Here is a 72089-nt window from a genome sequence, read left to right on the forward strand (position 1 = left end):
CAGTGATTTTTGATTAAGCACTATACAGTAGCAGGGTTGAGTTGCAGCTATTTAACATCACCAGCTCTTGCTGGAAAATTGCTGTCCTGTGGATGGAGATTTGTGCTGCTAAAAGCAAGAGGCTGGGGCTGCTTTCCAGCAGATTCTAACAGGAGGAGCATCTGGGTTTGGGGATCAAGCAGAATTTTGATTTCCCCCTGCTCACATGAAGATTGAAGAGTTGTGTTGAGTGGGAGGGGGAGCAATCTTCTACCCTTTCATTATTTTAACATTTTTTTGTAACTTACTGTTTTCTGCTTTAGAAAGGAGAAAAGAAAGTCACATAATAGGGGGGGGGGGGAATGAATGGAATTTCATCTGTTTGGCTGACATTGCAAAGAGTGGTAAAAAATGCAATTTTTGAACTGGAGGGTCCAAATCTGAGAATGTGGAAATTCAGATACTCTGTTCACCAAGGGTAAAAGATGGTCCTTGGTGGGGGCAGCAGCAGCTGGTGGAAGCTGGCATTTTTGCCCCCAAAAGCTGCCACAGCTCGACATTCTGCAGTTGCACCTTGGCTTTATTGTGTGCACACAGCGAAAACACAAGGTAAAAAGTCTGAAATTGAAGCTCACTAAAATACAGGGGAAAATAAAGAATCATTCTTGCTTCATTCAATTTCTTTGTAAACAGCTTTCAGTCCCTAAACTCTAAGCCAAAGCAAATCAGTGTTATGATGGTCTTTGTTTTCTCTGTAACATCTTAGAGCAGATTATCCCTTGGGCAATAGCTGTGTTTTGGTGTAATTACAAAATTAGAGCAAATGCATGTAAATCAGACACACGGGGGCACAATCAGCTGTAGGATTGTTGTGGCAAACACACACTGCATATGAAGTACATGGTCTTGAGGTCCAACTAATGGAGCTGTCAGCAGCCATTAAGGGTGATGAAGTTGCAGCTTTCAAGACCTGGCTGTGAGGAGCAGGAAGAATTGAATATGCATTAAAATTGCAGCCCCAGGGGACTGGTTCAGCTGCTGGAGGGGCTAGAGCAGTCCCAGCATGTTCTGCTGTCCTGAAAGCACAGAAAGAGATTCGGGTTTGTGGAATAAAACATATTGCAGCTGAGGACACCCTGGACTTTGGGGGCTGCTCGTTTTTGAGGGGCCATTTCTGCATCAGACTGACATTTGGTTGTGGTGTTCAGTGGAAGGCTGGACCTGATGAGCTTGGATGTCTTTCCAAACCTGAATGATTGCATGATTCTAAATTTCAAAAGGAGCGTGGTATCAGGATGTTGAACTAGGCTGAAGTAGTATTTTCTGATTTTACTCAGCCCAAGAAAGTCACCTTATGCCTAAACTGACCCTGGATATAGGACAGCAAAACACTGAAACTGCAACTGTCAAGAAGAATTTTGTCCTTCCTCAGTCCTGACTACCACTGTGCCCCATTATGCTACCATGGAAAAAAAGATTTAAAATATCTTTGAAACTCTGGGTACCAAAAAAACCCAATTTCTTTAAATACAGACTAAGAATTGCATTGTCACAGGAGCTCATGCATACAATTGTCTATTTTTGTATTTGACCTAAACTTGTTGCTAAGTCTTATGGATCTAACAGGAGTTAAGTCAGAACACACAAGTGGAGAAATGATTGCCTGTATAACTGGTATTCATTTGCAGAAAAATTAAATTGCCCATGTAAGAAACAACAGGAAAAAGAAACTGGTCTCAGATGAATGGATATTGCTGTGGCATAATAGTCCCTGATAGTCTGTAACTTTTGTTTGTGCAAGCTAAATGGTGCAATTTTAATTACCATAATGCTCAAATCACTGTAATGGATTACAGGATGTTTGTATTGCTGAAAATCTAATTCTTTCTCCTTTTTTTCCAATTTTTTAAGTGGGAACTCGTAAGCAGCCATATTGTCATTATTCTGTGGTATTTTGAAGAGCCTAGGGATTTACAGGAGAGAATGAAGGCAGAGATATTGTCATGCCACAGTCCTGCTATAAATAGCTGATTGGTGTGGGGTTTGCTTGCAAGCTTGGGCTTCAAAAGGCAGCATTTTAATATTTCTTTCTCTGAACATGGATGGCTGCAGAGACAGGAAGGTACCAGAGAAAAACAAATGTCACTGAGCTGCTTCTAGCTCTTCTGTGCACTGCGTGCCCCTCCCTGCCTCTCCCATGTAGGCAAAGCACCGAGGTACTTAAAAAATATTATATACTACCCTTGGAAATATGCACCAAGTTGAAAAATGAGTGCCTTGAACTTCAGGACTATTGAAAGGAAGAAAATAGGAAAGATTGGGGCGGGTTATATTGAGCTGCCTGGAACTCTGTGGAAGTGGTGCTTTTGGAAAAACAGCAGGGTTACAACAGACAAATAAACCAGCAGCAGAATTGCCAGCAGCTGTCAAATCAAAAGCAGCAGTAAAGCAGAAATACACAGTCAGTATCAGTCTGAATAAGCATTTGTTAAATACACCAAGGACAGACAGACAGTTGTGCAGAGCCATAACGTCACTGGTATTTTCAAAAGATAATTTTCCCTGTTGGTAGCAGCTGGTAGCTGACACTCGTCTCTGATCACTATGGCTATCTTAATCAAATGAGTGAGGAAAAAGAACCATGAAATTGTTTTTAGGAAAAAAAACCCCAAAATGTTTCCCCATTAGTTTTGAGTGATGGATCATGCCATACTTTTTTTCCTGAGTTTCCCATAATGGAGTCTGGTAGGAACTGACAAAAACCAGAGTCAACTGCAGAATTTAGGAAGTATCAATCAGGTGGAGACCTGACCTGGCTCTGTGCTCAGTGAGGTGCTGCTGGGAGCTGGAAACATTTTGTTTCCCCACCAAATGTTTTTCCACAGTCAGCAGAGGTGAATTCTCCCAGCTCAGGCTGTGCGTGTTGCCTTGTAAATCCACACAAACCAAATTCACAGCAGAGGGATGACAACACAACACAGAGGGGTTTAGAGCCTGCCCACAAACAACATTGTCTGATTCCATGTATGGGTAATGGATGATGTCTGTGACCAGTCCATGTCCATAATTAAGTTTTTGAGTTTTCCAGGTTATTAACTCTGGAAGCTTGTAAGGAACTGCATGTTCCCTGGGCTGCAAACAAGGACTTGGGACACAGGTTTGGGCAGCAAAGAAAGAATCATTGCTGGAAAATAACTGGGGTTTCAACCACTTCCTCTGCCAGTGAATTCAGGGCTGTATTTTATTAAAATTAAAGTAATTTTTGTTGCATGAACTAATGATACTAGACCATCTTTCTGTAGCTCTCCTACAGTGACTCTCAATTCTGTGGGGCATCTCTCAATGCACATGTTCTAATTTCTGCAGTCCCTATAACTCTGCATGAGCAGGTCACCTGAAATGCTCACAGAATAATCCTCCCCAGCCCTCAGACAGGCTGCTTTGATAAGTGTGCTCATGAGGAGCTTTTGAAACAGGAGCCAGCAGCTGCACGCTGCTGCTGCCTCCACGGCACGGGGAATGTTTCATCAGCTTCTTTTTAATGCGCGGCTTTGTTTTCTCGTCTGGGATTGTGCCTGATAAGGACAATCTAAAACTTTCTCTGGCAGTTGCAGTGAAACTCTCAGCAGAGATGCCTCTCTGTATGGGGAAAAAGTACCTCTCTAAAAATGTGCAGTTTCTAAAGCCAAGCCAGGCTGAGAGATGCTGTGCTACCAAATGTGCATCATCAAAGTTCGCAGTGCTTGTGGCTTGCTTTGCCTTCCTCTCATCCTTCAGGATTCTGAAGCAGCATACTTCAAGGCTTTGACAAGAAAGAGGCAGAAATTCCCTTTTGTGCAAATCTGCTTGATGCTTAGGAACACTGTTCATTCAAAAACTCCATTAAGGTACTCCCCTAGTGATGTGGCTCTGACAGAGAGAAACAGAATTAGTTCCACAGCAAGGAAGAAAACAAAAAAAAAAAAAAAAAAAGAAAAGCCATCTTGCAAGTTTGTCATTCCAAAGAATATTAAATTTACATTAATTAACATATCCTGTTAAATAGGGTATATTAATTCTTATCTAAAGGAGAGAAATGTGTGCAAAAATTCAAATAGGGCAGCACAGACACAGGTTTCCCTACCAAAGGTTGTGTGGCTCTTTGGAGTCTGGTCCAGAGCCATTTGTATTTCAGAAATCATTATCCTGTGCAGTGCAAGAAGTGAAACAGCTCCCTGAATCCTTCTGGCAGAGATCTGGTTAATAGGAACATAATACAGACTTTTCTGAAACCTAACCTCCCACTTTAGGTGCTGGAATATTCCTGTACTTGTGGAAAATTTGGGGCTCTCTTTTGGACTGAATTGACATTTATATCATCCCAATGAACAACAGATTCCTTAGAAGACCTGCTGGCCAAGATTTACAAAGTTTGAAAAGTAAAAGTGTGTTTATTTATTTTTTATTTGTTTGTTTGTTTGCTTGTTTGCACAGAGGCAGTTCCTCGCAGCACAGCTCCAGCCATTCATCAAAAGCACATTTTATGTGGCTTTGCACAAGAAAGAATGAGTCATTCTTCTGGCCCCAAAAGCCTTCAAGTTTACAAAAAAGGAGGCAACAGGCAGAGACAGCCAGGTGAGTAGTAAGACATGAGAGAGGATTTGGTCAGCATCAGTCAAAATCACAGACCTTGGAAAATGTCTCTTTTGAAAAACAATGTGTGAGAGTGGAACAACTCCTTTACCTTTGAAATGAAGATATGCAACAAATAGCATAAAAAGCAAACAGCGATGTCACTTGAAGGCACAGAGGACTTATTTCACGCTGACAATCAAAATGCTTCTGTCTTATTGTTTGTCTTGAAATGAAATTTGTCATATTGGTATATCCTGCAGAATTTTTCAATTTTGCAGAAAACTCCTTTGTTTCAGAAAACTAATCGTCAGATTTTTTTGTTCTTGTTGTCTTTATAATCTTGCTATATCAGGATTTTATCATCTCCTTTAAAAAATGGTGGGAGAATACTCTGATTATATTTACATTATGAAAAATTTGGTATAAATGTACAAAAATCAGATTATTCTGGATTTCAAATTATAAAGCAGAGTTTGTGGTTTCATTGAGGTTGCTCGCACCATTGTTTTGGAGAGTTTTAATAGCTTTTTGTGACTAATGAACCTTTCCATTAAAGCATGTGTCATTGGGAAGAGGTAGCTCTCCATGTATTCATAGTTACACATGAAGCAACCTCTTTTCAGTTTACAATCTGTTACCATATTTTATATATGTGGCAGCTGATGCAACATAGTAGTTGTGCTAGGGAAAACATGGGGCTGAAAAGCTTCAAAAATACAGTGCTTGAAAACTCCAATAAACTACTGTCTTTGTATATATTCTTTATGTATTATAACTGCTGTGACTTTAGTCAGCTCTCGGAATAATTTTCAAGGTTAAATTTTTTACTACTGCAGCTATGCATGTCCAAATGCTCAATTATTTCACAATATTTTAAATCAATTATCAAGTGATATATCAGAGAATATTTTCTGCCAACTCACTGTACCTCTCCAAAGGCATGTGAGTAAAAAACCACCATGCATTGTATTTTGTACAATACTTTTAATCAAAAAGAGGTAAGAAAGAAGCAGACACACAGAAAAGAGCTGTAAAACAGACAGGCTGCAGAGAATTTTATCTACAAAAACAAATGTTGGCACAGTTTTAGTCACACTAGCCAGGGTACCAGATTTATATTCCCATCTTTAAGTGTACTTTGCTACAAAACAATGACATTAATTGGCCACATTACCTTTTGTTTGTGGGTTGGGATGCAGTGCCTGAGTCTCTGCCTGCAGTCAGTGAGGGCCTTTTTACACTGCTTAGGGAGCTTCCTAATGGTCCTACCTGAAAATTCACTTAACAGTCTCACACCTCTTTTTTAAAAATGAAGGAAAAACCCCAACACCCCAGTAATTTTTTGTCCAAAGTCCAACTAATGTTCTATTTAGCCTGAAGTGTAGACCATACGTGTGATTCCTGAGGGATGGGAGCAGGATGAGTGCTTGGATCCCTGCAGCATTGGGGTTGCTGGGCACAGCAGCCTTTGGTGTGAGCTCAGGGCACCCTGATTTCTCAGTCCACGAATATTCTTTACCTTAGCAATGAATATGTAAATCTGTAGTGCTGTTCTCTGGTTTCCCATAGACAGAATCAGACCCTGAACTTCTCTCAGTACTAATCCATCTTCTTTGTTGATAACATATGCTGTGCAAACTAATAAAGCCTTTTTCCTTCCCCTGTCTTATACCTCACATTCAGAGTTCATCCCTAATACTTAGGTTTGCTTGTTTCTTAAAAAACAAAGACTCAAAGGTGGATGATTTTTTTGGGCCTTGACTTCTCCATAACCCATTCCACAAGTCATGGCTTAGGCCCCGTTACAGTGCTGGGGGGGAAATGATGGCATCTGCCATTTCAGCTGCCTGTGGCACATCTCAGGAATGTGTCTTCCCTCTAAACAGCCACAGAGGTGCAGTTTCTGCAGGGATCACACTGTGCAATTACATGGTTTGTTTCTCCGCCTCAGTGGCAGACATACTCGGTTTGGTTTTCCTGCACTCCTGTGGTAGAATGTGGCCCATCGATGTGTCTGTATCCTTGAAGCTCTGATTCCTGCTCTGTTCCTGGCTCCCCATGGCAGGTCTCACTGGGAGCAAGCATCAGGCTTTCCCTGGAGTTCTGACATGCAGGGCTGGAGCAATCACCTCTTGCCCAGATGCCAGGAGACTGGTGCATGGCTGTAAAGGCATTGCCGTCCTTTCAGTAGCTGTGGTGATAAGGCCACTATTTCACCATGTCATTGATTGAATTATTAATTAATTATCTTATTTCCTGTGTCTGTAAATCTCCTTTCATTCATTCATTCCCACTTAAATGCTTTCCTCTGCATGTATGTAGTAATTATTTTAGTTGCACCTCAGAGGCCTAAAATACAGCAGGCACCCTACTGTTTTAGGGAGAATTAATTAGGTTTCTCTGCTCTCTCTTTTCCATGTGTTTAATACCTATTAAATGTGCATTATCTGGTACATAAGAGTACCTGGCAGTGATAGAGGACCCCACTGTGGCAGGTGAGGCTGTTTTCTCCCTGCTTTATAAATTCTGAGTAGATGAGGTGGTTTAGGATGAGGAAGAACAGTTTCCTTGTGGGTACAAGCACTTGGAGAGGCATGGTAGTTAAACAGAGTAAATCTACAAGAGCCTAGCTGAGAATGCACTTCTCTAGAAGTTAAATTAGAACAAAAAATATTCTGAGTCATCCTTGATGCCCTTTCCATCACTGACCTAAAGAATACAGTCTAGTGCATGTATTGCATTGGAATTTGGTTTTTTTTGTTTGTTTGTTTGTTTGTTTTCTCAGAAGTGACACAAAATCTGTTTCTGTTGGACTGGAGGTGATGACATTGTCCTTGGATTTGGCTAATGTTCTGTGATTCCAAACATAACTACTGCTACCAGGAAAGCTGGGTCCGAAATTCCTGAGGACCACTGCCTAGAAGAACTTAGGAATTAAAGAATCTGGGGTGAAACAAAAGACTTGAGTATACTGAAAGAAAACTAGCATTTGAGGCAGTGAGAGGTCATGAGTGACTGCTGATCTTTGTACTGATCATTTTAGCTCCAACTTCTTCAATCCACTTATATGATCATTTTGTAGTCTTGCTAAAGTACATATATTTTCTGGGGACCATGACCTGGTTTTATCAGTGCCCACACCCTCAATGTGCTCAGCACAACATATTGTAGTCCCAAATCAGGACCCACATGGGGACCCAAGGGATTAAATTTTATTTATTGCCTGTGTTTCTCCTGTAAATGCATTTGTTAAACAGGCATTAAGTGGGATGAATGAAATAGTAAATGCTTCACTTTTGCAGGCAGCCAGGGGAAGTAAATCTCTATTTATGAATTGTGTTTTGTTTATATTTCTAGCTAAGATAAATATATTAATTTGTGCAATCCAAGAAGTTGCATATAAGAATACAGGCAACCTTAAAAGGTCAGGCAGAGTATGATCCAAACAATATTTGCTGCCTCATACCTACTTTCTCCCTAATTGGAAGGATAAGCAGATATTCTGTGGCTGGTTTTTTACGCTGTTTGGGTGAAAACACAGTTGGTTTTGGTAAAAACATTACCATCCTAATGATTGCAGTGCCAGCTGGACTCTTTAAGATGTTTATGTCCCCTGCACACACAATAACTTAAACTTTTCTCAGTCCTTGTGGTTTCAGTGGTAGATGGCAGGATGGCAACCCAAATGCCAACCAACATGCCTGCTAATTGATTTGTGCAATTTTCAGTGAATATTGTTGTTTGGAAACTTGCTCCTGCTACCAACAGGAATGCCAGTTAAAATTGCAATGACTCTGCTTGAATCTTTCATAGTATTTCTGTCCCTTCCTGCCTCAGTGATGTGTTCTGACTGCCACCTGATAGGTCTTTAATGCCATCTTTTGAAGGCAGACATGGGAATTTCTGGTCTGTGGCTATGCAGAAGGAATGAAAATTCCTGGTGTTCCATGACAGCCTATTTTTAGCCATTACTTATTAATTTTTCATGTGACCACATACATGTCCACGTGAATTTTCTGACTTTTGTCTCTCCTGTCCTGACTGTGGTGTTTCCTTGCACTCTTGGATTATTTGTTTGGCTGAAGGATAAAGGAGTAGAACATGGTAAATTAAAAATACAAGGCTGCTTTTGGCTTCTCCTGGGGCACATGCTGGAAAAATCTTAAGGAGGAAATAAATGCCTTCCATTGGGCTCACCTGAGAAAGGTCTTGTAAAACTGAGTCAACAAAATGAAATACCAGGAATGCTGAAGGAGAATGATGCACAGATGAGCTGGTGAGAGCTGAGTGATACTGCAGAGGAGACAGACCTGCAGATCTTCTTTTAGTTTTTGGGGTTTTTTTCCTTTTATTTAAGAAAAAAGATGCAAATAAATAAAATTAAAGTATTATTTTGCTGGCAATGGTGAGCTGAACCTGAGTTCCTTTACTCAAAGACCCATACAGATCTTTAGTGTTTGTGACACCATTTCTTTGAACTGGTTTACAGTGCAGCCTGTGGATTGAGTTCCACATGTCCTTGTGGATCTCCCAGAGAGAAATCCCAGGGACTAACTCAGTCCTTGATGTAATTGTGTGTAATTTAGGAACCTCCTCAACAGGAAGGCAAGTGCCAGCTCAGATTTGCAAATTGTTCTCACATAATTATCAAAGAGAATATCCTGAACAAGTCTCTACATTGGCTCTTGAATTAAACAGAAAGAAAACACGTTTTCAAAATAGTTATCCTTCATGAACACCACAGAAATCTAAATCTTGTCAGACTCCCTTTCCTCCTGAATGCCTGGCCAGCCATAGAGATGCATTTCAATCTGCCAGAAATCATATTTTCCATCCTTTTTTCTTATTCTTTCTGAAGATGCTTGTTAATGAACCTTCTTGAACAGTCACAGAGGAGGATGAAAGGCCAGGGCCCTGGGTGGAAAAGCAATGCAGATTGGGAAAGACAGAAAGCTTATTTAATTCTTTTTTTTCCTGATCTCAACTCCCTCAAGTTATCTTTAAAAGAATGTTTAAAGCTTACTGTTAAAACTTTTCTACATTTAACTGTAATAATTAGAAGCAGATAAGGTAGCACTCAGAGAAAAGGGGAAAAAATTCACAACTGATTTCAACCACTGCTGGTCATGTGTTTGGGGGTGAATGAGATCTTGTACAGAGTTCACAGCTGTCTTTTTAACTTGGTCTTTATTTTTTAATCTGTTTTGCTTGAATTTCATTTGTTAGGAATGAAAGTCTTCATTTTGTGCCTATTACTTGCCAACCCTCTGAATTGTAAATGGGCACTAATGACTCTCAGCAGCAGCGAGCTGAGCTTTATTTGAGGATGGAGTTTGTGATTCTGCCAGTAAAGTGAAAGGTGTGGGTTGAAAGAAGGAACTGGGGGTGTGAGAAAAGTAGAGTGATTGAAACAGTCTTGATCAGGTCCCCAGGAAATGGCACTGCACTTGGCATGCTGCTCACCACATGGATCACTGTCCCAGAGGAATGATCAGGATTGATTGTTCCTAATGAGAACATAAACCCAGGAAGTCTGGTATCATGCCTACATCAATGACTAATTCCAGTCACTTAAAGAGGACATAAAAACCCTCTAATGAATCTACTGATTCCATAAGGGAAGGGAAGTGCTGATGTGACATTCTAAATACCAAGATCTCAGACATAATTAATACTCATTCTCAGCCACGCTTTTCTCGGGATTGTTAAAGTGTCTTAAATGTAGATGAAGACTGCTATATGTGAATGTCTTCAGCTTTTTCTGGGGTAGATGGAAATCACTGGTCTAATGGCTTCTGGTCAAGCTGAATTTTTGATGTAGTAGTAACTCAAGGGCTCAGTTAATTCCTGTATCATGTTAAACCTGAAGAAACAGGAAAAGAGTAAAACATTTCTGGACAGTGGTCACTAGAATATGATATACAGCTGGAGTAGGGGTTAGAAATAGGAAATCAAGTGGTTCCACATGTGGAGCTCTCCTGGCACCCCTTCTTCCCCAGTGTCTCACTTGGAGGTTTGGTTTCCATCTGATCCATCAGCCAGGCTGTTCTACCCCTTGTTCCCCTTCCTTCAAACCCTAAACTGTCCCATTTGCAAAACTGGGGAAGTGTGGAAGGTCCTGTTTGGAAATGCTGCACATCTGCTTTGGCATCCTATTCACAGGAATTGTCAAATGCCTGCTTGCCTTGGATGGATTTTTTGCCTGAGAAAGCAAATTTGTGTATTTGGCTGGCTAGAAGAGGAAGTTTCTCAGTGTATATAAGCTGACACCTAATGTTAGCTGACACCTAATGTTACAGTCTTCCAATCCCTTCCTGGTACATGTGTGTGTCCCAGCAGTCATCAATACAGAAGGGACGAAAAGGGAGAGGAAACGAAGCTGATTCTATCCAGAACTGGTGTGAAACTGCTACCCTAATATGCTAACAGTTTTAATTTAGGGAACTGTTACAACTGGAGTAAGGGTAAAGAAGGGATATTTCCAAGGCGTGGAGTGCTGTTTGTATTTGCTGATTAATTCCTAATGAGGGCAGAAGCACTTAAAGGAATACAATAAAGGTACATTTTCTCTTTTCATTTGGAAACATAACATCTGAAAATCATTTATTAGCAAAATACCAACTCTGTTTGCACATTTCTAAATAGAGTGTTAGAGCAACTGAATTTTAATTTTCATGTCTGCAATTTGTTAATACAACTACTCCGCAATACAGTTAGGTGTTTTCAAATCTTTCAGTGTTAATTAAAAAGCTAATAACTTGAAAATCTATAAATACTGAGGTAGAGTGGCTAGTTCTCTAGGGAGATAACCCTTTATTTGCCATTTAGTAGAGATCCCTTTGGTAGAAGGCTGGGCTTTGTACTGCATGGGGCACTTTGTTAGTCCACTCCTTTGTGCTACCTGGTGGATATTCCCACAAACAGTGCAGGGGCTGGTTCCCTAGAACAGATCAGCATATTCAGAGTTAAATGCAAGCAGAAAACAGAATCAACCCCACCACTTCAGCCCATGAACTTTTCTCCCTTCTCTGCTTTCAGCTCCTCTAACCCACCTGCCTGTCTGTGGATTGACTGAAGCTTGGCACCGGGTGAGAAGTTCTCTTCTGACTCTTAAAGCATCTCCAGCTCCTCTTTAGTCTGATATGTAGAAGCTATGAGAAACTCTGAAATGCCAACATGCCCACCATGAGCAGTGGGGTGTGTTTGTCAGAGGATGTGTCCTTGCAGCTCTGAAACTCATGGCGGCAGTTTTGGGAAATACCCCTTGATCAGAGCTGATTGTGGTATTTTCAGTTGCGGGAGGAATTTTTTGATGTGCCAAATTAAAAAAGGGAAAGGAAAATAAAAAAAACGAAATTCAAGGCTTCTCACTGGAATCTTTGCTTCTTCTTTCTCCTGAAACAACTCATTGGGGTTCTCAGCAGCACGTCCTTTCCTGGGACTGCCCAGGGGAAAAAGTTCCACTTGCATTGCTGCATCAGTGGGGATGTGCAGAGCAGCCCCCACAGGGCTAATCACAGATGAAGGGAAAAGTACTCTGTTATCATCCTGCAGTGCTCAAAGCAGTGTAATTCATGTTGTCCTCCTGCAAACAAACTCTGGTAGGCTAGAACATGAATCACTCTCTCCTGCGCCATGTCTATTCTTTAGTCAGTGGGAATGGAAGGAAGATTTTATTTAAAGGTAGTGATCCTGTTCCTAAATTAACTTTATCTGGATGTAGCTTGGTTTTAATACAGTGACTCATGACCTTATGCTGGTGGGGGAGAAAAATGCTTTGCATAACACATACTATGGTTTGGCACTGATTGTTTTAAATTCTCTAATGTAAGGTATCTGTTTTAACCAAAAATGGACTTGCTCTGCAGTTATGTAAATGAAGCACAAAAAAAAATGAGGCAGGGCCACCTCTCAGAAGGAAAAGCTGTGTTTTAAATTGTAATTAAATGGTAACTTTAAGCCCCATACATTCAGCCAGCACCATGCACACAAAGTGGTTGAGGCTGTTTTAAAACAATCCAACAAGACAAATGCTGGAGCTGGGGACCAACACACCTTCCTAATGGCGCATCCCAGCACTGTCTCAGCACACAGCCATTTACCTCATGGGAATCATCAATTCTGCCCAGCCTTTCTGACGAATGGCGCGATGATGAGCTTCCTAAAAGGCACTCAGAGGAAGCCCTGCATGCTGCAGTCGGTTCTGATTGTTTAATGTTTGTCAGACCTGAATTGTTTTGGAAGGAGACGTTGAGAGTAATGGATTCTCTTGCTATTTCCACACGGGCAAGGCTGTGCAGCCCCTCCGTGTGCCGTTTATTGCACTGCATTATGGATGAGGTGCTTTTGCCAGCAGATACATAAACACAAAACGGAAGAAGAGCACAAGAGAACAAATTCATGGGTTGCCCAACATACAACTCTCAGCAATAATTTAGAAAAATTTAAAACACTTTTGTGCAAATATTTTGGAACTGTAGATCTGAAGTGCGTTCTTTGCTGCATTCTTCCACAGAACACAGTGGCTTTACCATGAAACCACTCTTCCTTGTGTTGGAATTGTCTTATAGCTACTGCACTGCTGCTACAGGACACCTGCAATCCCAAGAGCCTGCCCAGAAAATGCCACATCACATCCTAAAAAAAGAGCTGTGCTCTTTCATTTCTCATTGCTTTAAGAGGATTTTAGGTGCTAAGTCCATTTGTAAACCTGCTGTTCAAACTGCTGAGGTGTAGGTGTGTAGCAAGTAGGAAATGCCAAATGTTTAAAAAGCACCCACCAGGAACTGATTTCCAAGAACCCACCGTGCATGGATTTCCAGCAGGCATTAGGGAACACTCTACTTAGGGATGGATTGGTAGATCCCCCTGGGCTGCCCTGTTGGCAGTTAAATCACTGTGCTGCTCTGACTGTGAGCACTCACAGGAGACGCGAGGCCCTCGCATTGCTCGGTTCTACCAGGCTGTCTGCAAATTCCCCCCTGATCAGCACCCAGCTGGTCCAGAGGTGCTCCAGCTGTTCCTGTGGGGCCAGCTCCAGCCAGCACAGCCCCTTGGGGATGTCAGGGGAAGGGTGAGGCTGGTGACAGTCATTGCTCACCCATGGGAGAGCACAGCCCTTCGGTCTGGCACTGCCCTAACCAAGCCAGGAAGGGTGCCAGAATTTGGCTCTTTATCAGTTGTTATGTAACTGACTTGGAACTTGGCATCCGCATAGCTGAGAATCACCACTCGTGTTGACCACAAGACATTGGCATTTTGTCAGGGCAGTTCTTGGCTTTCAGAGTAACACCTAATTTGGAAAGGTTCACTTCTATTTTTTAAAACCTCGTGAGTGCTGTGCAGAGCTGAAGGCCATTACAGTTTTCCTGGATGAGCTGTCATGGAGAGCAAAAGGAGAGACAGCACATTGCAAACCAGAGGTAATATTTAGACATTTTGTCTCTGACTATGAAATCCAATGGCAGAACCTGTGATTTCTCAGGGAGGCTGTATGAACACAGGTGCATTGTCAGGGTATAAATTGCTGTTTGTTAGTTCTGACACAGGCTAACTAAAGAGCACTGTCAGGGCACCACAGCCAGGGACACATTTCGTGGAGTGAAAGGAACCTGACAGCCAGCACAAGGTGAGATACCAAAGCTGCTTTTCCAGACATACTTCCCTCATAGGACACAACATATTCTAAATATCTGTAATATTTTTAGAATCAGGTTTTTTTAGCATCACCTAATACTTAAAGTGTACTACTTCACATGAGACTGTTTTAAAACTGAGCACAAATATAGCCTTTTTAAAAAATCAAGCCTTTTGAGGGCCATAACAGATGCCAAGATGTTTTTTCTATGATTTGCATAAGATGGGTAGAGACATGTCCTGAGCTCGCAGATTTGCTTTGTCAGGATTAAACATCAAACTCAAAATATTACTCCTTTCCCATGCATCTTCACGAAAGTTCTAGACCATGCTATCCCTGCTGAGAAAGAAGCAAAAAGAGAACTCAACAGTCTCTTGGGTGAGCTCTAATTCAGATCCTTATAGGCTTTTAAGACTCTTTATTCTCAAATATTACGTCCTCAACCTGGCAGAAGAAATAAACTTAACTAGCCAAAACCATTTCTCAACTATACCTGGCAGGTTGGATCCATCCTTTCTGCATGTTGGAATTGCTACTAATATACTTACAAAATACTAGTCCATGGAAGAAACTGCTTAATTCTGTTAATATTGAATGCAAGAGTATGAGGATTGATTGTCCTTGTAATCTCTTATCTAAACATAGAAGAGCTGCATATGCTGTTCATAAAGCACTGAAATCAATCATCGTGGTGGCAGGCAGGTAATTGGGAAGCAAGCTCCTGCTTGTGCAGACCAGGGGAGGAAAACAACCTTCAGCAGGTTTTTGGGGTTTTTTTTCAAAAACTATTCCCTGTCTCAGGTTTCAAACTTCAAAATCTAAAGCAAGCCACTTAAAATGCCTGAGTGTGAGCACTCAGAAAGCCAGCATGGCTTTCAGAACTGCACAAACCTTGTGTTCCTCAAAAGGGGGGAGCTGGAGCTCAGTGCTGGCTGCTGATATCTGACTGCAGAGGGGGTTCAAAGTTGTGGATTCTGGTCAGAGACAAAAAACAGTTACGTCTGCATGGCCCTATGAGTAGGATCAGATTTTAATTAAGTCCTTTGAAATGTTAAGATTTAAAACAATTATGTGACTGCACAGCTCTGCAATTTTGACAATCAAGGTTTTGTAAGAGGGATCTTGGAGCAGTTAAGAACAGCTCTGTTTACATGTTCAATCAGATGAGGATAGTCAGAAAGACTCCATAATTAGAGTTTGTTACTAAAAGCCTTCTCCATGTATTAAACATTAACGGAATGTTTCTAACTATGAAATGAACTAGACCTAGCTAAACTTGTAGGAATTAACACTATTCACTCTCTGAATTTTTAGATTAGTTGCATTAATATTAAATACTGCTTTCTGCCAGGAAGAGACTGGTAAAAACACAGTACTAAAAATTGACTGTGCCTCATTCAAACATTGAGAACAGAATATACGGTTTGCATTTTTTAGATGTTGGGGGTTTTTTGGCAACTCATAATCCCTGACTTTCATTGAGATTTCTGGCATTTATCCTCTTTTATAACAACACCAATAATTATCTTGCTTTGTTTTTTATAGCTTCATAATACAAATGGAAGTGGTTTCCATTGCTTAGAGAAGCACAGTTTAGCTCTAAGAGGTGTCTGTGGAATTGGCAATGGTCCCACTTCTCTGCACAAAATTACACAAGTCCTCCCAGCCCCTCAGATGGGAGAATTTATCTGTGCTTTCCTAATTCCAGAACAGCAATTGTTTCCCTTATCAAGGCATGTGGCTTGTTTGGAGGGTTTATGGTCTGTTTGGTTTTGGGGTTTTTTTGTTGTTTAGTTTTTTGGGGTATTTTGTTGGGGTTTTTTTTGTTTGGGTTTTTTTTTTTTATTTTTTTTTTTTTTTATTTTCACAAATTGCGTTTAGGATCCTGGTCTCGCAAGGAGCGTGTGTGTGGGCAGAGCTGTGCATCCTCCCTTTCTCCCCCCTGAAGTGTGATATGCAAGCTGCTGTTTGCCTTGCCACGTGCCATCCCAGGGCTGGCTTTTTGGTGGCTTTTTGGTGGTATTAACGGTGTGGGTTGCAAGCACAGCTCTCTGCAAGCAGAACGAGCTGACAGTGGGCTGGGTGGCAGTGGAAAAGCAACAGAAGAAATGTGGGAATTTGATTTCTTTTTTACATCCTGTCATAGTAAAGCATCTTCTTTTAACAGACCACGCATTGAATCTTTCTGCTGCACGTTGCATTTATTCTCTGATGACTCACAGCATCGCAGCAAATCCTGTATTTTCTCCCTCAATGTGGTGGTATTTTTAAAAGTGCAAACAAAACGAATCTCATGAAAGTTTTCAAATTACTTTAATAAGTCACCAGGCTTCAAGCTCTTGCACAGAATGTGTTAGCTTTTGTTTCAGAGTTTCTTTGCAGATAAACAAAAGGCTCCAGAAAAAGGTTGGCCCTCAATGTTTCCTCTGGAAACATTGTCCTCTCCTTTCCTTTCCTCTCCACTAATTGCTATCACCCAAACAGAAAACTCACCCAATAAGTTCTCTTGTTCTAGAAACATTTACATGCTGTTCAGCACAACAGAGTCCCAATTTTAACCTGATGTCTTTAGGTGCCACCTTTATTCTGGTCAATAAATAACCATCCCTAAAAATACCCATGGACATGAATCTTGATTGAACTCAGCCTCTGGGTCTGCACCAAAATTTCCTTTTGACAATTCTGCACCTGTAATCCAGCATAAACTGTGATATATTACAGAATAATTCCCTGGTACCATCATAACAACTCAGCTTGCTCTGTCCAGCTGTGTTTTGCAACCCTGGAAGTGTTAAGGTTGAATGGACCTCTGAGCAACCTTGTCTAGTGGAAGGTGTCCTGCCCATGACAGGGGAGTAGAACTGGATGATATTTAAGGTCCTTTCCAACCCAAACCATTTTATGCTTCTGTACAAGAAATGTACAACTGAGCATACTTGGATGTGCCCTGTTTTCCTTCAGTATTTATTTGGGCTGAAAATATTTATTATCAGAGCACTGGAAGATGAATCTTGATCCAACTGAAATTCACTGGCAGCCCCCAGTTGGTTTGGCTCCTTTAAGGAGCCTCCCTTCCCTGAACACCTCCCAAATGAGATTTCTGTTATGCTTATTTGGGGCTATTTCACCGCTTTTATGGAATTGAGTCATCTTCTCCTTACAAGGACATCACTAATTAAACCCAAGATGAGCAACTGCTTCCACAGCTTGGTGGGTATGAGCGTGGCGCTGCTCGAGCACATGCTGCAGCATATGTGTGCTCCAGGAAGATCAGATGGATAAATATTGCTCAGCTGCCCAGGAGCCAGTGTCAGACTCCTCAGGCAGGGGCGTGACTGAACCCTGATGCCCATCTGAGATCCTGAAAAGGTCTCCAAGCAGAAAAGGCAGCTTGCCACGAGGATTGATTGCATCCCGCCCCTCCAGCCTGCTCGGGGGACACGGCCCCCCGGCTCTGCCCAGGTGCTCTGACCTCTGCACCTGGCAAAAGGATTTGAGCAAGGATCTCTGCTGAGAGAGACAAGGTTGCCATGGAAAACTGAACAAGCTTTGCTCTGCCCTGTATCCCCGTGCTCTCTGTTTCTCCAAGCTTATCTGGCTGTGTGCACGGCAGGGTCTAGCTTGAAAATCTATCCAAGATGCTCCCTAGATTTACAACACGATTGGCTGCTCCACACCCAGGCTGGCCTTTCCTGCTGGGGACCCAGGAACTGGATCTATCTCTCTCTACTCATATCTTTTCTCCATGTAAAACTGTTTGGAATTACACTCAGTACTCATTCAAAGGCACGTGGCCTTAGTGAAGCACAAGGAGTTGAAAGCAACTGTAGTCATGGTGCCTCCATCTCCAGGCAGAAAATATGAATATTAATTGCTCACCTTCAAGGGATTATTGCACAATTACTTAGTGGTTTGGGTCCGTAGGAGGGTTGGTAAATAAGGACATCCAAGATTCTCTGTATTTTTAAGTTTTGGTAATCTCAGACTGCCTGCTTCGAGTTAGCAGTCAAAAGGCAAATGGAGATAAATAATTAAGTTCTAAAATAAACATTCTGAACTGGTTTACTTTCCTTCAATTTTATGTAAGTTCACCACTTTCTGCAAGCATTCTTCTCAGAGCTTTTGTAGCACTTGAAAGTTTTTGTGAAGAGCAGTCCTCCTGCCCACCAAAATGAACCAAAAATCTTATGTAAGCCAAGATGTTAAAAAAATTTCCTTCAGCCAGTACTTTGAAATTCTCTATTCAGAGAACCAGACTGAAGAGCATTACAGAAATGGATTATAAACATCATTAGCTGTTCCAGTCATCAAAATGATGTTAAGTTCTTCCTTGTGGATGCAGAAACACCCACTGCAACTCCATTTTTCTTCAAAGCCAAGCGGGATTTCAAAGCATGTAAAGCCTTATATAAGAATTCAAAGTTTACATTTGAGGCATGTGAAAACAACATGGTGTTTTCAGCATTTTTGTGTGGTCACTGCAGGATAGAAAGGCTCTCTTGAGTCCCTGTGTTTGTGTCACTGCTATAAATTCCTGTGTCAGTGGCATTACCTTAACGCAATGTGACTGATCTAATTAGACATTATGTGTCCCAGCAGCTGCACACCAGTCTGGAGGCTGGGAGAGGCCTTTCAGGTGATGGCAGCTTTGCATGTTGCTTCCCCCTGTGATTAAAAACACAGCTGTTTTCAGCCTGGAAGCCAAAACCTTCCCTCAGTACCCTGAGGGATGACAGTGGCACAGCGCTGGGTGCAGGCAGTGCTGAGCCCCATGGGGTGTTGACAGCTCCAGCCCTCCCCTCCACCCCACAGCTGTGGCCACAGCTGGGCAGTTTGGGCACATCCAGCTGGGCACCTCTGTCGCAGACATCTTTTCATAAAAATCCTTTCTTTAGGATTTTTCCCCTTTCTGAGAAGCTGTGGCCTCAGCAACAAAATGTAAACAGTGGTTATCTGCTGCTCTGGAATGCAACAGGTGGATCCGTGATTGGTCTCCTGTGGATGTTTGGATTTACTGACCACTCACGGCAGAGCTGCTCTTGCCTTCTGCCTGGACACAGAACTTTGTTATTTCATTCCTTTTCTATTCTTAGCTGAGTAAGCTTCTGAGAACTTCTCTCTCTATTCCTATTAGCATAGTAATAATGTAATATATACCATAACCTAATAAATCAAGCCTTCTGAACATGAGTCAAGATTCTCGCCTCTCCCTTCACCCTGAAAAACCCTTGCAGGCCCTGCAACACACTTCCACAGACACCCAGCACAGCGATGGGCACATCCCCCTGGCACTGGTGATGGAGCTCCAGGAATGCTCTCCCTGCACCACTGTGGAGGGCATTGAGAAAGGAGCCAGCAAGGGAAGCAGGTGGATCTCCACCTTGTCTTTGCCCTCAGTCCTCACCTGGACCCCAAAAGCGCATCCATGACCAGCACTGAGGCTACTTGGGTGTAGTGGCAGTACCCTGACAGGACGTGGTGATGTGTATGAAGCTTGGCAGAAGCTGGACCTCACACAATACCTGGATAACCATGTCTTCCTCTTTGACCACAACTCTGGTTATCAAGATTTATGGGAGTGAATTGTACGACCCTGTGAAATGGAAGAGAAGGATAAGAGTGTGGGAAGATGATCCAAATGAAGAAGCTGTCAGAAGAAGGAGCCACCAGTGTGGAAGATGTCCTGAAGCATGTCAGGCAAGACCTCTGCCAACATTCAGTCCTTCCAGACCATTCTTGAGAAGACAGAAAATTTTGTATGCCAAGTTTTCCCGAATTGATGTGGCTGGGAATGAGTGAGGCATGGACATCTCCACTGCAGACAGGCAAACCAGGCTGGAGTGGACTGATATCAATAGAAGTTTCTTGGCACTTAGAAGTAGGGGGTTAGACGTTTAGACAGTGTTGCTTCCAGTTATTTTTCATTGTAGAAAGTAAAATTGGGCATTTGTGAGGATCAAACTGCAGGAAAAAGCAAGAATTTACAGAAAATGTGTCTCACTTTATATAGGCAGGTTTCCCCCTCGTGCCTGTAAAGTGCACACACACACACACACACACCTCTATAACTCCTTAGATGGGGCCTGCTCCAGGGTTGTGTCAAACAGCACCAAAATCAAAGTCATTTTTCCAGGGCAGGAGGCATTTGGAGTGATTTAAAAAGGCGTTGGAGTGCAAAGCACTGTCATCTCTGAGCAAGATACATTTGGGAAATGAGGGTTATTTTGTCATGGCATAAGCAATGGGTTTATTACAGCATCAGCTCACGTTATTCTCTCTTTCCTTCTCTCCTTCTTTCTTAACTATATTCTCATGAGACATTAAAGAATGCTGGAACCTGTACTCAGAAAAATGAGACTAAAGATGATGGCAATTGCCTGGGCGATGGGGAGAGGATGTGCCTGCTTTGCAGAGGGAAGAAGGGGAGTCAGTGCCCTGTTTCAGAGGCCTGATGAGAGATTTGCCAGATCAAAGGGTCAGAAAAGCTGCATCCAAAAAAGCACCATCTGATAGTGCTTATCAGTGCACAGCCCAGACTGGGGCATCGCTCCCAAGGGGAAATGTTGCCAAAACTGCTCTTTGCAGGGTGGTCAAAGCATCAAGCATACCTCTATGATTACAATTCCATTTAGAAATTAAGTAGCATAAAATACTGAAAGGATAACAAAGAAGTGGATGAAGTTAAACTACATAAATAATATCTAATTAACTGATTATAATAATCCTCAATTTGTTCACGCTGACTGTTGGTCTCATACACCAGTTTGTGCCAGAAAATATTTCAATATTTGGTCTAAAGTCTGACGAAAACAACAAAAGGACTTCAGCAGCTTTTAAACCAAACCAGAGATTTATTTTCAGTAATGAAATTACAAAACAGCAAATATTGTTTAAATGCTGGTCATCTCCTGGTAATCATACACTGTGCTTTTCAGCTCCAGTGCACTCTACAAGCATTTATTCATTGGCATCTTATGTGCTTTGGTAGTCCCAGTGTCAGCAGCTCCCAGTGCTCAGAGAAACAATGAGACATAGGTGCTACATGCCAGATTGAGACAAAAATATGTTGTTTACAGAGGGGATTTGCCATAAGAGGGTTTTCTTCTTTCTGGAAAGAAATTTTGCTGAAGTTCCTTAGAGTTTCTCTTGGATTCTGGTGTATGAAGTGCTGGATGTAGCAGGACACCACAGGGGCACACACAAGCAGAGGACTATCAACCTAGCTCCCTTTTCTCTGGGTGTAGGAAGTGTTTTCCATGCAAGGCATGAGACAGATTCACTCTTTTGGCTGCTTGTGCTCTGGTCCTTCCTCCAGGGCTGAGCTCCTGCTGCTCTCCGGCTGTGGCTCTGTGCTCTCTGTAACTCATGGGCACAAGCTGCTTTGGCAAAAAGGGCTTTGGACTAACTGAACTGGGCACAGCTCTAGAAACACAGTGTTAATGAGCTGGAACAAGGTCATACCAGGGTGGGATGGTTTGCAGGGAGCAGGAAAATGGCTTTCATTCCCTGCCTGTTGATGCTCATACGTTCAGGCAGCTGTTTGCAGCTGAGATCTGAAGGCGACTCTTGAGCACACCCTACTGCTTCCCACAGCACATGCCAAAGGAATTAACTAAATTAGCTTTTCCCCTCGATTTTTGTGTTTGAGTAAAGCGTTCATTAACCTCTTTTCCTTCTCTGACGAACTTAATTTCCTATTTTCCTTTGCTTTCTAAATGTAAATCCTGTGTATGTGGAGAGAGCAGAATCCATTCTTCCCATTACCTGGACTTAAATGACTTCTACCTGGTTTCCATGAGTTGGTAGCCAAAGAATAAACAGCCTTCTGTGTTTTGTGTTTGGAAATGCAGTTTAACTATATTTCCATGTGCCAAACTATATTTACAGAGCCCAGCTCATGAAGTTGCAGAGATTCAATCAAAATTCCCTCCAATTTTTATTGGCCTTGGGAATGAAACCAGCATCAAAGAATGCTGTGGTATAGGTTTGCATCGCTCTGGTGACCATAAATGTTCAATTAAGTAAAGATCCTTAATTACTTAAAGTGAGGTTAGCCATTCACTTAGCCTGTTAAACAACTGAAACCCTTTATGGGATGTGTTTTTGTTTATAACTGACTGTGGCTGAATGAATGAGAGAAGCAATGGCTGTATAAATAGGACCTGGTTAATCTAATTTAATGCAGATAATTAACCATAAATACTGCTATTCTGTTATGCTTCAAGGACTTAAACCTGTTCTCTTCCTAAGTGTGTCATTTCTAGGGCTGAGATTTCATTGCTAGTGAGATATTTTACTTAGGAGCTTTACACATCCACATTTCAGATGCCTCTGCTTGACTTCAGCGTTTTATAAGGACTGAACACAGACACTCAACAAGTCAGAGCAATTCCCACTGCAAAGACAGACACATAAATGTTGGTCTAATTTTTGAGCTGCTGCCTTTCCTAGCTGTGACCTGAGAACAGCTTTGACTGTAAAACATACTCATGTTTTCCACACTTTTCCAGTGTTTGCCACTTAATTTTGACAGAGCAGCACTGCAGTGCCCCCACAGCTCAATTGAATTCCTTGTTGGGTTTTCTCATCGCTGGTTCCAGCTCTGGCACGTACTGCCCATGCAGTCCTCGAGGGCCAGAATTTCCTCAGCTGAAGAATCCCCTATGCTCCCTTGAACAGGCAGGACAATTCAACCCATCACATGTGTGACAGCTGAAAAAGTAAAATTGATTCATCCACAGCAATTTTGAAGCATTTAATTGCTTTGCCCTCTGCTCTCACACCCATTTGCCTTCCCATCTCCCACTCCTATTCAAGCTGCCTTTCTGGCTGTGACACTCCACACCAGACAATCAGCCACAATATTGTTGCATGTATCTTACAATCTTTCATTTCAAAATTTCTGCCAGCAGTGCCAGCTCTCATCTCTCACAAAATGCAGGTTTTTTCATTCCCCTTTTGCCTTCCAGAACTATTCAATTGTCAGAATTATACTTAAAGTGATTAATCTTTTAGACTTGCTGGTAGCAGAAAAAAACTTGGAAAGATACAATATAAATATTATAAAAAGCATTTAAAGGCTGAAAAAAATATTTACAGAAAGTTAATCTTGTGAGTTTTGGCACGAGAAATAAAACATTTGAAAGCTTGACTTTGGCAACACAGTTCTGCTTAAACCTTCTTGATCAAGCCTGTGCAGAGCTCTGCTCAGTACCTTCGATACCAGAGACATTGTTGACCATTTGAAGGCATCATTATTTAGCTTTGTTTCTGTGCCAGTCCAGGGGAACAATATCTTTTCTTGGGGCCCAGAAATGCCACATCTTGATATGGTGCAAGAGCTCCCCTGGGTCACACAGCAGCTGTGGTAAGAGGTGGCCCCAAGCTGCTCTAAGAGGGTTCAAGGGTAGAACTGCCAGCGAAATAATTGAGGTTCAACCCCACCAGCAGCCCCCAGCTTCCCAAAATGCAGCATCTGGAGTTTCTAACTCAGTTCTGAGCTTTCAGTCAAAATGGGAGCTGTGAAGAATGGATCAAAATAATCTGTACCCTGCAAAGACAGTCTGTGAAAACAGGACACCTTCTGGTCCTGCCTCTGTGACAGCACTGTGCAATTTGCTCTGTTCAGCATCAATTATAGCTGAATTTAGCCCTGTATTTTTGGCTGTGTTATTATCTGAGTGTTACAGCTCAGCCTGTTAACATGAGGCTAACTCACAAGGTTTTATTCAGATTTTTCTCTGCTTTCTGCTCAGACAAAGCCCAAGGCAACTGGGATTTTCCAGAGGAGAAAACGACTTGTCGCTAATAATAGCTTTAGTCAGCAACATATGTTTAGTGATGCACATCAATATTTGTGCTTTCACAGAGGCTAAGATTTTGTATTTTCAATGTCATCATGTCCATGAGCATCCTTTATCTCAGTGCTTTAAAACTATGTGTAAAACATTGATTTTTATATCTACATTTCCTAATGGCCGAAATTCTCCTGTGCTATCAGGCAGCATCACATTGCAAACTATCCCATTTCCTACCTGGTACCAGCCTCTCATGAATCTTTGAAATATGCATGTCAGTGATGATTTATGAGATATTCGTGTAATTTTCCTTTTATTTTTTTTTCAGAAGCAGGTAATACCCCATAGAGCATGTTGAAAGACTTCTTGTTTTTAAGCAATTTACTCGGTATTCTGTCTCACTCACTCCTTTAACTCTAGAAGGACTATGTGATAAAGCAATGTTGTAATTCCTCACATTGTTCCTTCAAGTTTTCTCTCATTTGTATTTTCTTATTGAGTTATTCTTCTTATGACCTAATCATTTCTTCAGCCAGAGGCTAGAAGGTGACATTAGGAGAGATGACTTCAAGTGAAAAGGAAATCTTAGACTTAAGGATTCTGGTTACATGCAAAACTTGCAGTTCTTGGCTAACTAAACACAGAAATGTTTAAATTCGCAGCACAATGTTCTCCAAAGCAAGCACAGCTCTGCCTGCAAAATAGAAAATTCCTGGTGATTCTCTCAGGCATTGGACTGGAGGGAGGAGTTGCCCTCCTCATTGTAACATCGGGGTTTTACTGAGTAGGTCTGATAAAATCTGCATGGTATAAGTTTAGCCTCTTTTCCAGAGCATTGGCTGGGTTTTTTTGCCATAACCCCTATTTCTGTGTGCAGTTCAGGTGTTCTCTATCAGGAAATGATAATTGATCTCCTTCACATTTTGGAGAAAAGAGTTTTAATGAAAATCTACCATATGGCTTTCATTTTTTTTTATAGACTAAGGTTTTGCTTGAAGCAATTTATGTTTCCCAAACTCATGGTAAGATGCAAAACATCAGGAACCTCCTGCTCCTCCTGGGCACTGACTGGTGACTGTACCATGCATCAAAATGCTTGTCCACTTTTTCTGACTGAGTCAGCTGGTCACAAAGAAGCATTTTGTGTCTTGTGTTATGGCTACAAATGGGCTCCTACAACCACTGAGCACAGCGGTTTTGTTTTCTCTGCGTGAACTGTGTTCCTGATATTAAGGAGTAGAGTGGTAGCTGGCGAACAGCTGCTGTGTAATAACCTGTCTGGTTTCCTCTGTGTCTCACCCTGAATTTGATGTTTAAATTCATTCCCATTTGTTAGACTTCACTGGTTTTGTTCATCACCCAAAAGCTGGCTCTGCACAGGTCTCGCTCGCAGCTGAGCATCAGGGTACGACACTGCTCTGGAGCTTCATATATTGTTCACAGTCTACTCTTCATATCTTTGCATCGTTTCAAAAAGTGTTAAGAATTTTTAAATAGAACTTTAGAGCCCAAATTTTGCTTGGATACTTAATTCCATCCTCCTGCAGACTGCCCCCATCTTTAACTGTTGTGGGATGACACCTGAAATGTCTCTCCTTCATTACTTTTCTCTCAGTGCTTACAGCTATGTCCTTCCCTTTTGGTCAGTTCTTACATGTCATCCTCCATGGATTCATTCCAAGGAGAGAAGAATAAATACACTGCCCATCTTTCTGAAGGAAAGAAGCCTAAGCAGAACTGTTTCCATCTCTGGTATTTCCTCTCTTAAGCTTCCCACATCCCTTTTGCTTATGGGCAGTGGTGCTATTCTTGTGTGACCAATTTTCATACAGCCATAGCAAAATAGATTTTTTATTTCATTTAAACTGGCTTTTATTTTATTTAAGTATTTCTGTGTGAAATTTTATAGATGAAAAAACACAAAGAAGTGCAGGATTCATGTTTAGAAAAGCACTGTGTGTCAGTGAGTGCCCTGGCTTTACTCTTTTGACTTAGCAGCTTTGTGCAATGGAGGTTGAAACTACCAATAACTGCAAATATAACCCATTTTTATTGGCATAACAGTGACATCTATTGTTTGATATTATATACATCTGTGCCACTCTTAGCAACTGCATACAGGTATTGAACCGTCTCCATTTCATAAGGTACAAGCATGCAAATTCAAATTATTGATTCACAGAATTAGGTAATGGCACATGTAGTAATGCCATTGGACAGCTATGCAAAATTAAACCTAATTTGTTTTGTCACAGTCTAATTTACAGATCAGTGTGAGCTGATGCACAGAGAGAGGCGTCTCCTGTTTCAGGGGCAGCAGATGTTGTTCTGATGCCACACCAGCCATGCTGCATCACCCCCCTGGGGACAGCCAGAGGTTGGCAGCACCCAGCAGAGGATTCTCCCAGGAAATCTGCCCTGGCACTGCCCCACAGTGCAGCTGCAGGGCATCTGCCCTCTGCCATCCCCACACTGAACCGAGGGAACCCTGGTATGGCGGGCAATGCCCATGGATTTCACTGAGCACCTGCTGCAAGGCAGATCCACAAACCAGGGCTGGCTCCTGCCCAGGCCAGCAAAGCTGAACCCTTCCAAGCCAGCCCCACACGAGTGTGAGGGCTGCACTATGCCAGGTATTTTCAGAGCAGCTCTTGCACTGTAAAGAGAATTCCAAAGCATCAGGCTGGGGGAGTTAGGAGAGTTACTTTAACTCCTCTCTTACTGCCCTCATTTGATTATCTCTGTTATTTCTCACTTCTTTTAAAAGAGAATACGGAATTCGAATAGGAAAGATTATAATGTAGCAGTAATGAAATACAGGGACTATCGAGCGTGTCAGACTCCGTGGCTGATTAGACTTTCTGATTCGTGGGCTGGCACTCAAGGGAACAGCAACTGTCTCTTTTACTGCCTTGTCTATGAAAACAGCAGAAGGCTATGTATGCTCATTACTATTTTATGTGATTCTGAACATTAGAAGAGAAACTGAGAGAGCAAAGCGATAGAAAGATATTTTTAATAATTTTAATGGAATACTGTGTTTAATTCTTATATAAGCAAACTCTGGATAAGCAATTACTCTCAGCAAAAATATTTGGTACTGGTAAGTGAACCAACAAAGTTCCCTTCTTTTTAAGCCATAAGCTGCAATATAAGAATGTAGAATTGTAAGAAGCATGGGTAAAGGGAACACATTTCCTATAGATCCTGCTGTGAAAATAGCACAGAAATATGTGCTAAACATTCAGCTTACACTTAGAGTTCACTTGGGTACATAAATGCTGTGTTCAACAGCCACAGCATATTCCTAAACTGAGGATATAAAGTTGGGCTGTTGCGTAACCCACCAGTTTTTCCATCCTAACAGTAAATACTGTCTACTTCTCCATGGATCTGTACATAAACAGACTTTTCCAAACCACCAGTCAGCTGTAAAGGCTCCAGGATGAAATATACAAATTAAAAATCCTGGATTGAAACCTACAGCCTTTCATGTATTGCTGTCCACAGTGATGGAAATTTGCTTTTAATTTCCCACACTGCAGATTCCCTTTTAAGATCTCTCCATGGAGCAGCACCTAGCTGAAAGGTAACAGCAGCTGTGTTTCTAAGGGCCTGTGTTGAACTTCCATGCTTTCCAAAGAGAGAGAAAAATAAACATTATAGGAACAAGTAACACAAGACTTCATAAATAAACAGGTTCTGGAAATCTCACTGTTCCCTCAGTGGAGAGGGAAAATAAGGGTGTGAAAGGAAAGCTCTGAGTCTCTGCAGTGTTGGAGGGGCTGGAGATGCAGACAGGCACCAAACCCCAGAGGGATAGATTTTTTCTGTTGTTGTTCACAGAAGCACTGAAATATGCCTGTTCAAGAAATTGACAGTTCCATGGGTGAAGAACTAAGAGACTTCATGGTGGCTGCAAAAATCTGTGGAGGGGCCAAGGAAAATGGTTCTGCTCTCCCACCCCCAGACGCCGGAGGGAGAGGACTCTGGGTTGCAGCAGGCACGAAAGAAAAGCTGCAAGGGTTTTCAAAAGACCCAAAGGATGTGGGAGCCTGTGTCACACTGAAATTCAGAGGGTACTGTGCTATTAATTCCCCACACGTCCCCTTGAGGTTCAAGTCCTCAGTATTTATTTACTGTCTCTCAAGTTGCATCCCTCTAAATGGCAAAAGCCTGGAGTGAGTGATAGTAGGTTCTGAAAACTCAGTGTTAGCAACAAACAGGCAGCCCCCAATCTGAGTGGAGGGCAGTAATTTATTATCCATTAGGTGCTCTGTCAGTCAAAAAGGACTAACAGAGCAATAAAGTCTGAAGTGATCAGTTGAGCTCAGCCCATACCACTAGCTGGCTATCAGAAAGGTCAGGGTGGCAAGATGGATGGTTTCCTCTTCTCCAGACACTCCATCTTTCTGTCTGGTGACACATGAAACTCTCTCAGCAAGTAAGATTGTCAGGTATCTCTGTGCATGGAGCCAATTCCAACCTAATTGCAATTGCATATTTAGTTGTTTCAGAGGAAAGAATACAAAGTTTTTAGATTTTGCTGAAAAATTTTCAAATGAGGACAACAGGCCCTGTTCTGGTGGTGTTGTAAGTGGGCTGCAGCCTCCAGCACCAAACCCACCCTCCTTGCAAGACTGGTGCTCCACAGCTATGCAGGGCTCCAGGGCAGTAGCCAGCTACTGAGGCAGGGATGTTTCATGGACACTGTCAGAAGTTTTTCTCTGTTTTCCCACTATAATCAGTGTGCCAGGGCCTAGATATGAGTTTTCTTACTTAGGACTCAAGGGGTGCAAGCTCTTTTTTTGTCTGTCACCTGATCCACCGGAACCCTGTGGGCTCCTCCAGGGTGAGGCCCTGATCATCCTTTAGTAATGATCCTGAAATTCTGGATTCATTAAGCCAGGCAGAGAGAGATTCAGAGACTCCTTCCCTGGGAAAGGGGAAAACTTAGATTATGGTCCAAAACTGTGTCAAGTGTTTCATCCCCCACTTGTTCCAAGTAAAACAGGAACATTCCTGGAGGCAGCGAGTAATGTGTGTTTTGAAAGGCTCCTCTGAAGCAGGTGCAGCTTTCCCAGCCTGACACATTAATATTTCCAACAGACTTCACTAAACCCCAGCCAGACAGTCTCGCTCCTGGGTGGCCAAGGAAACGCATTTCTCAGTCAGACTTGCAGCTCATTGGAGGGCTGTCTCCAAACACTGCACACAGCAGCCTGGAGCACCCTCATGATGGGGAATTAATCCACACTCTGACACTCTCCTTGGCTCCATCCTTCCCTCCTCACTCCTCATTGAGCTGACAGTTGTTACCAGTCTCTGCCTTGAAGCTACAGGCAAAAGTGTAACCAAACTTCCAAGCCCCAGGGAGGGAACTGGAAATGGTCCCAGCATCAGATTCCAGCCCAAAATGCAGTTCTGGTATTCCCCATCCTTATTGTCACTGCAGTATCATGCCCATGTTTATTTGTCGTGCTCTAACAAGCCGTGTGTGAACAGCCAGCTCGTTTGTTCTCAGAGGACAGATTAGAGCAGCCAGTCTCCTCCTGGAATAAGTGGAAGTTGAATTATTTATGTCCTTTTCTTCATAAGAAGCTTATAGCACACTGGATGAAAAGTCAGAAATAATTAAGAAAAATGCTCTGCATTCAAACAGAAGAAGCACTCAGAGAACAGCTGAAATGCTGGTCACAGCTGGTCTCAGTGTGGGCTTGGGATGGGAAGGGAATCTCTCCTCGTTGTTGCAGAAATCACCCTGGAAGGATGCAGTGATTCTGTGGATGCCTGACGTTTTACATGGACAAATTTCTCCTGTTCACTTTCAGCAGTAAATTTCTGAGTGAGGCTTTTTCCCAGGTGGCATGGAAATGTTTCAGACAGGCAACTGCTGCCATGGTGGAGTTTTAGAGAAGGGGATATTGAGGCACAGAGAAGGGATGACATTTGGGGGCTTGGAACTTGTTACCCCTTTAATTATGCTGTCAGGTGTGGCTCTTTATTTTTAACATTGATTTAATAATATTTCTGTTCTTTTCCACATAGAGAGAAAGTTTGGAAATGCTCCTTCTCTTTATAGATGTAATCTTTTTGAAACACTGATGCTTCCCTCAGAGGAAAAATTCTGCCTTTATGAGTTTCTATTCATTGATCCCGCACCTCAAGCTGGAATTCTGAGTGAAAGACAACATTCCCTGACAATGGAAGTCAGAGCTGGTTTATAAGGGGTAAACTTGTCACAGTTTTGGAGACAGGCAAGTTACAAGAACACGCCAAGTTCACACAGCAACAGCTGAGGTTTATTGTTGGACATCCCCTTTTATAGGGGCTTCAAATTTCCCACCCTTACAGACATGATTGGATGAGGCTGTGAGCTCCACCCAGCTCACTGGCTGTCACCATCATATTTTCTGAAAAATCCTCTTTGCCCAGGAGTTCTCTCCTGGGAAGCTGAGAAGCCTCGGAGAAAAAGGAAGACAATATTATCTCATTTGCTTCTCCTGTGTTTTGCTGCTCTGGAATGTGGTTGGAGATTGTTTCTCCAACATGTGAATTGTTTTGACTTAATGACCAATCATGGTCAGGCTGTGTCAGTCTCTGAGGAGAGTCATGAGTTTTTAACTATTATCTTTCAGCCTCCTGTCTGTATCCTTTCTCTATTCTTTAGTATAGTTTTATATTAGCATTCTTTAATAAATATAAAGCATTCTTTAATAAATATAATATCATAAAATAATAAATTAGCCTTCTAAGAACATGGAGTCAGATTCATCTTTCCTCCTCATGATGCGGGACCCCAAAAATACAATAACTGGCCAATGGTATGGGTGAATTCATGGTTCAAAGGGATTGGCTGAGGTCCCCTGTTTGGGTTTGAGTCTGGCCTATCATGAACATGCTCAGGGATGTGTTTCCTTCTATTTGCTAACACGCCAGGCTGCTGGAGCTGTTGTTCATTAGGCCAAGTTATCTGTGCAGCTTACAGGCAGCTGAAACTGTCACATAAACTAACTGCCCCTTAAAAAGCCAAACAACTGTTGCTTTACAGATACTGAGTTGATTTTACATTGGCCAAATACAGGTTAGACGTGTCAGCTTGGGAGTATTACAAATACTGACAAGTCCTTTTGTTGTGATGCTGATTATACATGGAATGGGATTTTCTGAAAGAGATTTAAGGAAAAAATAAATTTCAGGGACTAAATCATCAGTAACGCCTATTGCTGGAACTCCACATGGGAATCAATAGCCCAATATACCCACTTCAATCTAAGAAAGAAATACATTTGTGTAAAGGTGTTTTGAATGAAAAAGTAATCTCCTTTCCTTCAACACAAACTGAATCTGCCCCACCAAATCATACTTTTTACTACACACAGATCCATGATTGCTCATAAAAACGGTTTCTTTAGGTTTAAAGCCAATTGCTGCTCATGTTTAAGTGAAACAGCTCTTTCACCTGAGGTATGGCAGAAAATATTCCTCTCAACCTATTACCAAGCCCTTAGAGTTTAATTAATGGCTGTGAGTGTTTGGAAATCATCAGGAAAAGGTAAATATGTGATGATGACTGCCTTGGCTCACCTGCCCCAGAGGTGGCTGGGCTGGAGTTAAAAGCCTGAGCTGCTGCAGTGGAGGGGGAAGAGCAGGGCTGGGTTTTAAGACCTTCTTCACAGCCCTGTGGATGTCACAAAACAGGGTGTAACCAGTGAATTACCCAAAGGTGTTATTCAGTGCCACAGTCAGTCATATAGAGTCTTCAGCAGGCAATGACATTAAGCACCTACCTTTGGATTTGGATATTTTTGAGGTCAAAATCCTATAAAAATACTTTAAATACATGTATTTTTCTAAAGCTGAGCAGAATCCAGCTGTTCAAAGAAGCAGGGATTTTCCAGGCTCCCCAGGGTAGCTGGATACCCAGTTTCTAGAGAAGCTCACCAGATCGGTGAGCTCACTAGCCCTAATTTTCTTGGAGTCCTTTGAAAATCCTGGAGCTGGTAAAAACTGATTTACAAAGATTTTTTAGATTCTTTGGAAATAATAAAGCATAGTCTGGATACTTCAAACGGGATCCATTTACAGCTGGGACAGATAGATTCTTCTGGTTTTTCTCTTTCAGATAAATCCTTCTGTACATATTTTAGGCTCCATAATTTATAAATTACCATTCTAAAATTCACTGAGTGCTTCCCAGGCAGTACAATATTTTTTGACCACCTTTTGACCACCTTTTCCTGGTGGGTTTCACAAGTTCTTTTAAAGTAGGTCAGTGAAATGTCCTCTCTGGTGAGGTTTTTTTTCTTTGACTCAACCTCTCTAAAACAACCTCAAACTGCATTGTGAAATCCATCCAGGATATAATGTATAGCAGTATGTGGAATACAAGATTCATTGACTTAGCTGGGTTTAAAAAACTAATCCTTGTACCCTAAATCTTTGATGAAACATTATTTTAGCTTGAAATGTTGTGTTGTGTGGCATGTAGTAATTCTTCCTGGGTATAAAATTTTATTTCTGCTTCAAGCCTGTTTTGGAAACCTTGGCACTTTCAGCTTACCGCAGTCAACTGCCACAGTATGAAAAGTCCTTTATGATCTTGAAAAAGCAAGGTGCCCCAGTGCTGTGTGATGTGAAAACTCAATTAATTACAGGAAGGACCCATATATGATAATTTCAGAATTAAAACATTATCAGTGTTGGAAGTACAGAGGTAAATCCCCTGCTGAATCCAATATTCAGAGCAGAGGAGTGACTGACAGATTCAAAGGATTGCTCTAATCCCAGGTTGCTGGGAAATGAGGCCGCTGCATGGGTTAGGGGACCCGCTGAGAACTGGTGTGACCTCTGGGAGATGGATGCACCAAGCTGCAGGGACACAGTGCACTATGAAAACACTGTCAAACACTGTCCCACCCAGTGGATGTGGGCAATTCAACAGCAGGAGAGAGCCTGGATATTGTCAAGAGCCCATCCTTATTTTATCTGAGCTGGCTCCTAACAGTTGGATCCCCTAATCTGCTTACAGCAGATATTTCCCTTACTTTGAAAGTTAAGTTAAAAAAAATTGTCAGAAGTCTACAAGCTGAATATTTTGGGAACCTTTTAAAGCTAATACTGTTCTAAATGCAAGATTGGAGATTTGCAGACTTCTCCTTTCTTGTTTTTGTTTCCCCCTTAATTGTTCAGCATCGCCTATTTTTGATTTGCAGGCAGATGTCCTAAGCTCCAGTGTTTGTATTATCCTTATTACCTTCCCACATTCTTATTTAATTATTTTTAAACATCCTGACCCATTATAGATTAAAAGTCATGAATGAGGTTAATGTATAATTAATGAGAAAGAATGTTCATGGTGACAGCTCAGAATAATGATGAATGAGCTGAATAAGAGATCTGATGAGCTGTCCAAGGTCAAATTGCACATGGGAGTGTTAATGTTGCCTGACACAGCTTTATTTCTTTCTGATTTCCTATTTTAAACAGATTTGTTATTCTTGCAGAGCTGTTAAGCCATTTAAAGGGATGCCAAGGTGTCCTCTGACCTCTAAGTAAGGAGTGCTCCTTGCTGGTAGTCCTTTATACCATCTGCCATGAAGTACGAGATCCAAAATCCACTCTTTTCTCTTGAAAATATCCATTACATTCAGAGGACATTTGATCGGGGGGAGAGGAGGGAAGAAGGTAAGGAAAAACACTTGAAAAAGGACTTAATTATTGACTCAAAGAAAAAAAACCTCTCTCCCATTTCCATACAGCAAATACTCCATCTACTGAAATAGTTTCTTGGTGACAGACTGCAAACAGCATTCCTGACTGATTTTTCTCACAATTTTTGTCAGAATTGTGGGGTTTCTGATACCACGAGAGTCTTGCTGTTTTCCCGAGAGAAATCATGACCAAAATCTGATGTGGAATAGAGGTTGACTGGTGAGAATTGTTTAGAAATAGTGTGTTAAAATTGGAATTCATGGAGCTGAGGCATCCTGGGAACCAAGGTCCTGTCCTGTGACCCAAATGCCAAGGCTGCAGAGAAAAAAAAAAAAAAGATTTTACAGCAGCAGCAATTAATTCTGCCCTTTCTCCTTACATAAAGGTGGGTTTCTTCACTGGTAGCTTTCCCTGGAATACAAGGAGGATGGATAGATTGTGTGTCAGGATTGCTGGGAAAACCATTTGTGCCTGCTGACTTCAGGGTTTGTTGCTCTGGACCCAGCCTCTGAGTGCCTTGGAAATGGGCAATTTGTCTCCTTGCCATGTTTTCCACCCAGTCTTAATTTACAGTTGCCTGGGGGAGGAAGGAAAGGTTTTCTGTCTCTCCAATCATTTGCTATGTAAGTTGCTGCCACTTAATTTGTTTTCTTTGGTCACTGTTGTCCAAGTTTGTGCTCCTCTCTCAATCATGCACAGAGTTAACTGAGTGCACTCCCCGTCTTTCTGCCCTCAGCGTTCTGCTCTGTCAAAAGGAAATAGCACCAAAATATTGATTTTTTTTTTTTCCTGGCCAGTAGAGATTCTGAAAACACTGAGATATTTCAAGCCATTCAGGAACATAAATATGAGCTTCCTTCCGTGTTAAAAATGAAAGAGAAATCCCACAAGCTGTAGCCATGTATCAAATGTGATAATGACGGTGCTAAATTACTCAAGAAAAAGAAAATTACCACAATGTATGAACTGCAGGAATTTGGAAATTGCTTTTATTTTGTCACATTCATAAAGTCAGTGTTTGCATAGATTAAGATGTTTTTAGCATGTCAGAAAAATTAATCCACAATGTCAGAGGTTTGTGTCCAAAAAAGAGACAGAGGAGTCCTGTAATGGTATTTGAATATAGGGAGAGGCCATGGGCATTTCCCATGGGGTCTCTCAGGTTGTTGGAGGATGCAGCCTCCTTTTTATCGTCGTGTCCTGTCTGCATTTCTCTCTCTCTTCCCCACTGGCTGAGGTGCTTGAGACATACAGACTTCCCTGATTGCCTAATACAGACTTCCTTCTAATGTGCACCCCTCACTACTTTTTCTTTGTGTCTCTGTTCTTTTCCTCCAAGCCCAGGAATTTAGCATGGCCTTGGGTGAGCAACAGTCTGTGTCAATTTGTGGAATTCCTGTGGAATTTCTGATTCCTTCCCATTGCTTCTTTCACTCATCAATATCTGATATCTACCAGCAGGCCCGCTGTTTGTTTGTGAAGCTAACCTCCCCTTTCAGAATATTTATCTGCTGGTTATTGCCCATAGATAGGTTCAAGGCAAGCTAGAAACAAGCAACCCTTTTATTTCCCGCTGTGCCACATGCAAAGTGTGGTAAGTCGCTCTTCACACACACTGTACCCGTGTGATTTTATTTTCCAGTTAAAGGTCACAAAGTATCTGAAAATGGGCAAAAGTTGCAAAATCAGCGCAATTGTGGCATTATGAATGTCATACAAATAGAGCAAACTGTTCAGGTCAGTCCGAGCATGTGAAAGGTGTTGCGGTTTTCCAGCCATTTGTCAGGTGCAGGGAAAACTCGGGGCTCAATATGAGTCATCAGCAAGTTCCATTCATTGCAGAGAGCATCAGACACTTATACAGCAAGTAATAAGCTCATGAATATTCTGTAAGCCAAGTGATCTATTGGTTAAACTATACCATCAATTCTTCCTCATTCTTTTGGGCCTACATTCCCTTTTCCCACGTCTCTCGGTCTACTTGTTGTCGTACCCAGCTAGGCCCAAGGTCACGCTATCTTGCAGGTGCAACAGCTCAAATTAGGCTGAGTCCAGTACTTCTCCAGTCTCTAGTCAGCTAAAATCCCAACAGAAAGGTGCCTCAGCCTGGAACCCTTTCAAGGACTGGGTCCCTCCAAGGCAGGAGAGTGGCCCCAGGGTCCCTGTGAGAGGAGGCATCACTGGGATCACAGCACACCACACAACCACCCCAGCCCCTGATTTGTAGCTCAGGAAGTTCCTTTGTTAAACAAACGTGTGCTGTCACTTCCATGGATGCCATCCTGGCAAACACCTGCAGTGTTTCATGCTCACACCTCCCAGCGCAGATCCTGAGTTCAGGGTTTCTGCTGGCGGCCACAGGGTCCCTCTGCTACTTGCCAGAATAAAGAATTTCCCCTAAAGAGGCAAACTTGCCTGCAGCTTCACTGGCTCCTGGCTCTGCTGGGGATCCACAAGTTTTCCTTTGCTTTGTGCCTCGGTGCAGAGCAGAGCATTGATCCCACCCAGCTCGGCAGCCCTGAGGAGGCAAAGGCAGCAAGGAAATGAGTTTACTCTGTTTTCCACAGTCATTTCTGTCACTCTAATAACCTCATAGATATGAAATTTTGCCTGGAATAAAACAACTGTGTCACACATCTAACATCAGGGACAAAGTATCCAAAATATATTTCTTATTTTTTCTTGCTGGATTTTCCCTTCTGCTTCCTATATTTTCTTTCAGCTGCTAGGCTTGTGATTGACTCAGTATTCAGGTTAGAAAAACCTCACATGTTCTTCTTTGAAGGTGTAATGCTTTATTCATGTTTATTGTTTCCTTGCAGTACTGTTTCCACTAGCTTTTTTTCCTCCCTTTTTTTTTGGCATGAAACCTGCTGCAGCAAAATCTTAAAAACAAGGAAGACAAGATAAGCAATAGCCTTTCTAAGAAAAAATATCCATGAATTCTGGCAAATTTTGAGATGTGAGTTTAAAGAGCAAACATTCTTCTCATTTCTGAACAGGAACTTTCCTCCCCACTGGGGAAAGGGCAGTTCCTCTGACATGATTTATTGTCATTTCTTGGTGTCCTTCAGTAATGACTGATCCAACGGAACCCTCCAGGCGTAGGATTTTACCTTGATTGGGATTAATTGCCACCAAGCACTTTTTTTAGGAGGAAATAAGAGAGCACCTGTCCCACAGGTACAACCCCACCTGGCACTGTGGAAGTCATGACTGCAAGAACTGGTCTTCGTGAGCAGTAACACAAGTGTCTGAATGGATGAAAAATGCTGAGTTTTGGATCTGGGTAGGGTTAGTTTTGCTTTCTTCATTTTGTTTTTGGAAGGGAGTTGAATAGGGGGAGCTACATTGGAAACCACAATAAGCAATGTCCCACTTGGAGAGGGTTGGCAGCATTTTGGTGTGGGCTATGTGGTGTTTATTGGTTGCTAACTCATTCATTCTGAGCAGAGTTTTAAAAGCTAGTTTGAATCCTAAATGGCTGACCTGTGCCCATCCTGCTCTTCTGTGCTGCCTCGTGGCAGAAAATGTTGATTTTCACCATTCTTTTTAGTAAGTCAATCTTTCCTTTACTTTTTGTGTTAGAATTAAAAATCCCCCATGTCACCAGACCCTGGGTCACTCATCAGTTAAGCCACAGGGCCACTGCAGGAACTCTTTGCTGACAAGGGCCCTGTTCATCCCCCCTATCATTTCCTCTGCACTTGGAATCCCACAGCCTCTCCCCCTTCATGCAGTGTCACCCCTGAATATTTTTTTCCTATCCATCTGAGCAAGTTTGAGGCGGGTAATGACTTGTGTGTCTAATTCAGGGGCTGGAAGTTGTCACTGCCTCTTCCAGCTCAGTACCTGGTGTGTTAATCCGAGAAGTAATTAAGAGGATGAAGTGTGATGCTAATGGAGTGAGCCCTGTGCCAGGCTTGGAAGCACACAGGAGGGAGGGGAACATGATTCTGGCATGTTTTCCTCCTCAGCATATGTGCCAGATCCTGGGCTCTGCCTTGTCAGTAAAACCCTGGCTTCTAAGTAACACTTCAGGGTATTTTTGTCACTGATGCTGTGAATATTTGCAACGGCCAAAATAATTTGGACGAGCCTGTACTTGTTAGTTACCATGGTCACCTAATATGCAGTGGCTTTGAGAAGCCTTTGGTCGGGTGTAAGGAAGGTTTTACTATGCCTTCTGCTGGTAAATATGGATGGAAAACATGTAAGGCTGTTTCAAGCAGTATTTGTAGTTTTGCAAATAAAATTCTCTTAATCCAGACTGAATGTTAGGATTTCAAGGAGTTGTAACAGAGGTACAGACAAAGCTGGAGCTGCTTGTCAGTGAAATGGCTTCATGTTAGAAAACAAGATTGAATGTTTTCTCTTTCTCTCCATACTCAGCTTTGAGATAAAAGGCTTAATGCCCAAATTAGACAAGTCAAGTACTCTGTTTATGTTTGTCATCCTCGGCATTGAGTCACAGAAGCTGTAGAACATGTGCACACATATTTTTGCATTACAATTTATTAAAAACATGACTTTTTTTTTTCAAGAGAAAAACTAGAGCCCACTTGTCCAGCAGCAGAATCAGCCAACCTTAAGGAGTGGAGGGCAGCTGTAAATGACATTGAAATCCCCTGTAGGATGCTGGAAAAGGTAGAAAAAGGGAAATAAATCCATATTGATTGCAGGGCTGATGGGAGCGGTGAGAACAGTTCTCACTGCCATGTCCTGCTGGAAAGGTAGAAAAAATGAAATAAATCTAAATTCATGGTTGGAGGGGTGGGAAGCTTCTCAGTGTCTTGTCCTTGCCTTGAACAATGTTTGGTGCATTTAGAGGGGGGACAGACCTTGCTGCCTCCCAGTCAGTTTGGCCAGGGGGTCCATGTGGCCCTGAGCCCTCTCTGGCTCTGAGCAGCAGCACTTGGGCTCACAGCTGGGACAGGGACACCAGGGCTTTGGGGCAGGACATGGGCACCCAGCTGTGTCACTCGTGTGGCTGCCACGTGCGGCCCCTACATAACCCAAGGGAGCTCCTCCTTTACTCTCCAGCTCCCAATTTAGTGATGACCTTTTGATGTTCATCCTGGATTTCTGACTGCTAAAAGAAACAGTTCTCAAATCATCCCACTCATGGTTGTTTCTTTTTCCATATCTAGTGAACATTCCTGTGCAGTTTGTTTCACAAAACACCAAAAATATATTTGAAAAGCTCCGCTGTTCAGTATGGAAGAAAAACAAATTTTAGTTTGTAAAACAGGAAAGCTTGTAAAACTCTTTTTTGGGCCAGCTGCACTTGGCAGTTTCTGTTCAAGTTAGGGGATGCTGAGCTGGTGGGTAGAGCTTGGCAGAGTGAGGCAGCAAAGCTCGTCTGTAACACCATCATTATTGTCCCTGTTCTGTTCTCTCACTAATTTCATCTATTAAACAAATAAATGAGTGATTATGCCAGATGAGTATTTTTGTGTGAGAGTGTCTTCTCCTAGCATTGCCATCTTTTAGTGGTAATTATGCAGTCATACAGCTGTTGCTTGCAGGCAGGTTTGAAATAATACTTTTATAAGCTGTATAAATCACACCATAAAAATAAATGGGGACAAGAGTCTGGTCTGAAAACAACAGAGAAAAAAAAGCCGGGGATCTGGATTATGGAATACCTGGAGAAATACAGTCGGTGCTGCCTATAATTGGGCTATGTAATCACATGATTGCAAAATAAAATCATAGAATGGTTTGGATTGGAAGAGACCTTAAAGGTCATCTGGTTCCAGCCCCACGCCATGGGCAGGGACACCTTCCACTATCCCAGGTGGCTCCAAGCCCCATCCTTGGACACAACCAGGGATGGGGCAGCCACAGCTGCTCTGGGCAACCTGTGCCAGGTCCTCCCCACCCTCACAATGAAGATTTTCTTCTGCAAATCTAATGTCAATTTCCCCTCTTTCCATTGGAAGCCATTCCCTCTTGTTCTGTCGCTGCAGCTCCTGGTGAAGAGTCCCACTCCAGTTCCTGCAGCCCATCCTGACACTGGAAGGTGCTCTGAGGTCTCCACACAACCCCCTCTTTTCCAGGCTGAACAGCCCCAACTTTCTCAACTTGTCAAGCCTAAACCAATCAATTAAGGATCTGGAGCTTAAAAAAGAATTGCACAGATGCTGAAGTGTCCACAACATGGGCAAGTCAAGTATTTTTTTTTTTATTTCTCTGCTCAGATTCACAGTGAAGAGTGGGGGGAAAATTCCTGCTGCGGAAAGTCAAGTAGATGTGTCATATTTTGAAAGATAAAAGTAGACCAGCATACAATTGCTGAGAAACCCAAGCCCCCAACAGTCCCAAGCTCACAAACTCCACATGCAACACTTTGCTAACACATTGACTCATACATTTGGATGTAGCTCCTTCCCAACATATGGTCTGAAATGGGTCTCTCCTGTAAATTTCATGGAGTTATTTTCTTTATGGCTTTATTCTTCCAAAGCCCAGTAAAAATGCCTGTTCTCTGTTTATTCTGGCTATTTAGTCTGGCAATTATGTAATGTTCATGAAACAGAAGCAGCACATAATTTTTATGGTTCTTAATAACTCTCCTCAGGAAAAAGGTGGCCACTTAGAGGAATTTTTCTCCCAGATGCATTTTTGGTGATGACTTTTTGGCAAAACCAAGCTGCTGCATCCTGCAGGGAGTCATTTTGTAACTGACTGACTGTTCCATTCTTGCTTATGAGCATTCATAGCTTCCATTGCTTCGCTCCCCTGTTTCCCCTTTCTTCCTGAGGCAGATAAGAGATAAATGTCTAATTTTGGCTTTTAAAGCTGCCACATTTCAGGACGGTTTGGTTGGTTGGTTTCAGGTTTTTTGGTGGGTGTCCTGCTTTTCAAGAGAGACTTAAAGAGACTGCAGATGAAAAAAGAATAAACAATGTCAGTTTAGCATTTAGAGGTGTGGAGAGGTTCATGAAAATTTTCTGTCTCCTGGGTTACAGTTCAGATGTATTTTCACCATACAGCTGTGCTTACAATATCATTTTGATTTTGTTTAGAACCATGGGACACTAATAGAAGGATGCAATCCAAATGTCTCATTTTCATGTTAACCCACAGCGGTTCCATTAAGGCCAAATAATTAGTTAAAAGGAAAAAGACAAAGGAAAATTAGGCAAATTTTTAATGAGAAAAGTTTTACATCTGAATTTTAAGAAAATATAAATTAAGTGGAGGAAAGAGCTGGAAAATTTCCTTTTATCAGGCTTGTATATGGCAAACAGACATGGATGAAGACGAAACCTTTATTTGAATGAGTACTGTGGTTCCTGGGATAAATATTTATAGGAAAGGTGTGAATTATTTATATATGTTCCAAGATAGCAGAGCATAATAGCATCCTTCCCCTGGATTTATTACCCTGTAAGCTGGGGATTGCACGCACAGTGATATGGTAACTGATATTAGAGGATTTGTGTTTGACATGAGGAGATTGCAGTGGAGGCAGGGAGCAGCCCCGTGTTTGAGTTTGTATTTGAAATTTGTGCAAAGGCCAACAAAAGCTCACAGCTCTGAGTAAAGAACATTCAGGGCCCCATAAATCATCCTTCTAATGTTATTATGCTACAGTGGCAAATTATGCTGGGTTTGTCTCTGCAGTTAGACAGTGCAACAGATGGCAAAGATTTGCACAACCAGTTAAAATTCTTGGCAAAGCACATTTTTTGAATTTGTAACTGAAGAGTTAGTTGAGATACACTGGAATATTTGTACTAAATGACAGGGGGGGAAAGCCCAACTTTTTTATAGTCTCTCTTCCACTTAAAAAACTATAATTTTACACATTTGCCTAACAAGCAGCGCTGTTACACCAGCAGGTCCCATTCATGTTTGCACTGTGGTGGAGAAAACTGCCAGCCTCAAATTATCCAGGAAGCTGTTTCCAAAGGGAAAATGCAGAGCAGGGAGAAATTACCCCTCTTAGGGCTATTCAGGAAATTGGTAATCATTCAGGCACATCGTGTTTGGCTGCACAGAACAATGGGCTTGCTCTTCTCCCCATGTGCACATTGGTGGTTCCCAAATCTTCCACTCTGGGCCCAGCAGGTGTGAAGGAAAGTTACAAAAGTTACACCATATTCCTGAGAGTGGATTCACAAGGGGAATATGGTGGAGAGGTCTACTCTAAACACGAACTCGTCTATATGCTTATTTCTCATCTTTAATTCATCACTGTGTTACAGTCATACCCGACACTACAAAGGCTGTAATTACATTTTAGTTTAGGTAAAAATTACAACACATTTTCAGTGCATTTTAATACATAATTATCTGTTAGTTAATAAAGCTGAACAGTTGCGTGTTGAGAGGCCTTTTTTATTCCAAAGGAATAATTCCGAATACGTGTACCAGTAAAATCCAGGTATTATAGCAAAACCATACTGCTCCCATGTTCATTCTCTGTTATCCAGTGAGGGGAATTGGGGCTAATTTCAAAGTCAGTGCAAATCCCCGTTTAATAGCAGTGCAGTTTCCCAGTGATGTTTGAGGGCCTTTTGCTTTGCTGGTTGATTCCTGCACTGACTCACATGTGCAGAGGTGTGTGGGACATGGGTTTGGTCCTGCTCTAATTTTCTTTTCCTTGAGTGGATTTTGCAGTGAGAACTGCGCTGAGCAGCACATCCAAAAATGGTGTGGAAAGTAATTTTCAGTGCCAAAGGTGATGTGACTCACCCTGCCCATATTCAATGCCACGGCTGGGGGCACCGTGAACCTAAAGCTGGCACGAGGCCCATAGAGGAGCTCTCAGCAGACACTGAACAGAATCAGGGAATCATTAAGGCTGGAAAAGAATAGAATCACAGGATCGTTACAGTTGGAAAACACCTTCAAGATCATCACAGCCAACTTTTGACCCAATCCAACCATAAAGGGTTGGACATTACACAGGCTGTTCTCATTCCCTTCCAATGCCAAAAACAAGCAGCTGGCTCAAGGCTTCTCCATGGCCAAGCCGCCACTTGTAGGTGAGGTTCTCCTTCCCACTGGTGCCTCAGTCAGGCAACCCTGAAAGAGCTGAGGGGACCTAAAAAGTGCCCTGAAGCATTTGAGCCATCCAACAACACCCACGCCTGGCAAGGGCCTGGATTGGGGCAGCAGCGGGGCCAGCAGGACTATCAGCCCCAGGAGGTTTCTCCAAGGAAGATTCTCTCTCCTTCATGCTCAGGGCCCTGCCAGTGCCCCATGGTCATCCCCTAATTGGCTGTGGATGAGCACTGGGGGAAGTGGCACAGAGAGACTCTCACAAAAATATCAGAATAACCATTCTTTGCTGGAGAAATAAATGGGCTGTTTATCCTCTGAGGGCCATCAAACCTGTCCTCAAGCTAGGGCTGCATGGATGACTCCCTTCCCTTTGATTTGGTTTTTATTTTGCCACTAAACCACTGCAGTGCTGGGGAGGGGCAAAGCCAACCCCAAGATAAAACAGATGATATTTGTTCATTTCTCTACCAGCTCGCCCTCAGTAAGGAGAGAGGCGAGCAGCCCAGCCTCACTCAAGAGAGGGATTTTTCAACACTTTGATAAATTTTTTACAGAATTTCTCTCCCAGTTCTTCTGTATGACTGCTGCATGCAAAGCAGCATTTTGAGCTTCACTGGGTGGTGTGCTCTGTGCTGCTTAGTCCAACATCCAGCAAATGCCTCTGCCCAAAGGATGGGAAGCCCTTTCTGCCTTGGGGCTGGATATAGCTGAATTTAAGAACCCAACTCCTACTGGAGTCAATGCATAAAAAAGATCCTTGGGAGGCTGCATCTACATGAGAGCACGTCCCTGAGACAAAAGAAGCTGCTGCCTTGTAACATGGGGAAATAGGAAGCAAATTTTTTTTAAAAAATATAAATAAATATAAATAATTAATTATAAATTGTGTGACGCAGAGAATTCTCCAGCTTAGTAACCCTCCTTCTCACAGAGTCTCTGTGAGGGCAGACTAGGTGTTGAAACCTTTAGGCGCACCTGAGCATTCTTCCTGGATTTATGTGGGACTATGTCATTTGTAACTTTCATAATTTTAGCTGAAGTAAATGTTGAGCCTTAACTTCCCCTTGCAGATAAGCTGTAGGTGGAAAAAAACCTTGCTAATATTTTACCCATTTTGCTTCATTTGAACAGCCCTATGGAACAGCTCGGCCTTATGGATTTCTACCTAATACTTTGCACAACTTTAAACAACTTCTCAGCATTTCTTCCCAGACAAAAGAATAAAGTTTTGGGTTTTCTCAATCATCTGTTTGGTTACAAACTAGTGATTTCCATGCTCCTGGTACTACTTTTTAGGTTTATAACATATTCTTTCTAACATATTCTTTTCATCTGACATATTTGTTATTTCAGTTAGTTGCTGTGGCCTTACATATCCTTCTCCTGAATATGCAAATACTTTCCAGCCATATTCTGGCAATATAATTTAGTAGGAAAAAAATGCAACTTTTACTCTCAACTAGAATTTTATATTCACTTTTAGCAATGAATTAACATGATACGCTTCGTACTATCTAGCTGCAAAATGAAACATTTCACCTTTGCAGGGGAATATATTCAAAATAATATATTCAGAACAATAGAAAATAGAATAATTTTAGTTTGGTTACAAGAATCCCTAAAGCTTTCTGGGACAACTGGAATTCTTTTTAGCTGAGAGTTTAAAAACACTCTGCTGTTTGTATCACAGGAAGTTTGAACTGCCCTCAATAAAAATCGAACTGTAAAATGCAGAACAGACATTGCCCATCATCCTCTTCTTCATTTGGACTGTATATAAGCTTCTTTTTTTGGTTGTTTTTGCCAGATCCTGGAATAATTTGATTTGATGGCATCACAGAAGTTTCTCAGGTTCATATGGAATCCTCTGGGTCTATTATGATCCAGCTCCTTTTCCAATAAAAAGAAAAAAACTGATCCTCAGACTTTTCTTGTTCTGTTTTTATCACCAACTTGCTGTGTAAGGAATTTATCAGCAACCTGGCCCATTTTCTCCCTTATCTGATAAAGGAATATCTTGACATGTTCATAGGAACAAGCAGGGGGAGATAAAAAATACCACAAAATGTAAAAGCTTACTCACCTGAATGATGTTTTTCCAGTATTGTCATGAATGTCATTATGCACAGCTGATTTCTCTAAGGATATGTGTTCCAGTTAATTTAAGATCTTGCCCAAATGTTAAGGTGCTCTAATTGAAGTTTCTGTTTGGGATAGGGGAAAAACAGAAAAAAAAAAGGTACACAAAGCAGTTACCTAAATGAGCAGATATTCCATGACAACAATCCTTCTTTTTGATAAAGTAACTTTCGAAAGAAACTATTAAAACTGCATTCTTGTGCAATTCAAGAGATTGAATTGAAAATAGTTCCCTTATAGGGATGGGTCCTCTAAATTTGTAGTAGTGCTTAAATCAATCTGATTTTTGGTTGGAAAAGTGGAACATCCTTCCTCTTTTCTGCTACTTTTTAACTTAAAAAAGCCAAAGCCATCCCTCTTTTGAGCAACTCTTAAAAAAGATGAGAGAAACAAATAATAGTTTTTCTTCAGAATGAGTCAGTTGAGAGAGAAAGACTAAAAAGAAACCTTCACCTCTCTTATCTGCCATAAGTGGGTAACAAGATCAAAGTAAACAACAAGGCCCAGGAGAAGCTGGGGAATAAAGTCAGGTCCATACCTGCATGAATCCTGGAGTTAAAGGGGGTGAGAGCAGTGCAGGGCCACAACTTTCCCAAAACAGTGAAAGGGAGGTGGGCCCTCTGTTGCCTATCCAATTTTCTTTGATAGGCTTCCTTTTAGGAAACAAGACACTGTCAGAGCAGTGGTTTCTTGTGCTGCCTTCATGGCTGTTTAGTTCTCCCAGTAAGTGCTTGAAATGTGAAACTGGGAGGGAGGGAGAGAGGGGGGAAAGAAAGGGAGATAGATGAACAAGACCAATGGCTTTTAATTTTCTCTGGCGCGTCTTTGGATAAAAAATTAAATCTCCTGAAACTGAATTTGTTAGAATAGAAATTGATACTGCTATTCTTCATCCTGTGAGACTTTATTTACTACAAGAGTAGAAAATCTATTTCTTCCTATTATGGCAAGAGTTCCATTTTTAGCCTTATTTCCTAAAGGACCACTACTTGTCTCTTCCTTCATCCCCCACTCCTCTCCTCCATGATTTGAGTGCATTGAGTAGGTCAATGTACAGAAAGTGTCTCAGAGGCAATCAGCTGCTGGGTGAGGCCACTGGGAGCACTCAGCGAAGAAGGGGCTCTGTGGAAAGTTCAGACCCTTTTCTATGGTCAAATAACCAGCACAGAGATGTGAGGAGGATTTCAGCTGCAGGGAGAGCCTGCAATTGGACAAGGTGCAGGGCCAGAGCTCTCCCTCTGCCGCTGCTGCTCGGGGGCAGCCCCTGTGCTCTGCACCCAGGGCTGTGCAAGAACTTTGTGTTTTCACAGCTGCTCACAAAGATTCTTGCTTTCCCTTTCTGTCAGCCTTGTTTTGGACAGAGTGCTAAAGAAATTTCCAAGCAGGGTGTTGACACAGGTGAAGCATCCAGGTGTTGCAGCGGAATAGGGGGAGGCTGGCTGAAAGAGGAGAAACCACATTGGGACTGAGGGATTGATTTCCTGGTGGCCTCCTCAGCTCCTCAAAAGAGTCTGGTCATCCTTTGACAGTGTTTGGAATAGAAACACAATAGAAAATATGCCAAGAGCACCAAAAGCCCCACTAGGCAGGATTTTTGGTCAGCCAGGGTTGAATTTGGGGGTGCAGGGCTTCCTGGCAGGAATGGATCTGTTCTCCTCTCCTGGCAGTAGGGAAAGGGGAATGAGAAAATCTTTGCTTCCCGCTGCAGTAGCGTGAAGTTAACACCACCGCCTTGCTCTCCACTGTGTGGAAGCTGCAGGGGCTGGAACCCTCCAGCCAGAGATGGATAAAAAGCTGGAAAACCTTGTCTAGTTATTCCCCAAGCTAGAAAAATAAGTCTATTGTAAATGAGCAAAATTCTCCAAGATGAGTGCCTGGGAAGGAATAACCTAATAAAAGTGTCTGCCCTGAGGAAGAATACTTACCATTTCTGAGGCTGAAATACTTTCTAGGCTTTAAAGGTTGGGGCATTTTGAACAACACTTAAGCTAAATTGTCTGGTTTGTAATATGAGATGGTAAATCCCATCCTCCTCACAAATTAAGTCCATGCCCTGAAATATGTGAAGTAGTTAGCTTTTGAGTTGGGTCTTGTTAGGTCAATAATCAAATAATATCTTCTTATCTTTTTTTCATGTTTCAGAATAATTATGCTTATAAGCATAAATATTAATTTCTGCTCAATATGTATGCGCTTTTGAGTCCCTAGGTGTGAATAACATTATCTAATTGCAGAAGCTAGAATATTAATTAACTTCTGTCAGATAATTTTTAGCTGGGTGTATTACAAGTCAGATATGTGCCAGCAGGAGGGTTTTCTGCAGAGCTGTGTAATGCTCTTCGAAGCTTCCCTCTGGCCAGGAGGATATCACAATGTACAGCAGCTGCCATAAAGGAGGAGAAATAGAAAAGGGCTTTGTGGGGCAAGAAAGGCTTTACATTACTGTACCAGATATGTTTTGTGTAGTGAATTCTACTTCCCTAACAACCTGATTAGTATCTTAAAAGCAGTAATTTTCAAAATCATTACAAGTTGAGCAACACTGAGATAATAATGTTTATGTGATGATAAATTTATGCTGTTCTAAAAATGATGTAATGTGGGTTTTGCTCCATTCCTTTGTCATTACCCAAAATCTCCAGAAACTTTGCACACTGTGGAGAACAGCAAGGAGAACAGTGGACATGACCATGTGCACTCATCTGCTTCTTAGCAACAGATTAATATGCTAAAGTCAGTTTTGGGAGTGTTTCCTGAAATCATAGGAAATAAAACCTGCAGGTTTTGCCAACAGGAAGAAGCTACCCCAGCCAGTGTCAAGTCTGTGTGTTACTGATCACTGATATTTGACTTACATTGCTGCGCCACTTCCTTTGTGTTTATAGAAAAACACAACTGATTCATTTGCTAATGATCAATGCATCTACATAATTAATAGCCCCAGTGTGTGTTTTGTCTCTCTCTCTTTCCCAAGTCCAGCTTCCCATATAGGAAATATCTCGTGGAGGAATCCTACACATCGAGGCACTTCATAACCTCTGTTTTCGAACTCTGGAGGTTCTTGTCTGCAGCTCCATGGCATCCTCCCCAAACCAAACTCCCAATCTGTTCATCCTGGCTGTGTCTGAACTCTCAGAACAGCCAGAAGGTGTTTGTGACTTCGTAAACACAGCACAGGCCGGGCAGCATGTCCCAGTCCCACACCACTCCCTGCCTGCTCCACGCTTGGCACTTGTGCCCACATTTGTTACAGCTGACTCATCTTTAAGCGAGATTCATTGAGACATCATTTATCTGCTTTTTCTGCTGGAAGAAACATTAAAGAAAAAAGAGATTCCTGTGCCATATGTAACCAAAAAATTGATTAGATTAGATTAAGATAGGAGTTTTAAGGAGAACATCTGCTAGCCTAGTTTGGTTTTGGTTTTTTTTCCTTTCTTAAATATGCTAACAACAGTGGTTACCTTACTTCAAATTGAGATGCATCATGAGTACCAGGCTGTTCATCCATTTGGACCAGTAGTCACTGTTTAGCTCTCTTATTCTGTTCACAAAAGGCTTTGATTTTTTTCTCCATGAGCTTTTTTGTTCAAATCTATACGTGTCATAGCTGAGTTCTGTTCCCTTTTTACCGTTTGCTGCTTGTATGTGGTGGCATGCAGCTGGTTAACTGAGTCAGGTCACAGTGTTTCTGATTTCTGACTAAATGCCCCAAACTTTTTAAACAAGGAGTTAGTGGTGAATTAGCAAACACTCTGGCTCCCCCAGGAATATCTGTTTGCATGAGAATATATTCATACAGAAAATGCCACTCCCCAACCATTTGTGCAAACAAAACATGTTTTCTTGAATATTCATGAACAGCACAGGGCACAAACACGGCTGAACCAAACAGCTGCTCAGAATTCATGAACCCGTTCTGTAAACAGAGTTTGGCAGCATTTGACCAGCTCTAGGTACTGCTGTCAGACAGGAGCACCAACGAGCTGAAATGTTGACAGTAGTAACAGCAGATTAAAAAATAAAAGTAATCAACGATGCATTTACATGCCCACTAAATCTTACTGTGTGTAAAGGCCAATGATGATTATGAGCCTAATTTCAGTTTTTTTGTCTCTTTGATGATGAAATGCACTAACAAAATAACACATCTCAGTGGGAGCCTTTTCTCAGGCTACTTGTCTGTCTCATCTCTCCAGCTATTTCCTTCATTATCTTATTTCCATCCTGGAGTCTGATTGCTGGGATAAATTTGTTGCTTGGAAATGGCTCCTTTATTAAATATTCTGCTTTATTTCTTGGTCCTTTTCCACCACTAGTGTCCACTGTTTCTAGCAATGAACAGATGCCCAAAAACTGGAAGTGGAGCAAAAATCACCTTTTTAGTTTGAGCTGTCTCATCTGTCTGTTGTTCTGTTCCCCAGGATGGTGCTGCTCTGCTCAGAAATGCCAGAATTTCAGCTGGAGAGAAGCAGAATGTGGCTTTTTATCAACGAGCGAAACTTTCCAGGTTGGTGAGGAAAGTGGCAAGGGAAAAACAAGTCTGTGAGCGCTGTGATGATTAAAAAGGCAGACAACTTTTGAAGAGTAAACTGAAAACTATCCTCAATTAATTCTTGAACTGCTGACTTCCCAAACCAATTTAGCCATTCATCCATGAAGCTAAAAGGACTTGGTTGCTGTTTATGTCTAGGAGAGTTGTGGAAGCTACTTTTTGTTGGTTGTGGTTTTGGTTGGTTTTTTGTTTGTGTTGTTGTTTTTGTTGGGTTTGTTTTTGTTTTTTTTTTTTAAATCTGTATGTAATCACTCTGCCTGCTGTGGGTTTTTTCGTGCAAAAGTGCAACTTAAAGTGTTTTCTGGGATTTGTGAAACTGTAAGTGAAAATCTCTGAGAGAGAAATTAAGTCCATTGCCATAAATTGAGCAGATCCTTATATCTCTGGTATTTTACAAACAGAAATAAAATGCAGTGTTGTTACCTGTGGGATATGATATAGTTCAATTGGTGTGATGCTGACCCAATAATGGGAAGGTCTGTATTTTAATAATTGTTCCATAACCAATTTGCTGTGTTGGCTTTTGCAAACTATGGTTGCCCATACACAAGAATAGGAAAAGAGAACTGTTAGTTTTTATTTATTTTTTTTTTTTTTTGGAGTCACATGAAGCTAAATTAATAATTTAATTCTTTGTGTGCATTTTCCAAAATAAGTGATGGACAAGGGAGTGCATGAATGTCACTTGTGACCCTCTGGGGCATTTTCTTCCCTTTCAATTCTCCAAAATAATGTGTGTTAAACAGGAAAGTTCTTGCTCCATCCTCACTGTCCCCTTCCTGTGCAGCACCCCACATTTCTTGTTATTACTCAGTTACCCTGCACCAATATTACGACAGCAAGGCAGATGCAGGCACTAACAAGGTGGAGATTTGTACAAAATAATATAATTAAGTTGCTTCTGCTCATGCAGTTTGCCACATTAAGTAAACATTCATGGGAATTATTCAGAAGAAGGTGGAATACATTTGGAAAAAATTGCATATTTGCATAATGCAGTGAATTTCTCAGCTTTTGTGCCCTGCTGAATGCAGATGAGATACTCATTTAAAGAGTTTACAATTCTGCATCCATTCTAACATCTGTTTATAATAAATAGCTGTGACTAATTTGAAACGAGGAAGGCGATCTCCACAGCCTTTGGGCATTAACTGCTGCTAGCAGATACATTTTTAGCCTACCCTGTTTATATTGAAATAAGATGTTTGCCATGGAAACCTACACGTTACAATAAACCACCGCTTTCCAAAGGGCAGGGAAGCTTTGCAGTGAGCACCAGGAATGTATCATCCAGTGGTTTTTTCCTGAAATTATCTGTTCAAAATACGGTTTCTTAATATTTCTGATTTGTGATGGATGAGTAATGTGATGGTTCTCGCAATTAAAAGGCAAATATTATGTATATGTTAAGAGAAGTTTTATGGATTTATAGTTATGTTTTACCCCCTTGCATTGTTATCAAGGGATGGCCTTGGTGGGCATTTGGGAGGGTCAGCTTGTGACCATGACAGCACCTGATCTCCAGTCAGGATGTAAGAAAATGAACTCCACCACTGGACAGCAAAGAAAGAGTCGATGGACAGAACTTTGGGAGGGGCTAAAGGGTTAAAAGGCAAAACCTCCATTGTGTGGATGAGCACAGGATGGGGAAGATCCTTTGCTCCTGGTGCTGTAATATTTTCTCTATCCAGTCTTCTGTTGTATTTTTTGTAAGGTTTTAATAAACCTTTTAAATTTTTGAAAATGATTGTTCTGACCACTCAGTTTCCATGGAGAATGGGAACTCCCATCTACAAAGCATAGCTTAATCCTGTTTTCCCTCCAAATTCCAGATTTTTCTGTGAAGGAAAAGCCTGAAAAATATCTTGAAGTAGGTGGATCTGTTTCCTATGGACAGCAAGAAACAGTTTTCCATTTCATTTTGATTAAAATTGTAAAATTGAATATTAAAAAATACAAAATGGTTGAAATCTTCAATTTGAGAAATATGAACGTGAATTTTTTTTGCATTTGCCCTTTTGCTCTCTTATTGAAAAAAAAAAATCTAGTGAATTTCAGATAATTCTCTTGCTTTCCTTTCCACTTTATGTGATGGCAAATCCAACTTCTGGAGGGCAAGGGGCACATATGAAAAGAATATAATAAAGCCTGAAACAACGGGAGCACATTTTTCTTCTTTTTCTTTCCCTCACTTCCCTCCCCACTGCTCATTCTTTATCTGCAGCTGTCTAAGCAAGTCAGTCCTTGGAAGATACCCAAGAGGATGTCTGGTTCTGGTGTCTGGTGGGCATCGTGCAGCCCCACAGCCAGCTTTGGGGGCTGTGAAAAGGATTCCCACACTGGGGTTCCTGCACCCTGGGGATCATCCTGAGCTGCTTTGCCACAGAACTCTGTTTCAGGATGTGATGGTGCTGAGAGAACAGTGTGCAGGGAACCTCCTTGGTGAGAGATGGAACAGGACACCTGCACCCAGCCCCTCTGAGATCACGGCAACCAGGTGAGGCACAAGGACACCCACTGACACCTTCTTCTGCCCACTCCTCTTTCTGCTGGCTTACACCTCGCTTTTGAAATAGTTTCTTTCAAAAAGTATTCAGTGCGTGAAGGAGGGAAGCGGGGCTTTGCTGCAGCCAAAACAGATGAATAAATTAAAGCCGTAACTCTTACAGAACACAGTTTAATAACCAGTGCAGCAGACACTGCTGATGTTAAACCTGCTTTGAAGTCTGTTATGTAGTTAAACTGGGATTTCACATCAAAAAAAAAAGTTATTTACATTTGCACATGCTAGCCCAGCTTTTGTTAACAGCACTGGAAGATTAGATGTAAATGATCTGAGGCCAGTAATATAAATGCAACAGTCTGAAGACATCTCTCAAGGAGGTTATTACAAGACTGGGGAGAAAAAAATGTATTCAAATTCCCAGACATGTTCCAATCATCCAAAGCATATTTCCAGATGCCAAAACAATCTCAGCCAGCAAAAGTGAAACTCATTTGCTCAAGCTTCCTATTTGCTGAGCTTGCCTAATAAGACACTTGGGACCTAAGTTTACATTTTTACTATGAAAATTGGATAGAATTATGTAAAGCCCTTTTCTCTTCTCTTCTCTTCTCTTCTCTTCTCTTCTCTTCTCTTCTCTTCTCTTCTCTTCTCTTCTCTTCTCTTCTCTTCTCTTCTCTTCTCTTCTCTTCTCTTCTCTTCTCTTCTCTTCTCGCCTCACCTCGCCTCTCACTGATTTTAGCTTCATTTGAAAAATCTCAGCCTCTGTGTTTTACTCTAGCTTTGAATACCTGAAGTCACCTCTTCTATTGGCTATTTGCTTTTTTTAAGATTAAATCTGATATTTGAAGCACCTAATTACATTAAAATTTATTATGTGTGCATTTCTGGGATTTTTAGACTAGACTTTGGTTTCTTTTTTTCTTTTTTTTTTTTTTAGTGCACTTTCATTATCAGTGCACCTTTTTCCATTTGGGGGACTAGATTGGTTTCTAGCCCCACTCTATCCCTTAAAAAGTTTTAAAACCAGAAGATACAGCACAGTTTTCAATAAATACCTTGATTAAAATCCTGAAATGAAAGTTACTCTCATACTTTATGAGCCCTTTGAGTAGCATCAGATGAATAGCCCAGTGATTGATTCTGATCACAATCCACATATTAAAGAATTTTTCAGCACCCTGGAACTCATGCAGCCTTTCACAGGGGCTGTGTGTGTGTGTCTGTTCCCTGAAATGTTCATAAAGTCAGGCCTTGGGAGCATGGCTGGCCTGAATACAAAGGAGCAGACCACAAAAAAACGTGACTGTTTGGGTCAAAGTGATTTTGTACTGTACCACTGTGGATTTAGCCTCACAAAAGATAGAGGCAAAATAGAGAGATCTATCCAAAATTTATTGGAAACACATCTCAAGTGAAATCATGCATCACATGTCCCTGTCTGAAAGCCCAAAGCTGTGACACTGACCTGCTGTCTGTGCCATGTCCATCAGTCCCCTAAAAGCCAGACTGCCAACAAGGATGGATGCCCATTCCTATAAAGCTCTCTTTTGTTATTGCTCTCATTTTACCCAAAGTGGTAAAATCTCACTCTGTTAGAGGAAATTACCTGGAAAGTGGGGATCACTGATCCCCAGTGGTTTGAGAGAAAAAGAGCTTGGGATTTTCAACAACTCATACAAATGTTAGTGCCTGGCTCCCAGCCTTGGGCATCACACTTGGTCTTCACTGCTGAAAATGTCAGTCCCAATGCATTTATGCTTCTTCTTTTCCTGATTGTCAAACTGAAAGAATTTCTGCCTTTTAATTGTCAAGATGAGCTCAATCAGATAAATATGTGTGGAAATCCTTATTTACTGGACTTCAACTGTATAATGCATCCATAATATTTTAAAAGTTACCATAAAATATAACGTTCACTCAGCTCTTTTCAGAAAGTAATACATTGCAGAAGGGTTGTCCATTTGATTAAGCTGAAACATGGTTTAAACATTAATTTGCTGCTGGCTGGAAAGCAGAGCAGCTGGTGTGGAGCATTTTGACAATATCCTCCCACGGCTGCTGCCATTAAACCTCTTGATGCTCAGCATAGATGTCACCACCAGCACTGATCAAATACCAGGTGACTCTGGTGTAATTCCACACCAAACCATGTGGGTAGAACGAATGCAGTTGGAAAACTAGAGACACCATTTAATGGCAAGGTGGCCAGTCCTGCAAAGAGGAGAAATGTCCTCTGAAATGAGGCCTGAGTGGAGCTCAGTGAGCTCATAGAGAGAACTCCAGTTTAGGCTCTCTGGATGTTGCTGCAGCTGATGGACATTTTCATGGGCATGTAGGAGGTGTTGGTAGAAAAAATGTCCTGCTGAAAAGTCTCCCTGGTAGGACTGCACTTGGAATGACTCCTTCAGGAAAAGGAGGAATGGGTTCCTCTGACAGGAACCCTCCACCAGCAAGTGTCTGTAGCTCACTGAGGTGCTGCCTTATGGCCCTTTCATAGCTGGCTTCTGGAAGGAGACATTCATCAGACTTATCTCCAGTGTTTACTGAAAGATTAGATAAATCTTGATCTGGAAATTATGTGTCTTTGCTTAGACTGGATGGGGCTGGGGACTATTTCAGATCTTACCATCCAGCTTCAATCAGTTATTTATATTTCAAAACAATGAAAGGTAGGGGGAAATTTTAATTTCTACAGCACAGGCCAAAGTAATATTTCTATAAATATGTGGAGATTAAGGGAAAGCAAATTACACAGTGAAAGAAACATCATTCTTACTTTCTTCTTTCTTTGATTTCTTGTGACCATGATTTAGACTGAGGGTCCCACAGCTCGTGGGCTCTGGGACTGGGCTCTTACTAGAGCAAAATCTCTGGGAATTGTTTGCCTGGCTCAGGAGAAGAGGATATGTTTTGCCTGCATAAGCAAAAAAAGAAAGAACTCTCAACTTATTTGAAATCCTGACACTTAGTGGTGTTTCCCTATGTGGCAGCTGAAGTGGAGAGATGGTTAAGCTCCTGCCATTGTGTTGCCATACACAGATCCCTGATTTCTTCCACTTGTATCTCCTGTCACCATTCAAACCCTGAAGTGATTTCTTGGAGGAACCTTTTCTTCAGCAGAAACAGCAAGAGCACCCCGTGGCCTGGGTGCTAGTGGTGCTGCTCCCCTGGGTGGACTGAGCAGCTGTTCCTGGGTCTGGTGTTAATTCCATGGTAAGGAAGGAGTCTGTGGTTCCAAAACAGAGTGGGCAGATAACCAGATCTATATTCACTTTGGTGTGTTTCACGCCAAAGGAGGAGAAAGGGGACAACAATTCATTTTATGTTCTGTCTGCTCTTCACTGATGACACATAACTGATAACCTTCAAAAAATTTCTAATGCACAAATGCACATTCGTGTCTTTGCTGACTGTTCATCCATAGTGGATGGAAGTAGTGATATCTGAGTACATATTGAAACATGTTCTAAACCATCTTTTTGTCTGTTTTATTTGCTCTTCTTCATTTTAATTGAGTCTTGCCGATTCTTATTTTTCCTCTTGGCACTTCAGTTGCAGTATTTATCAGCTTTAGCTAAGTGAAAGCAATACATGTGTAAAGAGACCACGAGCCATATTGATCTCCTACTTCTTTCCCTCAGTCCTTGGGGATGATGACAAAATTGTAGCAAAATCAAATGGCAATTTACAATTGTCTTTTGAGAGCATCACTGCCTCAGTCTTGTCATGTGTAAAATGTCAGTGACATTTTTAAGCGTCCTAAGTGCCAGCTTTGAAGTTCTTCCTTTGATTTACTTAAATCGAGCATCTCACATTATATTTATATATCAAAAATAAAATCAGCATCAATCTTTCTTTTAAAACTCAGAATGTGAGTCTTCATGAACGTTATCACTGTTTCCTTAACACAGGTTAGAATAGAGGCAGATGAAAGGAAACATATCCATGAAAAGGATCTCCATCAAGGACAGTAATTTTAAAAGCAATGGGCGTTTGCTGTAAATGTCTTAGAAAAAGTTTGAAAAATTGTCGAATTCCTCCGTTAATCCATTGCTGACAACCAAGATCCCAACCATTGCTGTTGGTACCAAGCGTAGTTACTCTGGAAACTAGTCTTGGTAGCCAGGAAATGAACAGAAAGAAAATAAGAGATATAACATCAAATTTCTCTGAAATCTGATTTCCTGGATGCAACATTGCTTCCTTGAAAAGACAACTTTCCCTGGAAATGAAGAGACAGCACAGGAAAATGGCATGCATGATTTTTAATTTTTTCTTTCTTAGAAGTTAATGGCTCCCTTATAACTATGCACTTTCCCCGTGGCAGACAGTAAAACATAATTTAGTGATTTGATTACTCCTCATGTAGTTCCTCCTTCCTTCCCGTGAGATAGACCTGGTCACTGCAGTGATTACACAGAGTTATTTATTTCCTTTAAAGAAAAAAAAAAAAATTGAAAACTTACCATGTGTATTTCTCAGGGGTTTATTTTCCCCGTTTCTCACAGGTTTTTTTTTTGCTCAGACCCTTTTTTACAGCTCTGACTCTGTTGTGTTCCTGTGTCATCTGCCACAGGAGCTGGCTGGTTGGTGCAGGCAGCAGATGGAGCTGGGTGTGCTCCTGCCAAGGGCTGGACACGTGCACCAGGCTGGTGTGGCCCAACCAGAATGGCAAAACAGTCCTGTGGAGGACCCTGCACCTGTCCCAACAAGCTCAGGCTGGGATTTGGAGCAGGGTTTGTGCTGGAGCTCTCGGAAGGCGCTCGAAGGTGGAGCAGCGGTCCCTGAGCTTGGGGTGGTTTATTCCAGTTTATGGTTCACAGAGCTGGGCTCAGAAAGGCGCTAAAGAGAGAGTGCTGGGGGAGCCAGGGATGGTGCAGAGTGGTTTCAGGGATTCCTGGCTCTCTCAGGTGATATGAGAGTATGCAAATCCATCCAGATGAGTGGGGATTTTCGTGAGATTTCCAGGAGAACAGGTGCAGAGGGAAGGTGTTTTATCAGCACTTGGCACAGGAGGGAGAAAACAGAGGGTTCCCAAGCACTGGTGGGAAGCAGCTCCTCCAGTCACATTCCTGTCATTTTTATATAAACTGGGGTGCTTGCCAGCTTGGCTTTCACCTTCATCCATGGGACTGTTTCAAACAGTTTCTTCCTTTTATAGGACTTTTCTCTTAAGGAATAAACAAAAAACTTGAAGAACTCTCTCTGGAAAACATTTTCACCTCTCCGTTTTATTAATCTAGCACCAGCTGCCTGGTATTTTGTTTCCTGTTACAAATAATCCTTAAAATTCTCTCAGACATTTTGAAACTGCTACAATAAAGGCATAGCTCCTGCCCTTTGGAAGACACAAGAACCATTTCTGTCTGCAGCTGCACTTTGCCAATGAAGTTAAAAATGCTTTGGAACATTTTCCACAATAGGAGTTGAAATAATTGCTCTATTCTGGGTGGTTTTTCCTTGTTGTTCTAGTGCTCTTACCCTCAAAGGCCAAATGGCATTTAGAATGATTAATGTTTTGCTTCCTCTTTCCGTCCCTAAAATGCATGTCAATGTCTACTGGAGATTTCTGATATTATCAAAAATGTATTTTCCTGATCAGTTTTGCATGCATTTAAAACAGTCCTACCTGGGATGTATAGGAAATTATCAAATCACATGGCTATTTTGGGTTTTTTTTTCCTGATGTACTCAGTCCTGTAATAATTTGGGGTACAATGCAGTAACTATTGAGATCCATGGAACCCTGTTCTGTGGCACAGTTCATCTCACAGCAACATCATGGATTCAAGCACCCTTCTGCTCCATGTTATACATTTTGTTGCACATCTTTATGTTCAAGAGATTTAAGTGGTTATTTGGGTCCAAAGAGTGAAGGATGAGTTTCTTTAAACTGGTAATTTCTACTCCCCTTTTATTTTGAAAAGAAATCTCAGATTCTTGGGTATCACTTTTCATTCCTACTTTGCTACTGCCCCCCATCACTGTAAATCTCTTGTCCTGGCTTTGACTTTTGATGGATGTAGGGTGACCATTACATCAGCCCATACTAAAATAAAGGCAAGCTAAATGCACTGAAGCCACATCAATATGTTGTAGCTAATACAAACCACTTACAGAAAAACAAAGTAACCCGAGGGTGCTATTAATTTTAGACTAAGAATGCATCAAGGAATGAAGGCTAATCCATTAAACCAGGATTGTTTTGCTATGATTCAAATGTAAATCAATGTCAGAAAAGTAAATATATTAGCAGCAGCTAAGCAGTTTTACCAAGATCAGGCCAAGGTTTGAGAGATGTCCTCCTCATTCTAGTGGGTTTGCAATTGTTCTTCTTATTCCTCATACAAAATTAATCAGTACCACAGGAAATAATTCAGTTCTAGACAAAAAAAAAAAAAAAAAAGCCAACTCTATTTGAGACTCCCCTGATGCCTACACAGAACTCATAGAAAACCCCTGAACTAGGTAATTATGTACAAGAAGAAAAGTAGCCATGAAACAAGAATCAATTTTATTTCTTTCCTGACCGGTCTTTTAACTACTGGTGCAGGTCAAAGCAATAGGGAGGAGCATGACTTTTAAGTCAGAAATATGCTGTAAATTTTTGCTGTTCGTTATGCATCACCTTTAACTGCCAGAGTGCATCACACAGAAAGGGCTGTCCCTGAGAGCCTCTCCCTTCCCCTCTGAAGGTGAGGCCCCCACAAGAACAGATACTCCTTCCCCTTTTTGTTTGTTTTTTTTTTTTTTTTTCTTTAACAAGAGATGTTTTCAAGAGGAAACCCTTATTTTTAGTGTTTTCCTTTACCGGAGTGTTTCCGGCAGTTTCCCTTCCATCCTGACGCTGCAGCACATTCAGGCAGAGCTGGAATGAGGCTCCAAACAGCCAGAGCCTTTGACTGGGCGCAGAGGAAGAGGTTTCCTTGGCAACTGCAACACCAGAAAGGTCCCAAAGCAGCACTTCTACCTGTCTGAGATTTCTTTTTAATTTAGGAGTTTGCGCGTTGGCTTTGTGTGGAGAATTGGGTTCTGTCTTCAGGCTTTATTCATAACACAAGTTGCTTATAGGAATAATGTAGTTTTTGCATATAAATTCGTTCTTTGGGCTGACTTGCTGTGAAGACTGTTGACTTAGGGAGTGACAGAGGATGCTGCAGTGCCATGTGGTGGGATTTGGGAAGGACATACAGCACTTAAGCTACAAAAATTAAAGTGCTGCATGGGAGAAAAATGTTCTGTCTAGAGAATAACTCATTTGCTCCTGTGTCTGTGTTAGAAATTATGAGGTTATGGAAACTGACAAACCAGCAGAGATCTTTGGGGTTCCCTAGATTTGTGAACTTAAGGTGAAACACCCAAGAGAAGGCCGTGGCATAAGGAAATAGGACCCCAGGTGGTGTGACAATATTAACAGAGGGGCAGGCTTTAATCTGCAATTTCCATAATTAACCCAGAGTTTGGGCAGCCACTCCTCAGCCTCGCTGCCGAGGTCCCAGAAGGATGGCCACCTCCTAAAGGGAGGCTCTCATGCCCTTCTGGGCTCAGCACACTCACAGCCACTCCAGTTTGTGGATGATCACTGTGAATTTAGCAGAGCTTGGCTCCTTTTACTCCCACACAGCGTGTGCCACCCACAGGGGTCTGCCCAAAGCTCTCCAGTGAGCAGGATAATAAATCAAACCCTGCTGCTGGTTACTGGGGGTTGTAATTGCTGCAAAACCTCTGCTGCCCAAAGGGCTGAGAAGAGAAGGGATGTTCCTCCAGCATGGGCAATGCCTGGGGCCAGCAGAGCCCCCTGGTCCCACAGGGCTGACACTGGGGAAGCTGGAGATGCTCCTCTGGCCTCAGCATCCCCATGAGCAGCAGAGACGGCAACTAAAAGATGCCAAGAATGACATGAACTGAAAGACACCGTGAATGACACAAAGAGCTGCAGCAAGGAGGGCCAGGGGCAGCCTGAGGTACCCAGGACCTGAACTGAGGGAGAGGAGGTGAAGGAAATAATCCTGGACTTCAAATGCGTGTGGAAGCAGAGCTTGGCTGGGTAGAACTCTGCCCATAGTTATGAGCTAAGCCTAAGGGATGAAGGTGAAGCCCTAGGTGTTTCTTTTAAAAGACAGCTGTTCCTCACAGGTACATCATTGCCTTTCCATACCGTATATTTACTTTAATTTTGTAGGATTGTTCTGCCAGGACAGGGCCCCTTAGCTTTGGCTGGGGCTGTAGCTCTGGCAATGCCTATTTCTGCTGTGAGGGGTTTGTGTGCTCAACAGGGTTCCTTTTGTGCTTGTGTGGACTAAAGCTTACCAAGATATGCTGGGAGAGAGATACACCATAATTTCATTCTGCTTTTGGTGTCAGACTCCTTTTCCACCTTGTTACATTTTGTTAAAGGTCTTTGCTAAGTGAATTGTCTGTCCCAAGGCTATTTTCCTTCCTAGATACTATGTCACCTTCAGATTTATCACTGTCCGATTTCATAACCAATCAGGGGGGGTTTGCTGCTGTTTTATTGGGGTGAAATTTTCTCCTATGTGAGAAAAGTGTATTTGTGCCTGGATATCAGATCCTAAGTAAAGAGATTTTCAGTCACTGCTTTTTAACATGGGGAAATGAAATCAAGAGTAATATTCTACTGCTTTGACAAAACTGTATTTATTTCATAAATCTCTATCTAATAAGTCCTTTTTCACTATGTGCACCTGGAGAGGGGCTGTTTGTGCTGTTTAGCTTTATGTACTGCTCTCCAAGCAGGCAGGTAACGCCTCCAGCAGCTCCTCCAGGGCCACAGAGGTGCAGGTGCCAACCAAAGCACTGGAGGAGATAACTAAAGATAAGTGCTGTGACTGTCCCTTTACCCAGTTCCCAGCAGCCAGTTAATATTTCCTGAGCCTGAGTGAGGAGACTCAGAGTGCAGTCCTGTGCTGAACAGGGAGAAGAAAAATTCTTCCTAGCTGCAGCAAAACTTTCAATCCCCCTTTGGGAGAACTCTTTTAAGGTGGCACTCGTTTCTCCCTAGGAGGGATGGATCCTCCTTAATGGAGGTGTATGTCATGCTGTTCAGAGACTTTGTGACCTTGGTTTTGTTGCTATTATGGCAATAATTAAAATATCACTTATTGGTAACACTTTACAACATAACTTGATTTTGGTGACTGAAATAAAGTCAACCCCAGAAGCAGATTTTCAGACTCCATGTTTAAGTGTGGGTGGAGGGGAGGAGGCATTTCTTCTTTTCCAAGCCTGTGCTAGGAGAATTATTCTAGTGCCCAGGGGCAGCGCTTTGTCAATAGAGAAAAACAAATGAAAAGGAGGTTCTCAGGTGCATCAGGAGTCAGAGCTGTGTCTGCTCTCCAAAGCACTGATTTAATCAGCCTCTCCCTTCCTGGTCACCTTCCTAAGCACTTATTATTTTCATATCATGCTTCAGTAGAACTTGTGAGTCCTCAGGCTAAATACCAGCATGTGTGATCTCCACGTATTAATGTCTCCCTCTGGTTTCTATGTCACTAAAATACTGCCAACCTGCTGGGTTGTTTGGTTATGTACGTGTGTGTATGAAAGAATAAATCAAGATAGTAAACTGAGCGACAGCAGTGCAAGGAGGAGGCAGGGAATGCGCAGCCTGACGGGAGGGTCAGACACAGCCCAATAAATAAGGGGGGCATGGAAGTGTCGCCATCAGCAAATCTGTGCACGAGCTGCTGTGTGCTGAGCAGCTGCAGGGTCAGCAGGGGCTCTGTGCCACAGTCCCCAGCTGCAGCTCCCAGGGCTGTTTCTCTGGCACTTGGGCCCCCAAGTCCTCTCTGAGGGAAACTGAGGGTGCCCTTCGTTCTCCGCTCTCGGCCTGCTGTCTCTGCCTGGCTAGGTGCAGGATGGCCTTGGGACAGCCCGCGCTCCAAAGGACCAGTGCACTCTTCAGATTTTTCAGTCTTCAATATTGTTTATTATCTCTTATCTACAAAGTCGTCTCCCAGCCTGACAGAGGCCTGACCAGCAAGACAGCCATGGGCACACTGACACCCTACTGGGTGGCCATCTATTTTTATACTAAAAACTATGTATAAGATATTTACCTTTACCTTCCAGTACTTTTTACCCTTATTAACAAGTGCACATTTAATGTGAACCAATCCCAAAGTGCCAGCATCACCACCAAAGATGGATGACAAGAAGAAGAGAGAAGAAGGACAAGGCACGCCCTAATTCCTCCACCTTGTCTCCTAAAAACCCCCCTGTACCAAAACCCCAAAACCAGTATTTTCACCCTGTGAATAATCAGTTCCTTCACCACTTATCCCCAAGTGATCCTCTTGTCCTCACACAGGTGGTACATCCCGTGCAGGGTCAAAATCCAACCACCAAGCACTTGTGGCAACGTTCCAGGGTTTCCGAGCCCCCCAAGGGTTATCTCAGCAACTCTGGACATCAGGGGTGAGGTGCCGAGTTCCCACACTTTGCAAGCCCTTCCCTCCTGGGCTCACTGCAGGCACTCTCAGCTGCTTTGTTTTCTTGCTTGGGCAACTTCTGTGGCACAGAAGTCCTTCAGACTTTGTAATTTGACATCTCATGTTGCTGGATGCTCAGGAGCCTCCAAAGGAAGCCACCACAGTAATGGTCACACATCTCAGTAGCGAGGGCACCTTATTCAGGGTGAGACACAAAAACGATTGGGCAGGGGTAATGAGTACAATGATTTATATATTTTTTGGGTTTTAAATTTTTTTTTCCAGTGTTTGAGCTTTAACCATGCTAGTAATTCTCTCCTCTGTGAAGAGCGCGTACAAGGATTCTTGTGAAAACATTTACTTGTATCATGTACTCACAACCCACTTGTTAGTGTCATGCAGCAGAGAGGCAGAAATAGCATATTTTTAAACCATGGAGAGAATTTTGTTGAAATATATAAAGCTCTTGAAAACAAATCTGTTACACGGAACTAAAAACCACTAAATCAATGCTGTGCACCTCCATTTAGTTATTTCTGTCTATTTTGTACTGATACAGTGATAAAAACTATTTTAAAAGCCAACAGATACACGAACATTGTGTGACAACCCAAAATATCTGTATATTACAAAAAGATAATAATCAGATCAATATGCCTGTCTGAAATGGTTGTCTTGCAGCAGTATTGAATTTTAATTTTTGCACCAGTCAGTGTTTTCTGAAGGGATGGTTTTCCAGTAAAGCAGTCATGTCATGACCGGTTGCTGGGCCACTGCTTTTTAAGGCTGAGGAAGAACAAACAATTAGACCAGATCTATCTCCTAATTATCAGGGATCTTGATCTGAGTCCAGAGCTTATTCATAGGAGGCCAGCCAGGCTGTCTGAATGGAGAAATTATGCATCTCAAATGACCTTGGATTAAAACCATGCTTCCAGTGACCCTGGTGTGCCCTGGCTTCAGCTGTGCTGAGCAGGAGCCACACCATATGGTGCCCAAGTGCTGTGCAGAGAAGGTGTCAGCCCATGACTAAAAATCATTTTTTAATTCTGTCTCCGAACAAAAGGAAAACAGAGGGGAAGGTGCAGTTCTTCAGCTCTGGCTTAATTCTCACACATTCTTCAAAGTGGATCTTTTCTTTCCGTGTCTAGAGAGCATCCAAGGAGGCAGAGGACAGATCAGAACGTGCTGATTGCTGGAGCTCATTAGGAAATGCCCAGGCTGAAACCACAGGATCTGCCCAAGCAGTCCCACACCTGAAACAGAGCCGATGCAAATTAAAGCAGTGTTGACTTTGAGTCTGCTTTTTAACACTGATACCTAATTTGAATAACTACCAGATGGGACAGAGGTGGTTTGTCTAGGTCATTTTGTGGTCCCCACTTGCACAATTCTGTGCTCTGATAAGGATTTGCATGGGAGCATCCAACAGCTGAGACACTGCCACAGCAAGGAGAGCTCAGGAAGCAGCAGTCAAAGTGGGGACACAGGGAGGGACTCACCTTTGGTGCAGCCTGGAGAAGCTTTGGAATGTCTAGGAATAATTACAATTAATGCAAAATGTGCATGTAAACTAAATGCTTTTCTAGAAATGGCACGTAAGTGTGAAATTTCAGGTAGTTTTGCAGACACCAAAACAAGTGGATGAGAGCTTATCAGGCCTTTGTTTTATAGCAGTAGAAATGGAAAAGGGAGTTCTACATAAATTGAGAAAGGACATTTAATTAGTAGAAATCTGACTAGTAACAAATCAGTCCAACTAATGTATTTTAGATTTCCTACTTGGAGACATCAACTATCACTGAAATTTCATTAAACATGACTAGTTTAATTATTTTGTCCTTAATGAAGAGTGTTAATTAACTTGGCTGTGATAAATATGCATCTTAATATCATTTGGAGTCCCTACAGGTCCTAATTATTCTTAAAGACCAAGGTGTAGACCTTGCTATAATAATTATTTTTTAAAGTAAAGATTTCTTCAAGGATACCAGCAATTCCAAAGGTGACTAGCTTTTTGGAGTTTTTTTCTGAAAAAATATGAGGCAAATTTTGATCAAAATCTGAGGTGAAATTATGAGGGCTCTGAAAATAACCTTGAAGTGTGTCTCTTGATCCTAGCCATGGGTTCTGCCTGTGAATTGAAGCCAAATGAAAATCTGCAGAGGGGGATTGGTTAACTGCTAACCATTGTAGCAGCTCTGAATATGTAATCAGTGCGTGTGTGAGAATAACATTCCTTACACTTGAAGGGAAAAAAGGGAGGATGTGGCAAACCATCTTAAGCATCCATCATGCCCTAATTTTGGGGCCATTGTCTTGTAATCACCGTGGAGTGAAGACTTTCCATCAAAATCACTGTGCCCTTTCTGGCGACTTGGAGATCATGATCTCTCTGACTGTTGGTTGGATCTGTGACTCTCTTATGACTGAGAGAGGAAAAAAAGTAAAAGATCTTGCTCTGAAAACTTTTTATTTTAATCATCTCTCTTTGCATTTACTACCTAGAAAACTTTTACTAGAATAAACCTTTTTGCATCCATATAGATGGACTATTGATACTGTTGGTTAATCTGTTCTGCAGTTTCATTTCTTGGCTTCTTGACAAGAAATCATAAATTAGAGTAGATGTAATAATGAAGTCAAGGTGTACTATTTAAAAACTGAGTCAGTATAGGTGTGCAAAGGTGTTTCATGGATTTGCTTGGGTCTTTTTTTATTGAAATCTTTGGTCAGGGCATGTTAACTTTGTAAACCTTGACCCCATCAGCTAATCAAACAAAAGCATGCTTGCTTCTAATTACCAAAATAATTTCCCTTGTGGGCGCAGATGTTCCTGTAAATCTAAGATAAACATTAATTCGATTCAAGTGCAGTTCAAGTTTCTGAAATTCATTTTGGAATACCAATATGTCACAATATTAAGCATTTGAAGAGCTGTAAAATATTTTATGGTGGGTTGGGGTTTTCTGGGGGGTTTTTGTTTGTTTGTTTGTTTGTTTTTTGGTAGTAAAAAGGAGCGTTTTGCATAAATTTTAGTATCATTACCAAAAAGAGTGCTGCAGCCACGCTGTGGCCAGGAAATACTCTCTGTCTTCAAATGAGATAATTATAAGCTGAAAATATGAGTCTGATCTTTTTTCGTCGATGATCTTTCACTGGAGCCTCTTAAAATTGCAATAATACAAGGGACATGAAAAGCAAAAAGGATATAAGTGCCTTGGCTTACAATGGTAATGAGCACAACAGTTTTCTGGAGTAGCAGTAAATCAAATGTACTGTAGCTATAAAAAGCCCATAAGACATTTGGATGTGATCCTGGGCTGCTCCTGCAACAGAGGCACTGTGCATACAAATGAGAACCCATCCATATCGTGTTATGGGGAGCGCTGCATTATTGAAGCTGGAAGGTTGATAATAGGAAGTTGTTTCTGGAAAACTACTGAAGCTGAGCTTCCTTCTCTTGGCACCAATATAGGGCAATTACATTTGGGACAACATCAATATCAGTTAAATAGAGGAAATTCAATAAGGAAGGAATATGGAATCATTCAGACTATAAATTATATTAAATTCTGCAGATTAGGGGACTCTATATTTGAGCTTCATTTTAATCTGATTTTCCCCCCCTCATTATTTATTTCACTTTATGCTTTATTACTTGTAACTTTTTTTTTTTTTTCTTTCAGATGGTTTGGCTAATGCTTATGACTCCTTCTTACTGCATGCTCAGCTGAATAGAATTCTTTAAACAAAGAAAGCTCTTGGAACAGACATTCAAAAATCAATGTACTGTATAGAACATAGGGCTGAAAAATGAAGGAAGGTGGATAGGATTGCTAGAAGATCATCTGAAAATTCTGTCAGGAAAAATATTCTGTAGATTAAGGTAATATTTGGGACTTGAGGGACCTACATTCAGTTCCCACCTTGTCATGCCTTTGCTGTAAATCTGTAAAAGCAGAAAAGCCTTCCTTCCTCTTTCCTATGTAAATAATAGGACTTGTTCAACGTCTTAAGTAATGTTTGGGTTGGGTTTCACCCTGGATGCATTTTAATTAGCATTCTGGAATCTAGGTGTTAATTCCACTGTTTGTATTATTATGGCAGCATTTAGTATTGCCACTTGTTATTAATGGATATATATTGTCAATGTTGATGGATTTTCTCACCTGAGCATTATGCTGGGACGAGCTGGGACTGCATATACCTGCTCTTGTCTGGAGTGAACTGCTCCATAGCGTCCATAGGTTAGATCTAGTGGGAAAAATAATCTATAAAAACAAACATGATGGCACCTACAAATTTTGTACTTGGTTTTCTCTCTGATATGATTTTAGAAGTTGTCTTGAAAGTGGAAATTCTTGCTATCCATGCAGATCTCCACCCAACTGCAGCTGATTTTTTTCAATACATGCTGACATCTAAAACAGTCATTTAAAATTGTTGCAATTGAGTGTTCAATTCATAGATTATTTTGTCAGAAAGTAATTGTTGGAAGGCGTTCCTGTTGTATCAGGTAACGTTAGCCTAATTTGATTTAGCAAAGAAACCTTCCTTTTCCTGCAGTTCTGGCTTTTGAATCTTTTTAGCTTTTCACATTTGGGAAATGCCAGCAGACAAAAGCTTGCACTTTAGAGGAGTCCGTGAGAAAATATCAGGTGTAATATATAGATAATAAATCTGCTGAGGTCTTTAACAACTTTATTGATTTTTACCTGGTGATATTTCTGTCAGGAAGAGCCACCTAATTCAGCTTAAAGTGGTGTTATGTATAGCCCTGGCAAAAATAATTATAAAGACATTATCTACAGTCAAGATACTTATGCACTGGGTTGCCCCGTGCAAACACATCCAGGGATGGTGACTCCACCACCTCCCTGGAGAGGCAATTCTAGTGCCCAGTCACTCTTTCAGTGAAGAATTTTTTTCTAACATCTAACATAAACTTGCCTTGGTACAGCTTAAGATTGTGTCCTCTCGTTCTGTCCGTGGTTTCCTGCAGGAAGAGACCGACCCCACCCTGCTACAGCCACCTTCCAGGGGGTTGTAGAGAGTGGTAAGGTCACCTCTGCATCTCCTCTTTCCCAGGCTAAACAACCCCAGCTCCCTCAGCTCTTCACAAGTCTTCATAGGGTATCCCTCTTTCAGGTATGTGCAGGACACAGTGAGCCACTCCTCACTTAAACCTTTGAGGTTTAAGGCTGAGGGCATTTGAGGCAGACACTTCCAATCAAAACTTACTGTGCTTTACATAAAATCCCTGGCTGGATTCCCGGACATCACATTAAGTTTTTATCAAAGGTGATCTGTCACTGTGATACCTGTGTGGTTTAAAGGCTGTAAAAGTGCCTCCTGTTGTGTTTAATCTCCCCAGGCCCATGAAGAAGACAAGTGTTATCAGCTTTGTTTATTGATGAAGGATCTGCAGTGTCCCCTGAGTTGAGTTCCCATAAAACACTCAGCCCACAAATGAATCTGATTAGTGCAACACCAGCACTGCAATGCCCGATATCAGGCACAGCTCCAGGCTTGGCTCCCAGTCTTCTCAGGGTGGAGGGAGATCTCCTGGGGTGACTCAATGCAGGGTCTTGGTGTGGAATTGCTGAGCAGTGTCCCCAAACTGATGCCCTGATAATGGCAGTGAAAGGGTTGAGTGTTTCTCAGAGAAAGCAAATTTAGATTTTGCCCAGTGAATACCGAGTTCCAAGTCTGCCCCAGTGTGCAGCCAGGCTGTGTTGATGTGTGCTAGTGGCTTGCAGAACTGAGGGTGCTCTTGCTGAAAAACAGAGCCCTCTTCTGTTAGCTGGCACCAAGACAAGGAATTGAACCTTCGTGCCTCAGCAATTAGAGGGAAACCTATTCACAAGCACCCAGAAGTCATCCATCACTGACTAAGATGCACATTTACCCTGATGCATGGCAGTAATTCTATTATTTATCCATTAGCTGCTCCCAGAATCTAACCCTTTACCTCAAAATTTACTGCCAATATTTTTGGTGGTCCTGTTTGTTTTGCAAGAAGCTCAAACTGTGCCTATCCCTTTTATGGATTTGAATTGTTAATATGAACATTTGAGCTCATTATAACTCTGAAATGTTTCCTTTATTACCAGTAGCTGAAAAACCTGTGCACAGTGTTCAAAAAAAGAGTAAGTGCTATTTCTAGGATTGTGGTTTTTTCACTGCTGTGCACAACAATATGCTCCTGCCTTCGCTAATGAAGCTTTTCTTTAATGAACACAATTAGAGCTAGGCAAACAATGCAGAAATATTTTCCCATGAATATTCATCCATCCTTAAATGAATCCCCTTTGGTTATGTTGGCACCCATTCATCGTACTCTTTTAGTGAAATTTTCCAAGATTCAATCTTTGATGCTTGAGTAATGAGGGAGGAAATTGAGTTTCAGCTCAGGGGTTACCCTTCTATTGTCCAAGTCATTATTTCCTATGGGGACTTGCATTTCTGCAGGCATGTCTGGGTGGGGAATTAGTCCTGGACAAGAAATGTGCATCTGGCCACTGACACAGTAAGTCTGGGGGTGACACAGAGACAAAAAGATTTCTGGAGGAGAAAAGGGAGTGAAGAGGCAAGTTCAATTGGTTACTCCACAAGCAGAGCAGCAGCTGCTGGGGACAGGGCTTCTGTGAAAGTGGAGATTTATCCTTCCTTCCTTCCTTCCTTCCTTCCTTCCTTCCTTCCTTCCTTCCTTCCTTCCTTCCTTCCTTCCTTCCGCCACTTCCGCCACTTCCGCCACTTCCGCCACTTCCGCCACTTCCGCCACTTCCTTCCTTCCGCCACTTCCTTCCTTCCTCCCTCCCTCCCTCCCTCCCTCCCTTCCTTCCCTTCCTTCCCTTCCTTCCCCATTTCAAAAACTTGAGCTGCTGTCACTGCTGAACAGAACCCTGTTCAATGTAGATATGCACACAGCACCTTGAGAAGTAGTACTTTGGATTTCAGCATTTATGTAACAAAATAAAATTTTAAACTTCTGAGAAATGCCACAGAATAATCCCAGGCAGCTGAGAAAGCTGAGGGGTTAATGATCTGGTTTTAGATGTTTTCCTGAAGAGAAAAACAGCAGCAATTAAATCAATTACAGACTCTCTGCTAAATTCTAATTACATGTAGCAGTGTGGAAGAGAGCAGAGCCTCAGCTGAAGGTTGCAGGGGGCTGTGAAACCTTTCATGTTCATGTGCAGGGCGTTGGTGCAGCATCTCCTGGGGGAGCATCTGCAGTGTCAGATCCTGTCAGAGCTGCCTGGTGGTCCATGGGAAGCCCCAGCCCATCTGCAGGCAGTGAGGATGTGCCTGACCAGGGAAGGGGAATTGCTGGTGCTGCTGTCCTTGCAAAGAGATTCCCAAAAAAGAGCAGATCAGCCCCTCCTATCATTTCTGGGTAACTTTTTTCCCTTCTTCTTCTCTTCTTCAAAGCACAAATCACAGCTTCATTGTTAACTTTCTGTGAAATTTCAATGAAGAAATGGGCTTTATTTTAAATTATCCCCCCCCCCCAAATTTCCCCAAGATTTTCCTGTTCCTAAAGTCTATCCTAGGCTGCTCAGGTTTCCTGATCAAGAAGAGTCTAAACACACTTCATGTCTGTACTGCAAGAGTTCAGTGGTAAAATCTGAAAATGAGTAAATTTTATAATCAAGATTAGGAGAAGAGGCTTCCTCACCAGGTTCACCATCATGTTTCATAAAGACAATTTTAATAAGCAAAACTATAAAACATTTCCAAGGCAAGTGGTTACTGACTGATGCCCAAATCAGTTCCGTTTTTAGAGTTTGAGGGTTTGGGCAAATTATTGAAACGTAAATGTGAGACTTAGCCACAAATACAGACAGCTGTTGTCTTGAGAGCTTTAGGAATTAAAGCTTAAAGCCTACCAGCTGATGTATAAGCCAGGTGTGTAAAAGCAGATTATTATGCATTTCATATAGAAATCTCCTGCAAGGTCATTTCAAGTCATAAACCATTTGGGTTTTTCAATTTTAAATAGTTTCTTTTCAATTTTAAATAGTTTCAGTCCCTGAGTTCAGAGACATTCAATAACTATGATATAACAAAAAGATCTTTTATTTTGTATGTTTGGTAACTGAAGAGAAATAGAGGAACTTCTATGGAGCAAAGCTTGAGATAGTTTTAGATTTCAAGGTAAACAGCTAAACAGCTACGGAAATCCTCTTACCGCAGAGAAATTTTAAAAATGAAAAAGTGCTTGGTAGAAGCTTGTAAATCTACAAGACTGTGGTAATCACTTCTAAATGTTACTTGCATTGCAACCTTGGCACAAGGTGGTTTAATGTTAAAAGCTGCTGCACTGTGCTCCCTCCTCAGTGAAGTGATTGCAGGGCCACACCTGAATTCTGCTCGTGGTGTAATGGCTATGAGAACATACATTCTCATACTCAAATCTCTCCCGGGCCCTCCTTGCCTGGCTGCCTCAGAACTGGTTGCTAAAATCCTCACAGTTTTGCCTGGTTAATATTGGATCTGGTTTTTGCAGCCATGAGAAGACTCATTACCTCAAGTAATGAGGTGGATCTTGGTTGGTTTGATGGGTCTTGATGGGAAGGCTGGCATCTACTTTTGTGCAAAAATAAGGCACAAGAGTGGCCTCTGACCAAACTTGATGCATTAGAAAGTCTTTGAAGTTACTAAGAATGTCTTTGAATGATTTTCAGCTTCCTCAGTGTTAATTCTGACTATGTTTCCCACTGGCTTCTTCAGTATCAATAATAAAAGCTTTCCAAGGGCCTGCTCCAAATGGTTTTCCAAGATCCAGGTTGAATACTTAGATTCGCTTGATGTAAAATACTTAATTTTTACACCACATATATCTTCTTTATTTTCTTCCCTCTGGTTCCCATTTCATAATTTCTGTCCTAGTCAGCGTTTCCACTTTGTGTCAGCCCATTGTCAGAGGAGCAGTATTGAAACCTGCAGTTGAGGCAGTTCAGTAATAAACAGTGGGGAGAACGCAAGTGGTTGAGAAAATGCACTTGAGCAGAAAGGGCTTTCCTTGAGATTTGCTTTTAAATAAAAGCTCCAGCAAACTTCTTGCTAGATCAGCAGCTGCTCTGAATTATGTTCTGGGAAAAATGACTTTTAAGAGAGTCCTTGTTGCTACAATGAGAAATCTTTTAAGATTTAACAGACACATGCAGATTGTTTTTCCTAGGGGAGATTGGTAAACTCCAAGGGTTTGTATTTTTTTCATGACAAAAGCAAAAGGACAGGACCGTGGGTGCCCTACTAACACTGCACCAACAGAGAATTTCACTTGGAGCATGACCACTCTAATTCAGAAGCTACAATTACTTTTTCCTGTGTTTTGCTATTTCAGGATCTGAAGCTGATGGTGATGGGCACTTCTGGAAAGTTCCTTTTACTCCTCTCCAGCAGAGTGGTTTCAGACTATGGCTTTTATGAACTGGCATTTCCCTTTGTCACTGATACAGCATGCTGGTTGGGTTGTTCTAAAAGGAAAAATAATCAGCCAGCCTGGCACAATGACGGCTGCAGAGACTTGCTCTTCAAATCATAAGCAACCAGTTTCCTGTCTTTGACATGTAGTATCAAAACATGCAAGGCATTACTAACTAATTACTACTTTTTATCTAAGCCTTCAGCAAGAGATGTGAGCTGTGTTTGCTGTGTAAATTTAGTA

General features: G+C 41.8%; 1 long non-coding RNA gene across 2 annotated transcripts; it reads left to right on the top strand.

Annotated features, from left to right (window-relative positions):
• Positions 1–13922: 13922 nt before the first annotated feature.
• Positions 13923–30768, top strand: LOC134428874 (uncharacterized). Of its 2 annotated transcripts, none has more exons than XR_010030486.1 (4): positions 13923–14015; positions 26295–26660; positions 27874–28106; positions 30076–30768. It is a non-coding gene; the product is annotated as an uncharacterized LOC134428874 (long non-coding RNA). The 2 variants fall into 2 exon arrangements; XR_010030485.1 differs by having other exon boundaries at positions 13940–14015; positions 26283–26660.
• Positions 30769–72089: the final 41321 nt, after the last annotated feature.

This window comes from Melospiza melodia, chromosome 24 (assembly GCF_035770615.1).
Source record: "Melospiza melodia melodia isolate bMelMel2 chromosome 24, bMelMel2.pri, whole genome shotgun sequence".
NCBI lineage: Eukaryota > Metazoa > Chordata > Aves > Passeriformes > Passerellidae > Melospiza > Melospiza melodia.